Below are 60348 nucleotides of genomic sequence, written 5' to 3'. Positions count from 1 at the left end.
ACTTTGCCTGTTCAATGAGAGTATAGCGCGCCCCCAATACATCTGGGCGCAAAACAGGCGAAAACGATCCAGTTTAATGAAATGGCGGACGGGTATTCCCATCAGGCACCAGTGATATGTTTTTCAAAGAAAGTCTACTAATTTGATATGAAATGACATTTTGCAATAGCAAAGTCAAAATTAGGACTTGCTGTCAATAATATGAAGGAAACATGTGACAGAGGCAAGGTGGGAAATACAAGTAGTATTTAAGTTATGAATAACCTTTGATACCCGACCTGACCTTCCATCATGGCGCCTTATTCGTTTTTATGTATTTCTATTATGCTCTCAAGTAAAATAAAATACCAATCTGCTCTGAGCAGACAATGTTACTTGGCTCCCAGCATGAATTATTGATTTTATACGGAAGTAAAGAAATGCACAGTGTATGTGCATGATGTGCAAGCATACTCCAAATATTTACGGTAAATCTGAATAGTGGTCACATGTTAACATATCATGTGTTCGGGAAATCACGTGGCAACATTTTAAGATTTCAGGCTTGTTTACTAGTTAATTGCCATTTGTACTCTTTATTATTTATCTTTGTTAATTAACATATATTTTAAATGCTGATAAATCGTGGTTGGCTACCCACGATATCTGTTAAATTCAATATTTTATGAATATAATTCTACCACGCAGAGGGGGTCACGCAGCAGAATTTCACATCACCTGACTTAGCTACATTTCGAAGCTCTGCTCTTCAAATTCATGTAAATTTCAAAGTTTATACATTTAATATATTTAATATGATACTAAATTTTTGTTATAACCAACTGGTACACGAAATATACTAGCTTATTACCTATACAGAAAGGTAATTATCAGCCTTCACTCAGCACATTGACATGCCCGGCATATGCAGCCATTCTCCGTCTGGATAACATGACTGTCGCCCTCAATACGTCTGGGCGCAAATTTAAATAACAATACGCTATTTACATATCAATGCGGCCTCATGCTAATTAAAGCTGCCCCATCCAGGAGTTCATCTATGGTACTTGTGTGATTTTTCCAATTGGCGTTAAACATGTTTAATACACGCCTGCATTTGTAATGCCTGTTGGGGAGTAAACAAAATATTCTGTGTGCGTGGCCTGAACTAAAGGTCTGTAGTGCAAATCTGTCTATTTATGCAGCGTTTAGAGATTGCGTACTCAACCGTTGCTGTCAAAAGACCTTTGATTCTGAATACTTGTCCGAGTGTTTAATGACATTGTACCATACAGGGTGTCCCAGAAAAAATTACCGGGCAAATACATTTGGACGTAAGTCGAGAAATAGACATCAGAATCTAAAAATCTAAAAGTCAGCGTGTAGCCCATTTTATTCTGCATCTTATATGCTAAATTTACTGGAATCGGTTGACTGATTGCGAAGAAATGAGCGTTTACATAACGCATGCGTCAATTCACTTCATTCCAAGTTTGAAAGAAAGATCATCCAACACAATGCGCACTAGTGGTTAACTGTCAATCGGCTTCATATTTTGTTCGATGAAATCCTTTTCGTTCTTTTTAAATAATCTTTCTTGCAAAACCTTTAATTAGGTTGTGTTCAAATTTGAAAACCCGCACGATATTGAAAAATAAGATAGCTTGCATGTAAGATAATGCTCAGTACTTGTAAATATCTTTTTTCGTTAATGTTGATATAAATGTTGCATAAAGAATTATTGCATACAGAATTCCAGCTGGTTAAAAATCTTTCTCACACACGTTAATGTTTTTGGAATATTTCCAAGAAATTGTAATGCAAAGTTTAAAACTTCAACATTAATGTCGCATGGTATCAAAAAATACACGTGAAGCTGTAAGCACGTGATCATTGTCATTCTTGGCTCAAATGTTCTTTGGAAAGTTAAAATATAACATATTTGCACAACCTAAAGAATTAAAGTTGGAAAGCTACCAATTGCAGAAATCAAAGTTTTCTCGGACAAAGCAGTGAAAGCATGAAGAGCATAACACCGTCGAATTATAAAACATATAATGTGAACTAAATTTAATGAGATACACAAACTTTAGGAAGCGGTGAGCGAGTATGACAAAGGTGCCTGTTGATCAAACTTGGAATGAACTGCATTGATGCGCGCATTATGTAATCGTTAATTTCTTCGCAACCAGTCAACCGAATCAAATAAAATTTTCGTATGTGATGCACAATAAAATAAGCTATGCATTACATTTTAAATTGTTTGATTCTTATATCTATTTCTCGACTTACATTCAATTTTATTCACTCGGTAATTTTTTCTGGGACACCCTGTATATGCCTACTGCGGATGCGGTGGCATAGCATAATTCCCCACTGCGGTGTATAGAGCATCATTAACAAACTTTAGTACTTCTCGGACTTAAAGATTATAAGAGATTATACTCTTGGATGATATTGTATTCATACTTGCATCTACTAGCATCTATTGCGACGTCGCCCGAAGCTAGCCTTTCGAATATGCTTCTCGTGTGGTGTGTGTAAATAAACGAATTAGGTATGAAGCATGCACGCAAGGTTAACATTGTCAAACGTCTGCGCATGTCCGTAGGTGCTAGGCCATGTATAAACTTTCATTTAACATTCTAACCAAGCCCATGCACCTCAAATCTAACCTTCTACCTCTCTTCTGGCAAACATAGTCCAAGGGTCCCTTAAACGTACTATACACATGTATGTATTCTCTCGGACAGGGTTGTTCCATCTAGTGCACTTACCCATTTCTCACATCTGTCAAAGGGGACACCCTCACGGCCCTATTGGATTGTACAGGATCTTTGATTTCCAGTCAATTTTCTCCGCATAGAACACATCAATGTACATTAATTTTCCTTTTGTAATTTATTGGGAGCGTATTCCCCTGATAAGAAATCAAGCTTTTTAAATTGTTTCTCAAAGAGGTATATTTATCATATGATATGTTTTGTGATTTCCCCCATTGAGTTATACCGTTCCAGTTGGTTTATCATATGCCCGATCATGTGCATACCCCGGGTGCATACACTCTACAGTCGACCTTGATGCGATAATGCATAATGTTGTGTGTATTGGTATAGTAGTCGGGTCCAATAGGCCTACATTTAGCGTATATTTTACTGGAGCTGTATAAGCCCACTTAAACGCATTCCAAAATGGTAAGTACTTATATTTTTGTATATAGCAATTCCCTTTGAAGTTATTTTATCAACTTTTGCTCCATCACCGGCTAAAATAATAGGCCTATATTAAAGACACGCCGCTTTCCCATTGTGTAGCTTGCGTTTTTCGTTTTTGTAGAGTGAATGGTGCACCACTAGCTAGATATCCTGTTAAAATTTAGATAGCTTTATTCAAATCGGGGGGATGAGACTGCATAGGGTAAAATGTCGGGACCTAGGTCACAATTTGAGAAGAGATGAGGTCCGACCAACGGCCATTTGCGGAAGTAAAAAGTCACGTCTATGACATGTACCACAGTCTGCCTCAGTATTACATTAGGAAGATGATTAATATCCTGCATATTTAATGCCTCATCAGTTATTTGGTATAACTGATTGACTATAGAATAGTTCTTATACGATGTTTTAATAATTATTTTATCATACATGTATTGATAAATTGTGGAGCAAATATTTATTAAATATCTTCCAGGGTCTATGGTAAGACCGATGTGCCTACTAAGCATGCCGGGAAATAAACTGACCAGTAAATTGACCATGTCAATTCAGACGGTAGAGATGAGGTCCGACTTGTGTGAATCGTGACCTTTTTCAGTCGCAATTCCTGGAGATCAAAGTTCCCTGTTCAAATTCAATACGTTCTATGCTTCACTGCACCGTAGTTATTTCCATTATCCAGATGGCATGGTGCCACGTTGCAGACATTGCACATGTCTCCTATGTACTGTAGTTACTCGTACGGTGATTTCATTTCATTTCCTTGCATTTTAACCACCCAAACGGTATCTTCTCAGAGCCACACCAGGCAAGGTCAGCCGAGGAAATAGCTAGGCCGTGGCCAAAACTCAACATGATCCCCCGGCTAGCTGAAATCCTCGCATCCAGACCTGTTCCCCATTGCCCAAGTTAGAGTGACCCACCCGGCACCGCGTGGAGGTTTGGATTGAGTTCCCGCGAGCAATCACTATGCTAGCTCTGCGGACCTTGCCGGACCCATTGTGAAGCTATTTCCCCTTTCTCTTTATATAAGCGCTTTGCCAACTCTATCTCTTTTTTTTTGTTGTTGTTGTTCTTTTCAACTACTCATCATTGATATTTCAAGCCGGATTGGCGCTAATGCACAACAGTATTTTATAATCTATCTTCCACTTTTTTTAGACGGGCTGTAAGCAACACTGGTATCGAGACAGATTAGAAAATTACTGTGGCGCTTCAAAATAAAGCTAACAAAGTAACCATTTAAGCGGAGGAAATGAAATTGCGCGAAAAAAAAGGAAAATCGCGTTGCGCGCCGCGAAAGCGCAGCTAAAATCGTTGAACCTTGACCATCACATGCTAAACACGTTGATATAGGTGGGATTTTTGTTGCATTATTTAATTACTTCTACTTTGTCACAATTAAAAAATAAATAGCTCTTGGGACAGCTCTACGGAGAGCAGTGCATGCAAAAGCCTCATCAGGGCCGGTTACCCACCTCCCCCTCACCCTAGCTACGCAATAACTGGCTAAACATTTATTATACTTAAACACCCGGGGTGGGGGCACTCGCTAAAAATGGGTGATGGGGATGTGCGGTCACGTTGACCCCATTTTTGAAGTCACACTCACCCAATGACTCCTGTTTTGTTTTACTGAACTCCTTCTCACTCAGTGACCCCCCTTTCTGTTTTCCTGTCACAAAACACCGCCTTCTTTCAAGAATTTTGGACACATTTCTGATAATCTCTCTCCATTTTTCATTATTTTCAATGACTCCGTTTTTAAAATTTTTCTTTTTGGAAAACTTTTATATTTTGACTCTCACCGAAAGACTCCCTTGTTTTACCGAAAGACTGTCGACCGCACATCCCCGTAACTTCCAAAGTCGAGTGCCCCCCTGGCTTAAACTCTCATGTTTATTTTTTAACTTCTTACCTTCAGACGACAAAGGTCTTCTACAACGTCTCGCAAGTGGCGTTGTTGTAGGTGACGGAAGCTTTGTTGTAACTTTGGAAAAACGAGGATACGTTTCAGCTGGTTCCTGGACACCTGAGGCAGCAGTTCTTTTTCCAGATGCAGGTAAATTAAATACAGACGGAGGGCCATCATGCGCGTTTTCCGTTAAAGGTCATATTATATATTAACGTGCGCGACCTTTGCAAAACTGACCGTCGTACTCTTGGGTATGCTTTTTTTCACGGCAGTGAAATAATGCCACTTGCCCTCACATCTCATATGCACAGTTTATCCCCTACATATCCTGTGTATTGAATAGCTATTTTAGCCCACCAACCCTGTGGTTATGAGACTAGGAAATAATTCCTAATATCTCATACCCTAGTTTGTATGCATTTATCTAATCCTGCCCCACATGACAAGGACTATCAGCCTTTAAACCCGACAAAGAGACTGCTCAGTGTAGGAAATTTTTACCCTTTTTAATAAACATGTTTGCAATTGGCTTATAGCCCTCACATGCTGACAATACACATAACTGATTGGTTAATCAAAACTAGGCAGGTCATGGTCAGCAATGTTTATTTTGTGATTTACCCATCTATATTCGCTACTTGCACGGTTCCGCCATTATGCACTATGTGCGGGGAGAGCCTCGAACTGGCAGCATACGTGAATGGGAATTGAACTAGTCATAACGTTCTGTGTAAGGTTACATAATTCTTCCTTTCATGTATGCTGCCAGTACGAGGCTCTCCCCGCACATAGTGCATAATGGCGGAACCGTGCAAGTAGCGAATAGAAAACTATGCAGCAGGCAATTTACTTCAGAAAAAGGTCAATATAACTACATTGCACAAAACTAAGTCCATTATCTATACATATTGAATGTTTATTGACTCTTGTAATAACCCAGCAATGTGTGTATAAACCTGTATAATATATTTTCTGTTACAAAATAATAATTGGTGTTCATAAAAGCAGGGCTATGAGACAAATATCCCTGACAAAATCAAGCAAGACCAAAATAGCTGCGTAATTGCCCAGGGTAATTTGTTTACTTTTAAGTTATAAGGCATCTTGCATATCCGGAGGGGGGGGGGGCACTCCCACTTTGGAGGTAACGCGTATGTAGGGCTATTAAGACCCCCTTTTCACCATCACTGTCACCCAAAGACCACATTACCAGCACATGTTCTGTCATCCAAAGACCCCATATTTTTCCGGTTAAAAAGTCAAGACGCAGGTATCATTATTAAGCCTCATATCACTTATTTATTGTCGAATAAGTGCAGAGTAGGTTAGATATGAATATTAAATGTTAGACCAAAGTAGCCCAAAGTAGGCCTACTATACACCTGATCCGTTAACTTGTCTTTTTAAAGACAAATTCTTGTTTACCTTTCCCGCGGAAAACTTCGACTTCTTATGTGTAGCCAATCATCTTGGGCAATTAACAAATAAATTGGATTGAAAATATCTGTACAATTTTCTACTTGATTTCGATTTTGTCCATTCTTGTCATTAGAATTAGATTTTTGCGTTAGCTATACCTTTAAATTTATTTTCGTTGCTAGGGATTTCTAACTGATCTGTCTTAACGCTTTAATCAATTTTTAGCCAGAGAAGTAATTTCAACCTTGCGATTTTCTATCGATTAGTCCTTCTACCAAATAGTGCCATTAAAATTCAAAGCTTTAATAATGATTTTAAAATGGTTACCCAGATTCGGCCCATCGACGAAAATTAAGTAATCACCTTCATACCAAAACTGTGTAATACGCGCGCGCAGTTTAACTCTGGCTCGCACGAACCTTCTCAATGTTGCTGTCGCGTGGCCTACTGTTTGCTATTTTTCCGTCTTCATCCCGGTAGGTTTTTGTCTTAACCAACCAAAAATTTTGATTATTTAATATGAGGATAAGAAGCCATGTTTATGCAAATTCCTGATTTATGACATCGCACCAGTTTTAAAATATTGTAGTTTTTCTTACTCTTTTATCTCAATTCATGACAAAAATTTATGTTTATGTGCATCATAAACTTGCAAAGATTTGGTGAGCATGTTGAAAGCCTTTCTTGTAGTTATTAAGAGTTGTAGAGAGAAATTTGGAAGCTTTTAAAACTGCAACCTAAACCAAGCAAATTCATAGCGTACAGTTTAATAAAAGCGCGTCAAAGTTGAATGGCCCTCCGACTGAATATACATGTAGTATCGTGAATGTGAATTACCCCCAAATTATTGTATATAGTTTGTTTTTAGAAACAAACAAAACCAACTTTCTTCTTCTTCTTCTTCAGAGAAAGAAAGAAAGAAAGAAAGAAAGAAAGAAAGAAAGAAAGAAAGAAAGAAAGAAAGAAAGAAAGAAAGAAAGAAAGAAAGAAAGAAAGAAAGAAAGAAAGAAAGAAAGAAAGAAAGAAAGAAAGAAAGAAAAAAACTAAATCTTTACATTGATTCCTGCAGTTCGTCAACTTCACCGTGAATATTTGCGATCTGGAGCCGATGTTATGCAGACGTTTACGTTTTATTGTAGTGATGATAAAATTCAGTATGACAGAAACGCAACAGATTTACATGACCATGATAAACGGCATGATTTGACGGTCAGTACCAATAGCTATAATTATGGTAATTCACACACAAAATCTTTAATAGTATGCAAATAAATCGCAAATCAAGTGCTTCACTATTTTGGTCACCACGATTGACAATTTGAGAGTCGGAATTTTCCATGTCATTGGGGGCTTTTACTTTGCATTTATTATGAGCCCTGATTGGAGGGTAAAATTAGGGAGGGCAAGAAATTTGTGGCGTCCAAAAAGGGGGGACAAGCAATTTTGGGCAAGCCGAGAGGGGGCAAGTGATTTTTGGCACACATTCATGTGGCGTAGGAAAACAGTACGGAAACGCTTAAATATGCAAATTTCCAAGCTCGCTCCGCTCGCAACCATGTATCTAAACCAATTAAAGTTTGCAAATTGGGACCCCAAAAATTTTGCATGTGCAAAGGAGGGTGGCAAAGAATTTTTGGCAGGGCGAGAGGGGGGGGGGGGGCAAGCGATATTTTATTCTCATAATTATTGCACAGCCCCTTAGGGTCAATTGTGAGATTCACACAAAAATACTCAATTTTGGTCAAATCCAGTTTTTGACATGCACGCAATATGTGTCCAAATTTTAAACAGTATGAATGAATGAATGAATGAATGAATGAATGAATGAATGAATGAATGAATGAATGAATGAATGAATGAATGAATGAAATGCTTATAAAGAGCATTCCGTCAAATGACCCCATTGTGCTGAACATCTTACACTACAACCTAAACTACACATAATATATGCAAAGAAAGTAAATATACACAGTCAAATGTTGAAAAGATGAGATTTTAGCATGTTTAGTGAATTTGGAGACTTGGAATTCCTGACATTCTTTCATTCATTCATTCATTCATTCATTCATTCATTCATTCATTCATTCATTCACTCATTCGTTCTTACATTCTTTCATTCATTCATTCTTTCATTCTTTCATTCATTTATTCATTCATTCATTCATCTCGTGTGTATGAAACTTCACTTTTGGTCAGAATGCCGGTGAATCTTAAGTCCATTTAATCCTTTATTCCTAGTTATTTGTCTGAGGCAAATCCCGTGTGTATGATACCTCACTTTTTCATGTCACATGTAGTTTATGACTGCGAAGAGTAACTGAACAGTATGCTTTGACTACATAAATACGTATTTATAAATATGCACGTGAGCACCTCCGCGCCGCCATAACAGCTTGTCAGTATCGAAGTTCTACGTAGCGGGCGGACTTCTTGTGCATTTGAATGCAAAAGCGGTAAACAACGCGAGACTGTGCAGCAAAGTTGTTTATTTTGTTAAACTTTGTGATTATATTGTAAACATTATTTTCAGTAGATAATATTTTTCCGTCAACTTTCAAAATGTTGTTTTGATAACATCTTACAAATTCGGAATCCCTCCCCATGTGTAATAATTTTGCTATTTAATTAATATTTTTAAGTACATGTATGATGATATTTATTGTATCTGAAAGGCCAGTCCTTGTGGTTATTTATCTAAAGGGTTCGTATCCTTTTCAATAGCATGAGGATTTGTTCACGCTTGTTGGTCTTGGTATGTCGTGCCCAATGCCCATGGATCACGTGCGTATTTATAAATACGTATTTATATATAAAATACATAAAACAACGTAATTATGTTATAACAGCATGATTTATTACTCGGAGTTTCACGCCTAAAACGGCGATCATCAGATAAATAGCTGAACACTGAACTGTAACTCCAAAACAAAACAAATAAATTCACAGCGTTGAAAGCGTACGCGTCTTCACTAGAAAAGCATGACAGCTCGCGCATGTTTAAAAACGAATGACACAGTATACGCACGCATGTTTAGCGAAAAACGCGATGGGCGCAGCAACTACGCATGCAATGAAGTGCGTAATTATTTCTTTTCATACACGCACGCACGCAATTTTGAAATGCGAAAAACAAATGTACGCATGTTTAGCGAAAAACGCAATAGGCGCAGCATATACGCATGTAATGAAGTGCGCAAATTATTTCTTTAAAATGCGGAAGGCGCAGTAGGCGTAGCAACTACGCAAGTAATGAAGTGCGCAATTTATTTTTTCTTTGCGCGGCTTGGTGGTTTCCGACCGTGTCGGCATTTTGAGATGAGTTCGGTTTTATTATTGAGGGTGTTAGGCCCTTTCGCACGCAGTATTTCTAATTTCTCTTCAATGCATAGGTTGCATTGTCCTGAGTCACGTCTGTGTGTGTTTGATTCTTTCAAGATTTCCCAGTAGATAGAGTAGTTGCTTCCTTTTCTTTTAAGTTGCCATACATATTTTGACAGTTCTGTTTCCTTCTCATATTTGTCATGTTTGAATGATTTGGTGTGGTTGTTGAACCTCTGTTTAAAGGTTCCGCCTGAAAGTCCTATATAAGATTTAGATTCTGTATTCGAAGTTACACTGGCTTTATATACTAAAGCACTAGTCATGCACTTTCCACGGAGGGGACAGGTTTCTTTGACTATACAGTTGCAACTTTTTGTTGATGGCACTTGGTTGGCTTTTTTGGTGATTTGTGAGTTGTGAGATTTGATGATTGATTTCATATTCTTCATACAACTGTAGCTGATTTTCACCGTGTTCCTGTTAAATATTTTGTTGAGTTTGTGTCCACGCGGGAAGTGCTTGGCCAGAAGCTTGATGAACGTACTCCCTACATTTGATTTCACGGCTTTGTTGTACGGAGGGTTAAACCAGGTGACTTTTCTGGTGCGGCGTCTTTTCTTCTTTGCTGATGGTCTCGTATCATTCTCCTTGGTGGTGTATGGAATGGATTCAGCGTGACCACTTGATTTCAGAGCTTCGTCGTATGCGGAGCGGCTTTCTTGAAGACGTCGTGATTGGACGAAAGTGTGGAGATTCTTTTCCCAATGGCGATAGGGATGTGGTTGATGACGTGAGGTGGATGGTTGGATTGGGTATTGATGTAGACTGGATGGTCGTTGGGTTTTCTGTAGGCTTGATGTATACCGGTGTCGAGGTTAAGGTTAACATCTAGGAAGTTGACTGATTTCATGTTGGTTTGAACAGTTATCTTTAGTCCAAATGATTGGAAGATCTTTATGAGCTGTTTTCTTGTTCTGTCTGCTTTACTTCCTGAAAGGTTTTTTAGTACTGCAAGACCGTCGTCCCTGTAGAGCCCGATACTAGTTGCATTGAGTTTCATTTGTAATGTTTGTAAGATGAAGAGTCCTACTAGTTCACAAACTTCTGCTCCGTCAAATCCCCCCATTGTGACATCATATGCGTTGTTTGCGTCCCTCTTCACCCATGGATTGCCTTTGTTGTCGAAGAGGAGGGACTTTCTAGCATGCATTATCGTTTCCTGTTCTATGTTTGAGATAGTAGTGTATCGTTTAGCCCAGTTTAATGACTTGGTGAGAAGGTCTTCCGATATTGATGGATAAAAGTCTACGATGTCAAATATTAGGAAGGTGAGGGTGTGTTTCTCTTGTAGACCATCGAACCATTTTAGTACGGAGGACGTATTCCTCCATTGGTTCACGTGTATTTTTAGTCTGATGTTATTATTTATCCGGTCTAGCATCTGTTTACTCACTCTTCCTAATTCTGTTTTTGCTGGGTTGATTAGTCTACAGTTTGGATTGGTTTCAAAGTTGTCTTTGTGGTCTTTCAGTAAGATAAAGGCGTGACTTTCAGTCGTTTTATCAATCCTATCACTTATGTCTAATTTGTTGGCAATGTTATTGAATTCAGTGTCGATTTCGTTGACAATACTGGTATCTGCTCTTTTATATTTCTGGGTAATGTTATCAGTAAGAAGCTTGTCATACCTGTTGTTATCCATCTTGTATATGTTTCTTGCTTTGTCTGCTGGTACGAAGAGTTTATCTGAGGAGTTGATCTTATCTGCATCCTCTCTTAGCACGGTTTGGAATTCATCGTTTACCTTTCGGAATTGAATGTTTTCTACCATTTCAAGCATTTCTCTTTCAAAATTAGCCATTTCCTCGATTTGCGGTGGGGTCTTCTTTGACTTGAATCCGAATTTTCCGTACTGATCGACTTCTTCATCGCTGCTGTCATCGTCGCTGCTGGTATCTGTATCTTCTTCATCGTTAAGGAAGAAAAAAGCTTTCCATCTCATTCGCTTGATGACGCTTTCCACTTTTTCTAGTAGTCTTTTCAAGTATTCGCTGTGTGATGGTATAGGAATGTTCTTGTCGGAGTAGTTCAGTTTGAATAGATCCATGTTTACGGTGCTACGGCTGGTAGTGATAGATAGTGCTCAACCAAAATAGGGAGCCTGCTATAATATATAGTAAATCAAAACAGCTGAAGATAGTGCTCGATACTATTAGATAGTAGAGCGTGTAATAAAATACATAAAACAACGTAATTATGTTATAACAGCATGATTTATTACTCGGAGTTTCACGCCTAAAACGGCGATCATCAGATAAATAGCTGAACACTGAACTGTAACACCAAAACAAAACAAATAAATTCACAGCGTTGAAAGCGTACGCGTCTTCACTATTATATATATATAATTGAAGGTAGCTGCTGAAGGAGACAAGCTTATTATCTCCTGGCAAGTGGTTGAATATTTCTTAATATCTGAGAATACTGCTATTAATATGATCTTACTTACCATACTTACCGGTCTTTTTTTCAATTCCCTTAGAGTGTTGAAATTAACAATGCTGCATGTGATCTGGCGCGCGAGGTAGCAAACGAAGGAGACGCTCTTGTGGCTGGTTGCCTCTCACCGCTACCTGCTTATGGAGAGAAGAAAGGCAAAGAATTCATCAAGCGAGAACTCCGCAAACAGTGCGATCTGTATATTAAGAAAGGAGTGGATTTCTTACTTGGAGAAGTAAGTTTGTGCGTCATAGTCGTATTAATTGAAAGAACGGGTAATAGTCTTCCAGGCGTCGAGACAGACATAAAGAGATTGCGATTTCCAAATGTTACTTTTTATTAAATTTTCTAACATAACATTATACAATTTTCAATTCTAAACCTGTACAATATCAGCAGCTATCACACTAATAGACACAAATACTATTTTAACATCGATTTTCGTTTCTTTGTTAACTTATTCATCTTTTCTGCTTGTGGTAAGTTGTATTCTATAAACTGTATAATTATATGTAAATCGAGAGCGCGATTTACATATATATATTTTCTTGCTATTTGTTACTGTTTCTCTGATGTTTTAATGGCATTATATTTGAAAAGATAAAAACACGAATTAAGATAAATAGCGCCATCAGTGTTCACCTTTACTTAAAAATGAAAAGAGTTTTACATGCCATCAAACAACAGTGTTAAAGATATTGTCTCTCATTTGTGTGTAACGATACTCTTTGTGCATAGTTTATAATTATAACGGAACTGTATCATCCTTTGTAGTTTTATGCACACGTTGAAGAAGCAGAATGGGCCATTGAAACCATGAAAGAGTATAATGTTCCTGTAGCATGTACAATGAGAATATGTAGTGTCGGAGACCAAGATGGTGTAGACACGGAAATCTGTGCTGTAAGAATGGCTAAGGCTGGTGAGTATTTTTTGACATATCGACTGTGACATATACGCACTGTCAACATCCGTCCATCCTACACCAACATCTTATAGAAGCATATAATAATCTTGCATGTGAGGCACAGCGTCAGCTCCAGGTAAATAATGATTTTTGTACAGGCGGTCGGACCACGTGTATCTGCTATCACACCATTATCGCCAGTTACAAAATAGAGTTTCCTTTCCTATTCGCTCCTAATCAATGATAACTATACCCTATTGTTAGTAACGACCAAACAGGATAAAAGTCTTATATTGTTGAGGGGCAATAAAATAAGCAGTGTCTCACTGTCTCTATAGATTTCTTGAACGATTAGACCACATGGTGACAATGAGATAATTTGAAGTAACCGCTCACGCTCTTGTCCTATTCAGGTGGGCTAGGGGATTTGGGCTAGCCGAGTTGTGCATGGCGCAGGGTGGTCTATCTGCTATTTGATATTCAGACGACAGATCTTTGAATACTGGGGTAGAAAATGATGAATATCTCCCGTTATTTGTGGTTTCTATAAAAACCGATTGTAAGGCTTGCACTTAAGTAAATGATAATCTTTAGTCTGCGTATTGAAAACCAAGCTTGCGTGTTGAAATCACAAACTGACGAAAATTCGGATCTTATACGTGCAGAACCAAAAAAATGAGTCCTTCAAGCAGACGAGGGGCTGCCGCGCATGCGTAGTGGGGAAGAAATGTACCAGGCTCACTGACCAGAGGTCAGTGACCAGGCTATTGTCAATAACCATAGTCGGAGGTTCCCATAGTCTCAAAACTATTAAACAGGTCGGAATAAAATGGCCATACGTGGCTGTTGAAGAACTGGTGGATTCGACCTACCATTATGGGAATTTCTGCCATGATGAGGGCGCAACACTAAATCTCGCATTTTATGTAAGAAAGAAATTCGGCAAATATAGTCCATAGTGAATATGAGATTGTAGCGACCATATCTACCGACATGTTCACTTTAAATCATTTAATATCAGCTCATATGAATTCGACAAGTGTCTTCAATGATAACATGCAGAAAAAACGGACATTTTATCTCAAAAGCAATGCTCTGTGGCGGATTAGGACAACTTCCGATATTGAAATGTGAGTGGTGAGTTTAGTATATTTTCTTTGCCCTTATTTTTTGCACCACAAAATAGTAAAAGAACTCGACGGTCATCGATATATGCCGACAAAACGTTTTGGGTTCTACAGAAACAGAGCTTTAACCTGATACCAAATTTATTTTGCCAAGTATTGCAGGGACGCCAAAAATGGCGCTTAAAGTAGGCCGAATTTACACGTGTGTCTATGGGACGCTGAATTAGTGTTGCGCCCCCTGAAGATATCGGGGCGATGATACGTCGAGTATGCAAAGAACACGGAGCTTAATTTTTTTAACTTTACCTTTGAATCCCCTACAGGCGCTGATGTGATCGGCGTTAATTGTAGGTACGATCCAGATATCTCATTGAAAACAATAAGTTCAATGAAGACAGGTCTGGCTTCAGCCGGATTAGAAACGTACCTTATGGTGCAACCCGTGGGCTTTCACACTCAAGATGTCGCTAACAACTCCGATGGATCTGCTGCTATACCAGAAATGCCATTTGGTAAGTTTGACATTGTTACGTTGCATGATCTAACTGATCATCCATGCATCCTAAAGAATCCTTCTCAAGACTGTTTGAATCATAGTCGTACCGACCTAGTGACAACAATTTTCTCCCACCTCCGATTCAAAATCGGGCAAACTGATATTATATTGCGTGGTACGTATCATACACCTTCTATTCGAAGTCCGTTTTAGGCGACATTAGAGAACACCGATGGTACCACGAATTTTGTAAATGTAATTATAAGTGTAAGAAAATATCTTACAAAATGAATATCGAGTTTTGTAAGTGAATAGATACTTAGCGCGTGTATAGAAAGACCTGTTCGCATAGCATCAGACAAACAAACTAAATAATACAAAATCTCATTGTTATTTTAATTTCTCTTTTGTAAATCTAGCTATGGAGACACGATTACTCAATCGTACAGATGTGAAGAAGTTTGCGAGAAAAGCATATGAACTTGGGGTTCGATACTTAGGTGGATGTTGTGGGTTCGAATCCTATCACATCCGGGCAATTGCAGAAGAGGTAGGGTGGTTATCACGAAATTATAATGATGAACATTTTTACCATGTTTACGGTACTTCAAACTTCCTGTGCAAATAACGTAACTTTTCTCCGAAGGCGGCACATCATCAATTTTTGGTGGGTGTGTTTTTGATTTGATTTGATTTGTTCGGGTTCTGACAACATCTGAGTTGGAAATGGTGAGTCTTTGGGAACTGACGGAGAACTGGTAAAAAGTGGACTCTCAGAATTAAGGGTCTTTTTTTAGCTTTTTTTTACTTTCTGATTGAAAATTGCCTCAAAGAAGCGGGAAATGAGAGGAATTTACAATTTAGGGGTCTTTAAGACTAACATTTTAATAATCAAGGGGGGGGGGTGTTCTTGGAAACTATTTAGTCAGGGAGACTGTGGTCAGCCGTGGGATTTGAATGATTAAAACATCCCACCTATCTAGATACCTTACATAGGTCCCAAAGAGCAAGAAAAGTCTTGATGGAAAATTCTGAGGTCTGGCAGAGGGTGGCCATCTTTATTTTCAAAATGGCCGCCGTTTTGATATCAGTACCCTAGGGCCCCAATAATCTGAGGTAAAATTCATAATTTGGGGGTAAAATTTAAAAAAAATTAAAGGATACAATTCATAATTTTAAGATAATATTCATAATTTTAGGTAAAATTCAAAAAAGCTTCCGCGCGAATCCCGCACCCACCTCCTTCACCGTTTCGCATTCCCGAGCAGGCCAAAAATTTTGCCCCCCCCCCCTCATATTAAAAATCTTCCGGAGCCGCTGTGAGAGACCTAGTACCTTCAACTTATCTATGTGTGGCTTTTGCTGGGTCTCGCCAAGTAATAACAAGACACTTGCCATTTGCCTTTAGAAAGGATTTTGTAACCTATACATAATTCATCTTTAGTTTTCACATGGGCAAGCATATCAGCATGCACGTCTTGGCAAATGATGTATTGTTAAACTGGTATAGGCTAGTCGTTCTACTTGTTGATGTTTTCAGAGACTCACCCCCCGATGCCAATGCGATCGAACACGAAATGCACTTCATCATACAGTGTACTTTTGCCAGTACCATTCTTTCAACGCCTGCCAAAACCGCTGCCATACCATCAATGCGATGACTGCAACACATTTTTCAGCAGATGTATCAGATTGTGCAGCAGTCTCACCATCCATTATAGGCAGTGTATGTATTATCTTGGGAACTCCTTAAAGGATTGACATTAAGCTAGTCTTGTATGTAGCATGAAGAAAGAACCCAATAGCTGCAAACAAAGATCTTGGTACAACTGAACACTCATTGGTGTCAACCGCCTCTCTGAAGTCAATATCTCGTGCTCTCGAGACAATCAGCAAGCGATCAAAGAGTGCCCAATTCTCCCTGGGTTAGACCAGCTGATCGCCAATATTGACTTTCACTTTCATCCCAGCTGGTGACTACATAGAGCTGCAGCATTTCATTGGAGCCTACAAATTCATTTCCTGTTGTGATTCTGTCATGAAGAAATTGGGCAAATGTTTCATTTCGACGATCTCTGTGGTTCTTTTGACATCTTATTGGATTATTATTGGATAACTCAGGTTATAGTAAAAAAATAAATATCAAAACGGCAGCCATTTTGAAAACCAAGATGGCCGCCCTCTGCCACACCTCAGATTTTTCCATCAAGACTTTTCTTGCTCTTTAGGACCTATAGAAGGTATCTAAATAAGTGGGATGTTTTAATCATTTAAAATGCACGGGACGATATTTCATACCACAGTCTCCCTGACTAATTTGTACGGGGGTGCTAAAAGTAGACTTCAGAATGTTGACCATCTCCCAAAAAACACCCGATTACTATATCTCGCTTGTATCAGTTAACCAACCCATCTCTATACCATTTTTACTGAAATGGTGACCCGTCATTATACCTGTTATTAAAGGGTAACATTGACAAAAAAGATTCACATAACAAGATACATGTACTTTAATTTAAATTTTTCAATCATTAAGTACCTATTTATTTCAATGGAAGTGCAGGGGCGTAGCCAGCATTTTTGGTCGGGGTGGGCAAAGTAAAATTTGAGGGGAACACACACGCAAAAAATTACAGTTGCATCATACAATACATAGAGACTGCATGTCTTCAAGGTTCAAAAAAGCTTTATCAGGATGGAAATGGCTTTATCTTTACAAAATTTTGTATTTTACACTATTGTGATAATAGGTGACGGGTCATCAATATACCCAAAAACTTACAACAGCCCATCTCAATACCATCACAGAAATAAGGGGTCATTAATATACCCGAAACAACTTCAAACCCACCCTATTGGTATACCAAAAACGATGAAAATGCACCTCAAAATCTTTGAGCATCCCCGTACACCATTTCTCAGGGAGAACTCCCCACCCCGGAATCAAGGGTCTTTTGCGCTCTATTTTGGTCAAATTTAGAGGTCTTTCGGAGTCTTTTTGTATGCTTACTTGTGTCAAGTGCCCCCCCCCCCCCCCCGAACTTTACTTCAACAAACAATATGAAATGTACATGTACAAAAATGGTTTGACTGAGATAGATCATTCGTTGGTTATCGATGATGATCCTTGTATATTATATTACAGGGGCATTATTGTTCAAGTATTTCCCCAGCCCTGTCTTGGGGAATATTGGGAAACTGCGTTTAAGTATAATTATTTCCCGACCCCTGTATAGCCGTTATAGGCATTATATGTCACACTATCCTGATGTTTCTGCCAATTGGCGCAGCCAGGACTTTTTTAGAAATGAGGTAAGAGGCAAGCTGCGCCCCCTGCATCTATCCCCGTCGGCTCCGCCAGTGTTTAACCATTGCTATTCCCTTGGATTGGAGGGTAGAAAATTTACACAATGTTACAAAACGCTACACGCTCCCACTCCTGGGGCGCACCAACCGCTGAAGCAACATGTAATCGCACTATTCCTCTGGAATAGAGGGTAGGGAAAGTGCCTGAATAGTACATTACACTGTTTGTATCTGTGCACCATAACACCATGTACCAGCCAACGCGCGGATTTGTATTTTTCTGTCGCAATGTCGGGCGTATAAATGTGGGTAATATCATTTTGTAATGCGCCGTTCTCCGTCTTGAAGAAGACGCCCATTTTGCATTTAAAAAAATATCAACCGAAATGAAGGTGGTAATTGTAACCGGCCCGGGAACTTTTTAAAATTACCAACCGGACTGACTATCAAGGAATACCCCTAAAGTGACATGTATTGCATTTACGTTACTTTTCCCATTTTAGTTAGCTACTGAACGCGGAAAATCACCACCGGGTGCTTCCATGAGTCCGGGTCCAAAAGGCTTGAAGATGAGCTTGAATAAAGAGCAACGCAAAAGGTATGTATAGCACTTATCTAGAGCCCGGTAGAAGACCTCCGCCTCGTTGTAGCCCCGGTTGAATAGCTTTGCCTCGTTGTTTTACTTAAAATAATGATGTGGCCCGTGTTATATAAGACGATAGATGCATGACAGTGGCTAAAAACAATACCTTTATTCTCTAAATTGTATATTGATTGTAATTAATTGTATATTGAAAAATAAGTATTATGAAAAAAGAAAAGCAATACAAACTTTTTCATTTGTTCATTTTACCATTACTTACATTTCAGAGGTACAGCTGACTATTGGGATAACTTGATACCTGCCGCTGGAAGACTGAAAGTGAAGAAGTTAGCAGATATTTGCCCGTCAAAGTCCATACAGTCCACACTTAATAATAACAGTCCAAACGTTATGTAACCCGTCAAAATTCTAAACCTGCTTAATATGTTGTAACGATTTGATTGACACAGCCGTGTGCAGCTCTATTAGTTCTAATTTGATACCACATTTTGTTACCAAAAGCTTTAAATTGACAAATATTGATGATATGATATAGAGGTGAATGTAAAGCGTAATGCCCTAGTATCCATAATGAATAAACAGTGTTCCAGGGTGAAAACATCATGAAAGGTTGTGAAAGATTTGTTTTGGCCCCTGAACATGTATAAAACATTACCAAACTATACGCAACTTTAGTGTATACATGTTGAGGGGCAAAGCGGACTTTTCAGCCAACCCTGCAATCAATTCTCGCTATTCACAATAAGGGCGCCGCCAGCGGTTTGCGATGTAATCGTAATGTATCATGGGAAAAGGTCGATATCCAAGTCCGCGCAATACGAATATTACCATGCTATTACATAGGAACAGGTGACAATATTTTTTGAGTTTGTCAAAATAAAGGTGTTACACGCGAATCGATACTCAATAATACTTAATAATGTGATTTGAAATGTGCACAATTATTTTTTTCTCTATCGATTTGCGTGTAATATTCATAGGATCTATAAATAGTAGTCAAAAATATCAATTTTTATTTGCCATAAAATGTGTATTATATCGCGAATTAAAAAAAAACACCAAATTTATTTGATATCAGAAGAACATTCTTCGTATTCAAAATGCAATTCGATATGCTGATGTGATATGTAAGTAGACCCCAGGTCAAACTAAAAAACCTTTCTAATACATCATTTTAGTTAGTTTAGCTAGTTTAATGTAATTTTGAAGTCTTAGGCTTATCTTCAAACCTGTATTAAAAAGCACGTATTAAGAATAGTTGGTTAACAATCACACAAAATTGATTAAAAATTAAACGGTGGTTTAAAATATAAAAAAACCTGTACATTCGCACGCACCGTTAAATTAATCCAAAGAAAATGGTTAAATGTGCTAACCATGTTTTTCTTTAAACATCCCCTGTTAAAGTTTAACCAACAAGATATAGACTTGCTCCAAGTCCTAAGGCTTTCTATAGACTGATGCATTTTTCTATCAAATGTTCATTTATATATATCCATTGGTATATAGACCTATTTAAAACCATGGCCACACAACATGCACAGAACATCATCCAGCCATGCCTCTGCCAACTGGAGGGAATGTCCTTTAGTGAGAGAATACCCTGTCTCTTGTATACAGTGTGCTTGATGCTATTGTAAGCAGCCAGCAGGGATTTCCAGGGTAGATAATGGAAGGCAGACTATGGTCAGACCCATGAACCCTCAGGCCCCTCTGTGGCTAAAACCAGCGTGCTCAGTGCATGCATGGCTAGAATGACATCCAAGAATGATTTGGAAATACTTCAGAAAAAACATTGATCTAAACGCAATATAGGCCTATATAAACCGTAGCATTTATAGTCAATTGAGTATTTTAAAAGGTTTCATATTCAATTTCGAGCAAAAGTAAAGTAATTTTAAAGGATTTATAAGTAATTATAGTATCGGCGATATCAGAGTGTGACTAATGCGGGAAAATAGGAAAAAAAACGAATTTTTCTTCCCGTAAATAATGAACACTCCCTTATATAACACTCTCTGCACGAAGAGTGACTATGAGTGCTTGTATTATCCATTTCAATTTGAAAATAAAAAGCGCTGTACAAAATAATTGTGACACACTTGCACAATGGCTGAACCAAGCAAGGACGAGAGCAGGAATGAACCACCCAAAGACGAGAGCAGCCACGAGGAACAGAAACCACCGCAGAAACCAGGTAAGAAGTAAAGTATATACTTATGTAATGAAACAAAAATACATTAACAGAATGTTATTTGATGCTTTAATATGTCAGATAATATACCGTGCCGTGGGATATATACTCTTGGCATTAAACCCCTTCCCATTCGTGTGTCCTTTCGTCTCATGTCAAGCATTATCATTATCATTATTTATTATTATTATTATTATTATTATTATTATTATTATTATTATTATTATTATTATTATTATTATTATTATTATTATTATTATTATTATTATTATTATGTAAGTAGGACAACGCAGCAATTTGAACTTAAGTCCCACAGAGCTCCACAATTACTCAGCTAATATAGTATTAAAAAGTGTACTTTTTCTTTCATGTGAGCTTATTGTTTTTGATTAAAATGACCAAAATATCTTCCTGACAGGTATACTAATATTATTTTGACCAAAAATAAATTTGAGATTTTGACCAAAAAAGCATTTAATGGCTTAAAACACGAAAGCCAGACGATCCCGGAAACGTGTATGAGTCAAGCTCTCTACGTTCATTGAAACAGGTTCACGTCCAGTTCATGCTGCTCTATATCATATTCATGCATACAAGATTCAATGCATATTACACTGCACGACCATAATTTTACTCGAAACAGTTTTGTTATCAAAATATGTTTTCAACGTTTGATATAAAATATTGTGTGTCGTACAAACTTGAACCTGTAAGCGTTGGTCAAGATCTGTGTCATTTCAATTTGTTCAGGGAAGGAGTCAATTTTGAACCGATGAATTGTCAATAAATGTAAGAATCACATTTGTACAATTAATTTTTCCGGTTCATATAAATTCACACCCGCATCTGATTTTCATGTGAATAGGGGCGGGTCACGCAGCTGCAGGGTTGTACAAGGTGTCCCAGATTGACATATACGGGCAAATTGATTAAAAAACCTACTAGGTATGAAAAGCATTGCCATTGGTCATTCTGTTTGGAATTATAAGTTCTACATTGTGTTTAGCTTTCCTATGAATTTAAAATTTGGTTTCCTTTCTCGTAGTGTTCGCAATACTATAGTCTCAGTAAAGGGGGACAAATATCAAACGGCGGAAGCAAAAGGATGCCGGATGGGGGGAGGGTATCTTTGGCATGGCCTAAGTGTGGGGAGATTTTTGACAGAACATTTTGAGAATTCACCCGGGGTATACATAAATATTGAAGGGTTCGCACTGAAAATATCCTGACAAATAGGGGTGATTTTACAATAAATTAAACAATTTAAAAACAACTTTTTTCACACCCTGTATAATACAACGGGCTTAACAAATATTGCGCAAACTATATATTTAATGAAAGAACTAAGTATGTACTTTTAAAACATCAAATTCATTGTCCAGTTTGATTATGCACTTTATTTCGTAATCATGATGAACACACGCATTTCTATCAGACATACTCGTGGCATAGTAGTATAGCCCATGGATTATGGATCCAAAGGGTGTGGGTTCGAACCCTGGTAGAAATTTAATTCCAATAAATTTAGTTTTCTTTTGATAAAAGGAAATAATAATGGAAATAAATCGGTCTTAGTAAAATAGCTGGATTAGGTATAGGACTGGTTGTGGTGGTTACGGGGCGTCAAAACCCACTAACCGCGAAATATGGATATCCAACTAGCCACGCAGTGTTACAAAGAACTACTCACCTTGAAATTGTGATATCCAACAGGTTTGCCCCGCATATGGATATCCAGCTAGTTTGCCCAGTAGCGCTACAAAGAACCACTAACTGCGAAATATGGATATCCAAATACTTGCCCAGCAGGGCTACAAAGAACCACTAACAGCGCAATATGGATATACAAATAGTATACCCCGCAGGGCTACAAATATTCACTAACCACGAAATGTAGATATCCAACAAGCTTAAACTATAAATCAGCACCAGATAGAGGGCAGGGCCCGCACAGAAGAATGAGTGAAATTATTGGGGGGAAAGTAAAAAGTATGAAATGGGTAACAGCCTGTCGCTAAGTATGATGGGCTGTCGAAACCGGAATAACATCACCCTTAATTGTGGTCAGTGTCAACAAAAAACATCAACGCACATGGTCAGCAGGCCCGAGGCAGGCGACCCCCATACACTCTAAGTGGGACCCCAATAGAAGCGCCGCAGGCTTAATTAATAATGGGCCGCAATATATAACTAACCGCATAGTCAGAGGGAAGTTCCATTATTGTTAGGGTTAGGGTCTTAGGGTTAGGGTCTTAGGGTTAGGGTCTTAGGGTTAGGATCTTAGGGTTAGGATTATGGTTTATGGTTAGGGTTAGGGTTTAAGGTTAGGGTTAGGGGTTAGGGTTAGGGTTAGGGTAAGGGTTAGGGTTAGGGTTTAGGGTTAGGGTTTAGGGTTAGGGTTGGGGTTAGGGTTAGGATTAGGAGATGATATACGTATTTATAGCACTACTAGTAATAGTATATTGTGTGTATGCACTTTATTGCGTAATCAATAAGTATGATAAACAAACACCTTTCTGGCACAACGACTCACATAGCACAGTGGCATTAGACTTTGAATACATAGATTGTGGGTTCGAACCCCAGTTAAACCGTTGTAGAATTTTAATTCTAGTAAATTTCTTTTTATTTTATTAAGTAAGAGGAAATTATAATGGCAATACACTCGTGTTATATATGGTCTCATACTTACATGTATGTTGGCCTACTATGTGTTATCGTATTGCGGCCCATTATGGTTGCAGAAAGAAATTACGCGCCCCGCAGGGCAAGAAAGCAAGATTAACCTTAATTTTAAAAAAAACATCAATATCTACCACAAAACGTTTCAAAACGTAAAAAGAAGCCAAAGTTTAAAAAACCTTTCCTGTGTGGCTTTTCACCCTTTTTAAAACTTGGTCCCATAAATTTTGTTAAAGTTTCTTTTAAGAAACTTTCACAAAATTCATGGGACCAAGTTGACCTACAGAGTCATCTATACTTGTAGGAGTTCTTGTTGGCAGTGTTTATTTCGTAGAGTGAATGAATTTATATTCGTGCGTGATTGAAGTTTTTCCGTACAGACGTTATAATGTATTTTGGTTCAAGAAAAAGTAGAAAAGATTCACTTTGTTAAAATCGTCATCGTCATGTGGGATTCTGCGCCGTAGGGCCTATGTTCAGTAGGTTGACAGATGGTCGATTGTATATAATATTCTACTACTCTTTATGAATCCACAGTATAAAATAAAGCACAAACCTTCAAATGATTTTGATAATGAACAGCCTACTGCATATTGCACCGCTTTCGAACAGTTTTAAAAATATAATTTTATAAAAATAACATTTATGACCTATTCTTCATTTTCTTATGACATTACTAAATAGGACCAAGTTTTAAAAATGGTGAAAAGCCACACAGGAAAGATTTGAAACTCAAACGTTTTGTGGTAGATATAGTATGTAGAAATAATGTACTAGTAATGAAATGCAATTTTTTAGGTATTTTTCATTTGATCACCCTGTATATTTTTGGCACACCCTACATATTCATTCAAAATCTATACTTAATTCACCTCGGATGACTTCGACCTGACTTTGCGCTTATCATGTCCATAACAATTTTTAAATTGTAAGATTTAAAAATCTTACAACTTGCAAGGACTATTATACTTCTGCGAAGTTATTACGTCCTACAAAATTTATTTGTGAACGGATTTTCGTCGTTGACAAAACAAAATGTATGTTTATATGTTAATTATTTCATTTATTGCATTTTCTTAGTTTTCTTTCATAAATAATCACAGCGCATTATCTTTTTAATAAATCAGCGTTCAATTAGTCTATCTATAATTAGTCATGCACCGTTATCAGTCAATCGGTAGGGTACCTAGGACCACAGATATTGCCTGGACTAAAACCATTGTATTGTGACCTTGGTCATATGTTATAGTCAACAGTTCGGCCCAGCCTGAATGTGGCTCAATCGCAAACATACAACAGAATCGAAACTAGATGTAAAGGAGACTATGTGCACTAGATAACATACAGGGATGGGTGTACAAGTGTTAACTCAAAGGAAAATATCCTATTTTGGTCAAAATATAACCAATTTGAATATGTTGGGTGTCAATCTCATATCTACCTAAACTCTCAACAACCTCATAGCTACATTTTGAAGGTCATCACAAGAACGTCATGCATTATGCAAAATGAAGCAAATTCCTATTACTTGGTAAAATGCATACTCGTAGCCCATCTCGTACATCATACATCATGCACGTAGTTTTGGTTTGTGGTTTCGAAATATTGCAATTAAACATTAAACGCTAAAACCCAAATCTAGAACAATCAATATATTCGGCTAATCACTATCATGTATATAATTCCATCATACAATCCGCACCAGTGCCCCACATTTTACGGGATAGGAGTGGCGGAAGTATTTGTTTTGTAAATTTGTACTATTCTGTCACGATACCTTTCGTTCAAATCGAAAAACCGGGGCCAATTGGATGATTGGATAATATGGAATGTTTAAGGAACCTTGCAGATGCATCATTGCTTCCCTATATTTGGGTACATACAATGTAGTCGATATATTACGAAATACACACAACTCAAACACCAATCATCACGAACAAAATAAGAAAATGGTAACTTTCATAAGGATGCCATTTCGTAAAAGGTGAATGTCGATGGAACTTCTATAGGAATTGCTTCAAACCCAACTACCCGTTGACCACAAACGCCCTGGAAGAGCCGGTGTTAACTCAAAAGAAAATATCCTGTTTTGGTCAAAATATAACCAATTTGAATATCTTGGGTGGCAATCTCATATCTACCTAAACTCTTGAACAACCTCATAGCTACATTTTGAAGGTCATCACAAGAACGTCATGCATTATGCAAAATGAAGCAAATTCCTATTACTTGGTAAAATGCATACTCGTAGCCCATCTCTTACATCATACATCATGCACGTAGTTTTGGTATGTGGTTTCGAAATATTGCAATTAAACATTAAACGCTAAAACCCAAATCTCGAACAATCAATCATTATAATTATTTATAAAGATATAGCAAACTTTCCATGGTAGAGATTGAAACCAAGATAAATTACACTTAAATTAAGTGTTAATTCAGGGTTAACCCCGCCATTGTGGGGAAAAAAGGCAATATTAAATGGCATCATTTGATATGTAGTACTAAATTAACGCATTCCCCGCTATTTCACATTTCATGAAGGCGGCAGTATGTGAGAAAAATTGCATATCCAGTACTGTTGATATAAAATTTATATGTTACACATAAATAATAGTTACTGTACCTCACATACCAATGTTATGCCAAATTGTTAATTTGACCATTTTTATATATCTTTTGTTTTAAATCTGATTGCAGGTATTACAATCAGACAGCGTCCCAAGCCCAAACCAAACCAAGATGGTAATTCCGACCCTAGGGCGACGCCGTCGCCGACGCCGTCACCGAGCAAGACTAGACCGGCAAAAAGACCACCACGGCCACCTGTAGCAAAGAAACCACCAGAAAAAGGTACCAATACTACTTAGTAGTAATCCGGCAGCAAAGTTATGTTTAGATGGTTTGGTTTGGACAGTGATTATTACTCTTTGCATGGTGGTACAAAATAAGATCTTTAGTCATTGGGCCCAGACTTCTTCTTTTTACACCTGGAGAGTTGGCCAAATCAATGAGCGTCATCATTGGCTTCACCAAATTTTACACTGATGATGTGCAGATCTATACGATCATAGATCAGAACTGTCACAGCTATGCTGCTTGTGTTTGATGTAACTTGAGCCAGTACCTAAACGACCAAACGCCCTGCAGACAGCAAACTCGATCAGTCTAAGACAGTTTTATGTCACTTCCTATCTGCTCAAGTCCCTCTAACATCTTCCCCTAGCATCCGCAATATGAGTGTTGTCTTTGATTACTCCATGACAATGGCTGATCACAGTACTAATGTCTTGTGCCATAAACTGGGCAGCTACGTAATCTTCATGGTATCCGCAAATATCTGGATACCGAGACATGTCACAATATTGGTCGAACTCTCATACAGGGTGTCCCAAAAAAGAGGCCCAGATTGCGCCCTCTTTTTCTCCTATTTCTGAAAAGTTGATCAAATGTATTTTGGTATGTAAAGAAACCTTAAATCGTTAGCTTTAATAAACCGAAACAATTATTTCCATCGGCTCATAACTTTTGAAGTTTTCGGTTTATTAAAGCTATTTAAGGTTTCTTTACATACCAAAATACATTTGATCAACTTTTCAGAAATAGGAGAAAAAGAGGGTGCAATGTGGGGCCTCTTTTTTTTGGGACACCCTAAACTTGCTTATTGCAACTCACTCATGAATGGTATTGATATAAAGAAGCATCTCACTCGGATCCAGCTCCTTCAAAATAAATCCGCTCGTCTTATCCCCAGGCAACCCAGTCACAGTTATGCCTCTTCACTTCTAAACATGATGCCTTGATCCATGAAGGATCCATTTGAATTCAAAACCCACCCAAGTCCATGGGAAGTGATTTTGAGAAAAAACCTGTGTATCATTTTAATTCCTTCAGTTAGATTTACCTGGTCAATATGGTAAGTTTTACGTGCGAATGAGTGGGTTAAACTATATTAACTATGACGATTAACATTTCAGGGACTTCGTGGGACTTCAATGTGTTACAAGACTCAAATCCTGGACTTGGGTGGTTCTTTCATACATTTTATTTTTCACATGCTCAATAGACACAGAGTATGAATTTGAGTTGTTCTGTCATACATTACATATAACAGGCCTATGTATAGCAACAATTTCCCATGCTTAACTCAATTTGGCCAAAGTATGGACTTGGGTGGGTTTTGTATTCATATATTCAATTTAAAGGAGTATTTCGTGATCCTAGCATCCTCTTTTTATGACATTTTTCAGTACATATCCACGAAAAAGCATATTCCCAAAATTTCAGTGGATTCCGATTTTGCGTTTGCGAGTTATGCATGGTTATGTGTATTACACTGCTCCATAGACAATATGTTGTAATTTCGTTCTGGTGCACCAGAACGAAATTCAAATTTCATGATATCTTTGCTAAACGAATTAATCTACAAGAAATATTTTGTACATAAACATTATGTAACCAGAGTATTCCAGTGATATAAAAATCTCAACTTTTTTTGAGAAAAGTGGGGGGATGAGGCTGGGGATCACGAAATGCCCTTTTAAGGTTGGTCTTAACCTTGCAATTATAGAAACGTTTGGGCCTCATAACAGCTAAATTGTTGGTCTAAAGTATATGAAAGTATAGGCCTCCATATTTAGAATGGCAAAGACTTGATAAATTCATCGGCGAGGTCAAATTTGGGTCAAAATGCTCATTTTGGTCCAAAATCACCAAAAACAGCTTTTTGGTCCACTTCTTTTCGTTCAACATAACAAAAAAAATAATTGGGCCATTTTATTTTTATTAATTTTTAAAAACTAGATAAAAATATCTAGGAACATCTTCGTCCCATAACAAAAAATGTGCAAACGTTGCTATCCGAGCCCTTAAGGCCTCTCTTCCTCGAAATTATATAGGCTTGTTTACAAATACATATCGAAATGGCCATTGTAAGCTTTGATGGAAAATACAAGTTGTTGGTGCAATCTATTGTAAGCATTCCTTTAACTAAAATACAAATAACATTGTCTTTATAATAGCACTGTTCCAGGACCCGGCAGTTCCTGGCCCTACCACAGCAGAAGTATCAACATTAGCAACTCGTCTGAACTATGCATTGACTGATGAAGAAGTAAAGCAATGCCATTCTCTTATAACTGATGCCCTTGAGGGTTTCAACCGCCTTGACCATCTTGTGGAACCAACTTTACCTGTGAAGTATCCACGGACTCCGGGTCACAGACCTACTGCTGAGGAAAATCCGTTCAATGCTTGGTAAGGCAACACGTACAGTTCGGTCCTATAGCACTATCGTTGCCCCGATATGCACTGATAACCCTTTCTCTCGTATTACATTTAATTTGAGATTTGCTTCTTTCTATCATTATAAATGCAGAAATAAGAGCTGGTGCAACAATCTTACGTAGTCCCGCAGGACAAATTGAATATATGAATACAAAAGCCACCTAAGTCCATACTTCGGCCAAATTGAGTTAAGCATGGGAAATTGTTGCTATACATAGGCCTGTCATATGTATGAAAGAACAACTCAAATTCATTCTCTGTGTCTATTAAGCATGTAAAAAATAGCATGTATGAAAGAATCACCCAATTCCATGATTTGAGTCTTGTAACACATTGATTGAAATCCAGTATGTATAAAAGTCCATTTGTAACACATTCATTGCTAGAGAGTGACTTTTGAACAAAAAATGGGTTTAATAAAGGAAAGTGTCTGGTTTATATTACATGGCAGAATGCTTATCAACATTATACATACCTGTGTGCTTTATTTTGTATTATCTTACTAGTGGTAATCTCATTCTAACATGATGGTTGTCTTTGTATATGATTCAAACAACCACCTAAGTCCAAAATTTAAAATGAACCCCACGAAGTCCCTGAAATGCTAATCGTCATAACTAATACAGGTTAATCCACTCATTTGCACGTAAAACTTACCATATTGACCAGGTATATCTATCTGAAGGAATTAAAATGATACACAGGTTTTTCTCTCAAAATCACTTCCTATGGACTTTTGTATTCCTATGGCTTTTGTATTCATGTATTCAATTTCCACTTATATAAGTAGACCAATCTGATTATTGTACCTGTCCTTTCATTCAAGGTATTGGAAATCCACTATTATAGGGGCTGATAGTGGTAAATTGGCAGGCAAGAAGATTGCAATAAAGGATAATGTGATGGTAGCCGGGGTACCTATGATGAATGGATGTCGTGCTTTGGAAGGCACTATACCAGATGTTGATGCAACCGTGGTCACGAGACTTCTAGATGCTGGTTAGTTGATACAAACAGCAGGTGTAAAAAAATAGGCATATTAAATATCTTTATTTATCCGATTCCAATGCTCTAAATCTTTGTTTCAAACAGGTAGATATTTTCCTCACCCCTCCCTCTTTTTTTTAAACATTTTTTTATTCATATAAATTTTTTTTAAAAAGGAAAATTCACAAAATATTATAGCATTCGAGTGAATATTCATACGTGTTGGTAGTTAAACAGCAAGTAAAGTTTAAATAGTCACACATAATTAGTCACATAATAGTCACACATAATTAATTGACTAACCTCGATATTTCGACGTGTCACACGTCCCCATCAATGTAAATGTGCTTGACAAAGAAGACAGAGAGTAGCCACTGTTAGTGAGGGAAGCTATATAAATCAGAAGACAGGGCCTCGAGATCCCGACACTCTACATGTCATTGATTAGACTTAAGGTCATCTCAGGACAATCGTGAAGTCAACTCCTTCACAACATCTTTGGAGTTCTCCTGATGGGAACGTGTGACACACGTCGAAATGTTGAGGTTAGTTCTCCATTACTTCTATGTTGAATGACAGTTTACACTTTACTTGCTGATATTACAACATGTTAAAATCATTCATATCACAAGCTAGACAAAAACGACGTTCATAATCGTGACTACTAGCACATCAATTGACAAAACAAGAGATTTGAGGGGTGCAGAACGTTTTGAACGACCCGTGTATATTGTGTGATTGCATTGTTCCAGACTTCTATCCGTTTAGTATTATTAAAAGCTTCTTATCAAAGGATCAAATGTGTTTAAAGCCATAATGTACTATATTTTGATTAATTTTTTAACCAGATTTATGGCATTTTTGCAATGTTTAAATTGAAATTGCGTAGTGTTTGTAAGAGTGATTCTATCAATATCAATTTTATTATCGTAATACGATAATAATCTGGTTTTTGTGTCATTCCATCTCATTTTCAGTTTGAAATTAAGAAATCGTAGATTAAAGCCTCAGCTTTACTGATTTTATTTCATTGAATAAAATATTGCATTACGATGCTTGTGCACTTTCCTTTCAGGTGGCATGATTCTCGGTAAAGCGACATGTGAAAACCTGTGTTACTCGGGATGCAGTCACACAGCAGCGTATGGCCCAGTGTTAAACTTTCATGATCAAACGCGGTCAGCAGGTGGATCCAGTAGCGGAAGCACAGTTCTGGTATGTCTGAGAAGTAATTTAGGGACAAAAATCTAATTTGTGGGATTGGTATAAGAACGCTGTTTCAATCTTTTATTTCTTTATTGTTTAAAATAAAAATACTTTTAAGACGTATAAAATGGCTTAAACTGTGTGGATTTACGTACATTCTCATAATCATTAAATACGGTACCTCAAATGAAAAATAGGAGACATGTGGACGCCGCGTTAAGCTTTTATCCTATTGAACTGTGCTGTGTAAATTATTTATGTCCGGATCCGGATTTTAAAAACAAAATCTTAAAGTTTATACGAAAGATGTTTATTTAGCTTAACATTTTCAGATGGGTATTCATGGATACGCAGGCGTTAGTCCTAAAGTTTGCTAGTCTGGAAAATGGGTATAGCTAGTCCGAAACATAAAAAAGTGTCTGAAGAATCCAGAAGTTAGAGACGGGGTTAGGGTTAGAGTTAGAGGTAGGGTACTGGCAAGCAAAGTTTCCGGACTAGCGAACCTTAAGCTGAATTTATACTCCATCGCTGAGCGACGAGCGATTGGTATTTAACCAATGAGGTAGCGCGCTTTTCCTGACGCAGCAAAAAGTGCGCCACCTCAGCGGCTACAATCGCTTGAAAATTCGGCTTTAGGACTAGCGGATGTAGACCTGTAAATGCACCATCATATGAGTGACGATGCCTCTTTGAATCTTACGACTTTTTAAATCTCAACTTTTCTAACCATTTAGGTCATGACAGGTGAAGTGGATATGGCGATTGGTGGTGATCAAGGTGGTTCGTTACGTATGCCACCCTGCTGGAATGGAGCTGTTGGACTGAAACCAACGTGGGGTCTTGTGCCTTACACAGGAGCGGGTTCTATTGAGCCAACGGTAGACCACCTTGGACCCATCGCAAGGACAGTGCATGACTGTGCTCTCATGCTGGAGGTAAATCACTGTAAACGTATACACTGCCCTCAACGTCTCCCATTTCAAAGTATATAGTTTTCTCGATCGTTGTTGGTGGTTGTTTTGTAACCGGTCTAAGCACCATTCAAATACTTGCCGTCCCATTCTGGGAATGTGGGGAAATAATGTACTTGTTTAATTTAAGAACATTCCCCCGACGGCCAGACCCCTGGAGACAAATGTATGTATGACATGTCCCACTATTACGTTGTTTCTACCATGGGCAATATCCAGATTTGCAGTTCAGGAAATTAGACATAATTGTATATACATTGCACGCGGGAGCACCAACTGACTAATGCCACACCAACCGACTGATCCCTATCATGTAATCCCAACTTATGATGCCCACCAGTGTCCCAAATTTTCCGGGATATGTGACGGAAGTACTTGTTATGTCACGAAGCCTTTCGTTCAAATCGAAAAGCCCGCGCAGATGATGTTCGAGTGATTGGATATTGAATGTTAAAGGAACCTTACTTTTCACAGGTGTATCATTGCTTCCCTATCTATTCGGGTGCATATGAAATAAACACAACTTAAACTTCAGTCAGCATGAACAAAATGCGAAATGGTAACGTTCATCACGATGGCATTTCTTTAAAGTTGTATGCCGATTGAAGTTCTAAAGGAATGGCTTTAAAACCAACTGCCCATCGACCGCAAACGTCCTAGAAAAGCCGGCGGTTTATTGCAGTCTATTGTTCCGAACAATAAGAACCCGGAGCTAACGGTTTTGTCATGGCGCCGCCGGTCGACAGGCCGGTGACTGGCTTTTGAAGCCATCCTTTTTAAATGAAATACGGTTTCTAGATATCAAATCAAATCTAATCTCTATCTTATAAAGATGTGAAAACGACTGCGCAATCCGATTCGATTTTTATTGGGACACCCTGTATCTGTTTTATATTCCTATACAGGTGATTGCTGGATATGACGATGGATTGGACCACCGTCAACCTCCCAATATTGTGGTCCCTGAATATACTACAGAGGTATGTACATGCATATTTCAGAAGTGGTAGGTGGGATAAAGATCGGCAGGCCTTGTCGGGGTGGGGCATTTTTGACGTCACCATTGGATTAACACGTAATCATGAAATCTTCACAAACAATTATAAATGTGTTATGTGGTGTCAAAGCAAAATTATGTTAGTCCAAAACCGTTGAGGCACGACAAAGTGCCCCACTGTAAATGTTTTGTTTTCCAATTTGTAACTGCAAACCGTCTATTATTGAACTGGCTGTCTGCCTTTTAGTTTCGTCAGCCTCGTCATGTAATTGATAGCAAATTTTGTTCAATTTTTGGCAATTTATGCCAATTTTTATATTTTATCTTGTGACTTTTGCCGATAAAAATTAGGAACTGCTCTACCAATCCAAATCTTGCAACTGTTTTTGAAAGAAATAATAAATATTTATTTTTCAGATTGAAGTTGAAAACTTAAATGGTATGAGAATTGGGATTCTTCAGGAGGGATTCGGACTTGACACATCCGAGGAAGAGGTTGATAGGATTGTAAGAGACGCCGCAATGAAGTTGGCGGATGTTGGGGCTGAGGTCGTAGATGTTTCGATTCCAATGCAAAAGTATGGTGAGTATCTTCTTTAAAACGGAAAATTATGTTTGGGGAGGGGTAGGGGTGTGTGTGTGTGGGGGGGTGTGAGTGTGAGGTATGCTTTCTTCTGATGCCAAAATCTCAATTTTGATGATGCAAAGTGGGACATGAGGCTGTCGATCAGGTCCAGGACCTTCAAGGGAACAAACCAAAAGATCGATGACGTCCTATAAACGTAACTAGTTTCGTTTCTCAGCCGACCCCCTCCCTCCCTGCCAGAAACGTAATAATGAAATGTTGAAATTTTTGATATAATAATAATAATGACACATTCTTCAGACCGATGTTTTTGTACAAACGTAATCGAGTATTTTTACCCCCTCCCCCCTAAATGAAACTAGTTTCGTTTATAGGACGTCATCGATCTTTTGGTTTGTTCCCTAACCCCCTCCGTTCTGAGCATCATTTCCAAGTTACCTGCTCCGAGTATAACTTGCGCAAAGGGGGCGACATTTTAATGCAAAAGAGAGCCAAATTGACACGTTATCAATATTTACCATCTTTGCATTTTTTTAAATTATGTTCGCGAACTTCATTAAGGTTATGAGGGGTATTAAAAATTGCTCAATGAGAAGTATTGATTTTTTTGGTTCATAACCTCAATAGGCCTAACCACCGCCCACTTGATATCGAATGGTGCGTCTCTAACACATTTGATTTCCTCGTATATCTTGCAGTTATGAGCATTTCGTCGGGTGCTGCATTTGAAGGGTCCTATCATTGTATGGTCAGAGGATCACGTAAGTATTAACGACCGATCAATAAATTTTATTTAACCAGGGATTTGAGAGGGAGATTCAAGATATTTTATGGGTCTTGAGTGGCGAATCTTTTTTTTTTCATTTCTCCCTTTACTGAACGGTCCCTTTTTTGCTAACCCAATTATTTTCTTATTCTTGTATCGTAAATATTTCTGAGTAACATAAATTTGTGTTGTTCAGAAATATTTACGATCTTTAAAAGATCTCACAAAAATAACTCAGTATAGCTTCAAAACTATAAAAGATCACATACCATTTTGACAATTAACCGCTCCGTTTTTGAAATAAAAGAATATACGAAACTACCTCATATTCAATCCGTTCCACGGAGTCAAATATCTATCAATGACAATAGACGCTTCATGCGCTGCTGATGCGCAGTGATCAGCACTCCGCGAGATCATCGATTGATATTTGAATCCATGGAAAGGTTTGAAAATTAGGGAGTTTCGTAAAATTCTTATATTTCAAGAACGGTGTGATCAATTGTGATAGCTGATTTATTCCTTAACTACACCAGTTATTTAGCTATGTTTAGTTGTGGAGTTAAAGTACCCAAACAATTAAGTTTCTGACGATACAGTTCTTTCAGGGACACCCTGTATAAAAAGTCAATTATTGAATCACTCGATAGCAAATCGTTTAATTTTGTTTTAAGTTCAGGGAATCGGATACAAAGGGTATTATCCATCGAACAATATGAAGATAGCAGGCGAAGCTATGAAGCACGATACCAAGCACTTGTCTGACAAAGTCAAGGTAGGAATAATTGCAAGAATCACATTCTAAATTCTGAAAGACCTTTATATATTTTACTTTATTTCATTTAGTCCTGGCCGTGTTATATAAGAGCATTTGGTGCCTCAATTACTGACGGTCCGTCGATTCATTGTAACCCTTCAGTACATTTCTCCACATTTCAGTACGAGAATTATCTGTTTGATGATGCGTTTAAATCAAATTTAGGCCTACTAAAATTTGGCTCACATTCGTATTAAAATTTCACATTTTCGTGCGCAATTTACCCACGAAAGTAATTCTGAAAATTGTGAAGAACACCTTTTCAAAAAGTGTCGAGATCAATTTTGTGCCCGCTCTCTGGTCTCTGAAAACTGGCTATGTCATTTATTAATGCAAACTTGCTCTTTGATGTTGACCCTTTTGCTATTGATCTTGTTTTGATGTTGGGGTACTTAAACAGGTTAAGGGATCAAATCAAAACTCGACCGGCGGTTGCCCGGCGGCTACAGCAGGCGGTTGAACCGCGTTCCATTGTTTAGAACAATAGATACTGGCTCCAGCCGGACGGATCCGCCCGGAACCGGCGGTAGAGTTTTGATTTGATCCCTAACACGCTATTGTTATTCATTGGCATGCATTGACAATACGGAGATACGGAATCATGAGACTTGTGTGTGAATTTGTCTATTTTCAGGTCGTGATGCTTACTGGTGCCTACCTAAATGAGACATTCCATGGACAATATTATGGACGTTGTCATAATTTAGGACGCCTTTTACGCCAAGCTTACGATGATGTTCTGAAAGATCACGACGTACTTATCATGCCAACCATTCCTTTTGTAGCTCAAAAGCTGCCAAAAGAAGGCGAGATGACATTTGCAGGTAAAGTTTGATGTTACACGAACCCACCCATACCCCAACACAATAGCGTTACTTGGGGACAGGGGGGAAGAGTGCCCCCTGACGAAAAACGGAGGAGAAAATCGGGAATTCAAAGGAAAAGAAATAGTTAAAGGAACTCGTTTCCCAACAAAAAAATAACCCTGATCATGGCAAAATAATGAAAAATACCAACTTTTAGCACGTTATGCACGCACATCTTCAAGTCTTCAAGTGTTGTTCTCCTAACAACGCTAAGCTTACCCAAGGAGTAAGATGATTATCCCAATAAAGCCTTTTTTGGAAACCCGAAGACTTTACATGTGCAGTGTCTCGATAAAATGGTATATGTATTATATCTCACCAATAATACCGCGTCAAAATGATGCAACAGGGAATTTCTTTTCGTCTTTGCCCCCCCCCCCGAATTTATTAATCCCCCCCCCCCCCTCTCCAGTAAGAAATCTGGCTGCGCCCTGCCCCTACATATCCCCACCTCCACTACACTTGTATAATAAACAGGACATGCAATCAAATTCTTAAACTGAAATAAGAAAGTATATGTTCTGCAAATCAATACATCGTTTGTCATGTTTGTCAATTCGCCGTAGAAGTAGTTACGTAACCGGATTAATTACCATAGCAATGGGTGCACACTATCTTTGAATGTATCGCCCTGCACTATAAGCAGGTTGCACTCATGACTTATGTATGTCTGCAATCATAGATTGAATACAAGACCGCCCCTTTCAAAGACATTCATCTTATAGTTGCGAGTGATCAGCATAATATGAATAAACTATGGAATTACGAGCAGGTCATCCCTGTTTTTTCGCTCAGGTACACCTGAGTGAATATATACGTTCAGTTTAGACCTTGAAATAAAATTTGACCCTTGAACCTAAGTAGCTCTAAGTGGAGCTTCTTTTGCAAATGCTCTTGCTTTGTAATCACTAAAAATATTTTGTAGAATAATGCATGGTATCTCAGTAATAGAAATGCACTAAATGCAGACTACTGCCAGCTCCTAAAATAACCTCACTCCTCATGACATAGTTCATAAATATATGCAGCAGTGAGATTTCTAGTTGAGGTGGGGATAGGATATTAGCCTCATTCCACATGAAATTATTTATAAGACTGTGTTCTGTAGCCCATAGTGGAGGGTTTTGTTACCTGGGAATGATAATCAGTTTCAATATTATGAGCGTTGACAGATTGATGGTGTAGTGGTCTGGAAGTTGAAGTTGAAGTTTAATAACAAGTTACAAACTGTCCATGAACAGATTTTGTTTTATGGACAAAGTCAGCTAGCTAGGTCAGCCTGCATGGTCAATTATACCAAGTTACCAAATGTCCATGAACTTCTTAAATTTGCAATGAGAGATAAGTAAGGTGTTCTGATTGTTCTGGATTTGCCAGAAGTTTACAGTGCATGTGGTCATCTCATCCACACTATAAACACAGTAGTCATCTCATTCACACTATACACAACAGCCTGCCACAGCACCATCTTCAAGAATCAAAACCAACAGAAATTGGAATATTCCGCATATACAAATTTATATATCCAGCAGCATCTTCAACGCCAACAGATTGAAATATCCCACAAACACAAATTTATCAAGTTTAAACCATTTTGGGTAAAATGGCATCTGAAATAGAACAGAGCACATTGGAGCTAAAAAAAAGGTAGTATGAACGGCTAATCAAGCTTGCAGCAAAATAGCCACAACAGCAAATTGGAAATGTGTATTAATTTAAAACTTGGAACACCTATTTTTAGAGTTTCATAAAAATTTACCATTTCTTATGTATTTCTTTATTTTTTGAAAAAATTTTCCACATTATAATTTTTTTTGCCAACATGGAATGTGCTATGGTTTCCAAACTTTCAGGGATGGTGTATAAGCTTAAGGGGGTACTACACCCCTGTGGTAAATTTGTGACTATTTTTGCATTTTTCTCAACAAATAATAAAACACTGGTAACAAAAAGTTATGGATATTATTGGGGCAAGGAATCCAATTACTACACTGAAATTTCAGTGACTCAAGACAAGCGGTTCAGTATAATATGATAGGAAATGAGGTACATCCTAGCGGTACCTTATTTCTTGTCATAAATAACAAACCGCTTGTCTTGGATCACTGAAATTCCAGTGTCGTAATTGGATTTCTTGCCCCTCCTATAATGTACATAACTTTTGTTACCACTGTGTTATTAGTTTTTGAGAAAAATGCAAAAATAGACACAAATTTATCGAGGGGTGTAGTACCCCTTAATATCTAAATTCTCTCGCCAGCTTTTTTGGATAAAGTGTTTAATTTTTTAGAAAATTAATTTTTAAAGTTTTGATTTTAGGGAAATTTAGAAACACCTATAACTTAAAATAGAAACACTTAATTAAAAAAAGCTGGCGAGAGAATTTTCTAAATTTGATTACCTTTCATATGACACCTTGTTTGTTGAAATTGGACCTATAGTTAGCTCAAAAAAATTCTAGAATTTAGGTAATTTAGTGTTTCTAGAAAAGTCAAGAAAATTGAAAAAAGTACTAACATTACCATTTTATATCTCCTTTGTTAAGGCCAATATCTTATTAAGTAGCATTTTTGCAATAAAATAAAATAAAAACCAGATTGATGCAGTGGGTATAAGGAGAGAAAATCACATTTAAACAAATTATTTGTTTTCAAAAATCAAGCTGATTTGAAGAACTTGGCAACATGCCAAAAACATGCCGTGTGCAAAGTCTATGGGGTTTTCCAATCACAAAAAATTACAAAAGTCAAAAACGCTCTGTTGGAAAAAATTGGCAGGTGAGTTTTTCTCACCCATCTCCACATTCTGTATCATTTTCAAGCAAATCTGAGCATGACACCGTAGCCGTTCATACTACCTTAAATTATTTTTTTTGTTGAAAAAATTATGCATTGGTGATAAAGTGTGTAATATTTAAATTGTATTATTTAGATCGTTAACATGTACCACTTAAACTTTCAAGTGCATACATGTAGGCCTACATCACTAAATGTGACATATATGTTAAAGGAGTATTTCACAATCCTATAGCATCCACTTTTTATGACATTTGTCAGTAGATATCCAGGAGCAAAAGCTTAAATCTCACAACTTCAGTTGATCAGATTGTTTGTTTGCAAGAATAAAATAAGCATGTACGCTTATCAATCAACATCAAATTTGATGAGTACTGGTATCATTTTGACTCTATGTGTATTTATATGCCCCATATGCCACTTGCTGTGTTGCAAGTTTGACGATATGCTTGCTAAACGAATTAATCGGCAAGAATTATTTTATACAGAAACAGTTCTGCCAGAGTTTTCCAGTGGTATAAAAATGATAAAAATCTGAATATTTCTGTACAAAGTGTGGATCACGGAATGGCCAAATGCCCCTTTCAAATTGTGTTGAATTGATGTCCAAATTAGTGCACATCATTGAAATTACATACATGTTTGTAAATTACTTTAGTATAACTTTGGGTTTACTTTTCATTACCATTTGTATATATTACATGTACATGTTGAAGTGTTTAAAAAAATCCAATATGGGGTGGGCCTACATATACACAAAATAGACCTACGTACACCATCGAAACCTGTTTCTTACTTCATGTATGTTGTGTTATACTCTGATCAGCTCATAATAGGCGGGACTCATAACATTGTGGATTGATATACATGTAGAATGGCATACACACACAGCTGGGCGCAGCACCTACGCGAACTACGCTTTGCATATTGCGTGAATGACACATGCTTTTGTGAATTTACGCGCGGCGTAATTTGGAACTTTATTGACTTACGCAGTAACAAAAAACGAATAATTCCTGCCTATTAAGAGCTGATCATAGTATAAATATATAGAATAACATTAAATCTATAGTACACTTTTTTATAACAAGAAGTTTATTAGTAGGCCTACATGAATTACCACCGACCTACATTGTACAACCATGTTTTCCAATCATGCCTGAGCACTCCCTTTTAAAGGGGTTTTTATTTGATAATCTATATGTGCAATGCAGTGTAATGGCATAAAGCCTAGTGCAGGGTGATACATTCAAAGATAGTGTGCACCTATTACTATGGTAATTAATCCCTTGCCATGGTAATTAATCCGGTTACGTAACAACTTCTACGGCGAATAGACCATAAATGTTACCAAGGTGACCCTTATAATACTATTGATCGATTTTAGAATTTTGAAGCTAAGGAAAAAATCGTCCTCTTCAGGAAAGTTTACTCTATTGCTTAAGTAATTTATAACTGCGTTATTTATTCTCTTATAGAGCGGGCAGATTACGCCACAAGGATGATACAAAACACCGTTGCGGCCGATGTAACGGGCCATCCAGCCCTTTCCATCAACGCAGGCTGGGTAGATAAGCTACCAGTTGGAATGATGATCGTAGGAAGACACTGGGATGAAACGACGGTCTTGAAAGTAGCACGAGCGCATGAAAAAAAGATGGCTTAGTTTAGTTCCTCCTTTTTCTGCCTCCGCAGGAGGTAGTTTGCTTTGAAATTTACACCTAAAATGCCGCATATTGCGCGGCATGTAGGCCGATTGTACAAATTTATATTCTGACAAGTACTCTAATTTCAGCCCAATATCGAGAGCCCAATATATATCCCCCACCTCTTTGCGCCATACATAAATTCGCCTATCGCCATTTCCGAATGTTCAAAAAGGTAATCACGCTTCCTCAGCATGTGCAATAAATTAGCATTAAAATTAATCTTATTCTATAGGGATTCTAGAAACACCTAGCACGTGGCGCCAATGGTGCGGGTCTATCAAGCTCATGAATTATGCATTAGAAATTTTTTAAACTCATATATTGTATAATTGAAGACCGAATTAAAAAGACTAGCTTGCGTATGCCGTCCTGTCAACCAGACCAAAAATGCCATACTGCGCAGGTCAGCAACCAATCACAGCGCGCCTTTGTCCTGATGTCAGACGCAAGCTAGTATTTTTTTAATTCGGTATTTAATTATGGATTTTTGCCTCATCACATCAGCAATATCGTAGAAATCAAGTCGGACAACCGTTATGCTGTGTGTGGCAATGGGAATACACATTAAACAAGGTTTAATTTCATGATTACATGAAACCTGATTATCAATGGAAAAACTTTGGCTGGAGAAGTTGAAGCTGACGTTCATGGCGACACTTTGGATGTGATAATTTGACATCATGGATTGTTTTGTGCAAAATTGGAGGTATTTTTGCGGCGAGTCAGCAGACCGACTGACATGCAGGCTAGCATGCTAGGCTCGACTAGGCCGCAATCATCGTGTCTACATCATAATAATAGTTCATACCCGCTGGACAGCAGGAAGAATGTTTATAACTTACATTTCAATACAATCATGTTACTTTTATCTTGAACTTGGAAGAAACTGATTTCAATAACAATTTCAATATTGCAAACTCATGACCATCAGTGACCATACATTACACTAAACAGTGAGATCCGTGCCGGTTTATGACTAGAAAGTAGAATGGATTATTTATTTCTGTTCATCTTGATATCAACATTTAAATGGTAAGTTCATGAGTTTGACCTCAATTAAAAAAACAGAACCCGTGTCAAATCTACATTGTATGTCGCACAATTATGTGTTGTGCATGACTGAGTGCATGATGCTAGCATAATTATGACTAGTCTAGGGCTAGGCCCGGGGCTAGCAAACTGATTTCAATAACAATTTCAATATTGCAAACTCATGACCATATACCATCAGTGACCATACATGACACTAAACAGTGAGATCCGTGCCGGTTTATGATTAGAAGGTAGAATGGATTATTTATTTCTGTTCATCTTGATATCAACATTTAAATGGTAAGTTCATGAGTTTGACCTCAATTAAAATACAAAACAGAACCCGTGTCAAATCTACATTGTAGGCCTATGTCGCACAGTTATGTGTAGTGCGTGACTGAGTGCATGATGCTAGCATGACTAGTCTAGGGCTAGGCCCGGGGTTAGTCCTTTACTAGCCCTTGGCAGTTGGCAGTATCTGGAAAACACTCCTCCGACACAGCGCTAATCCAAATCTAAAAAACACTCTGCCAGTCCGAAACTGAAAACCACTGCGCTAGTCCGAATTTGCAAAACATGGCGCTATTCCGAATCTGAATTTAGAAAACACTGCGCTAGTCCGATATTCGGACTAGCGCCGTGTTTTTCAGATTCGGACCAGCGCTGTGATTTTCAGATTCGGACTACCGCTTTGGTTTTCTGCAGTTTCGGACTGACGAAGTGTTTTCCAGACTCGGACTAGCGCAGTGTATTTCGGACTAGGGGTGTGTCGGTCTACTGTCGGACTGTTAAAGTGTTTTTAGATTCGGACTAGCGGTGTGTCGGACTGTTGCAGTGGTGTTCAAATTTGCCAAATGCATCCATGGGTTTTATATCTTATTTTGTAGCCTATCTGAAAATTTTACTTTGCATAATTCTTGCATATATAATTAGAAAATAAGGCCTACCTGACAACATTGCATAACAAAAATAAAAGAAAGTTGTTGCCAACGACTTGGTTTCGCTCCATTTTGACAGGCCATATTTTGGTAACCGAATATCCGATTAAAATAAAATTTTCAGTCTTGTATTAGGAGAAAATGGACTCACATATTTTAATCAGACAAAAATCTATATCCAATAGCGGTACCTTAAAGCTAGCATTATAAGTAGGCCTATCTCCTTAACTTATAACAAAAGGTGTCCACTGGTATCTTGGAGGCATTGTCTTTTTTAAAGACATTTCTTGTTTTCATTTGTAGCCCAGACAACGGAAACTAAGGGGTCAACCCACCATTAATTGCAACAGAATCACCATTCATTTCAGATAAGCATATTATATTTTAACACAAAAAAGTCCCCGAAAATCCAAGCAATCCAATGGTCGCTTTTTTGTGCAGATGTAAAATTATAAACATTCTTTCTCACCAGGTTCGACGTCGCAAATAATAAAGGAGACATGCAGAAAAAAAGTGATCCCGCCCGGGAATCGAACCCGGGAATTGCGGGGAGGAGATAAGTTTAAGCGACCGTTCATAGGTTCGAATTTCAACCAGCCCCTCAAATAATTAATGAATCCTTATGACAAGAGGAACCATGGAGGAATACATTGGTATGGTTTTTAACTATATTTAACTAACTTTGCAATAATATTTCACCCTGCATAAGCGGCTATTTTTGATTTATGCAAAGTAGGCACTGGTCCAATTCTTTGATTTTCCGGGACTTTTGATATGTTTTTGTGTGAGCTGCATAAAAATGGAGTATGTTGCAATTAGTGGTGGGTCATTTTATAATTTTATAATTTAACTGGGCTATTGTCTTTGGGAAGTTCAGAAGGTCCATGTCGCCGGCGGTTGGCGGTCCGATTTATTATTCATAATGGTATTTTCTATCTTAAATTTAGGCATAACTCCACCAACACAACCTAATTTTAAGTTTTTAGTTAAATCGCTCAAGCGGTTTGGATATTTTGAAGCCAAAACGTGTATACTAATGTCACATAGAACAAAACATAATAATAATTCTTGCGGTAGTATCTCATTTAATCTTGTTCATAACATCTGATTGAAACATATGTCATGCTTAAAATATTACTAGAATTATAAGACAAATTTGAGCTTTATTTAGATGCAAAAATCTCAGTTTTGATGTGGTCGGTAAAATGAGGTAATGCGACTCTGAATCAGGTCAACCATCTTTAATCGTCAATCGTAATATATTATCTACAAAATAATAACAAGCTAACTTCGATATAGAGACTGAATGCACTGTGCAAGACCACTGAGCAAACTAAATATATGTTATGAGATGTGTGATAAATATGATTATCAGCAGCAAGCTAGACACTTTGATTCAAGAAAGTCTAGCGGTAAATCATTTTGCTAACCAACATTTTAATTTAAGATAATTACGATAACATTTTTTCAAACAATATAAATTACTGAATGCAGTTATAACACTATTATTGTTTTATTATAATTGATACACTCATAAGCGTATGATGGATAACCAAGTTCGTGCGAATGCATTCGTCAAGATAATCGCACGCGACTGTGAAGTTAGTTATTGGATTAGGTCAAGCGCCGACTTACATATAATATCTAGCAGCAATATATTATCGATTTTACGTCATCAAACATTCGTTAGAACTTAAACATTACTGGAAATAGAATAGCAATAGATTTAATAACGTACATATGTTACATGCAATATTTCGCGTACAATAAGAAGTCTGCATACTGTTAATTATCCTTATCATAAAATAATATTTTAGAATTCTATACAATGTATTCAATAAGTTCAGCAATGTAATAAATCATAGCCCTTATGCCGTTTTGTTTTTATACATCACGTTGTGAAAATAATGACAAGGAGGTATATCACGGTTATGCACCATCAAATAAATGATCTGATAAATAAAAATCTACTTTTTCTTTCATCTCATTTCTGTTTGTGACCCTATTCTCACATCATCATCATCATCATCAGTCGGCTGCGGAGCAGGCGACTACAAGCTTTCTCCAACTAATGCGATCTTGGGCAAGCGAAACAATTTTGTTTGGCTGCAGCATCCCTTCAGTATCTCCCAGGAGGTGCTGGACATACTGTAAGTACAGTGTGCGCGGCCGTCCCGGTTTCCTCTTCCCATGTGGTGGAATATAAAGCGCATATTCTTTACAGGCTCGCCATCTTCAAGACGCAGTATATGGCCGAGAAATTTGAGTTGATGAATCTTGACTCTGGCAACCGTTAACCAGTGGATTGGTGTTGGTCGTCAGGTTGTAGATGGTTTCATTTGGAATCCGATCCACACGCTTGATGTTTAACATGACTCTGTAGCAAGATGTTGCAAATGCATTGATCTTGTTTTCCATGTCTTTGATAATTACCCGCACCCGTACAGAAAGACAGTAACACACGTTGTCTGAAACAGCTTGATTTTTGTTTCGATTGGCAGGGACGGGCTTCTCCAAAGGCGTTCCAGTTTCCAGAAAGCTGCCCAGGCTAGTGCTTTTCTTCTTTTTAGGTCTCCAACACTAGAGCCCATCTTGGAACCCAAATACTTGAAGTCTGTGACATGGTTGATGGTACTACTATAGACTTCAAGTGCTGGTTGGGCGTTACAGTTTGCAGTCATATATTCTGTCTTAGGTGCGCTGATGACAAGGCCTATAGATCTGCTGCTGCAGTTGCAGTCCTAGTAAGCTGTGACTGGGCCCGGGCTATGGAAGATTCCAGCAGGGCAATCAGCAAAATCCAGGTCATTCAGCATCTTGGCAGGATACCTGCTTGGCCGACGTGGGTAGGTAACAATTCCAGCGTCAATTCCAGAAGTTGATTGCATCAGAAGGTAGTCTACCAGGATAATGAACAAGAATGGTGCCAATACATCACCCTGAAGCACTCCAGTTGTTACTTGGAAAGGCTCTGAGACACTGTCATCTACCATAACGGCACTATTGGAGTCTTTGTAGAGCACCTGGATGGCATTGACCACAACCTTTGGTATTCCATAATGCCGCAGCACTGAAAACATGACGGACCTGTTGATGGAGTCGAAAGCTTTTTTGAAGTCTCACACAGCCCATTATAATGATAAATTACACAATAACATATTACACATCATAAAAAAGTAAATACGAAATGATTATGTTTCAGGTACTTGTGTGAAATTGTTGCAAAAAAAATGGCAATTTCCAGTGCGGGTTTCAGTGTGTAATTGTAAAATATAAGGCATTATTAAACTATTGGATATTAAATGGTGGATAATGTTACGAAGGCAATTGGTTGCAAATACAAGGTGAGTAAAAAAAAATGGTTTTTTTATATGATATATCCATCAGTGACCTTGTGTGAAAAAAAAAAGGAATTGGCATTTACCGTTTCGTTTTGATGGCGCATTTTATAGCGATACCCAATTTTAATGTTTGTCCAGGAGGCATCTAAAATTTTAATGTCAGCCCACTCTGTGTAATGTAGATTTAGAACGACTGCAATTTGCAAAAAAAAGTGCAATAGAGAAAAGAATCCATTTTTATTTAAGAACCGATTTGAACCTTTTTGGTTTTAAAACATTTTATATATGATATATCCATCAGTGACCTTGTGTGAAAAAAAAAGGAATTGGCATTTACCGTTTTGTTTTTATGACACACTTTATAGCGATACCCAATATTAATGTTTGTCCAAGAGGCATCTAAAATTTTAATGTCAGCCCACTCTGTGTAAGGTAGATTTGGAACAACTGCAATTTTCTTAACCTCGTTGGCATTGAAATAAAATGGAGCACCCAAAGTCGGGTCATGCAATTTGAATAGATTGACCTCGATTTTCTTTTCACAGGACTATTTTGAAGATAACTGAAAATGGTTCTTTCAAAAATTAGATTTTCTTGTCTTGGAATGACAAATTGGTTACAAGAACTACATGTTTTAGCAGGTAAAGGACCATTACATCTACATATCATAAAATTATTTGAAAAACTGTGAATTTAAATGGTAAAATGTGAAGTCGAAAATTAGCAAATTTTACTGAACTAAAATGTTCACCCCACCAAAAAATAAAGCGTATCAGATGGAAGCTGAGTCTTTCAACTAAATAAAGTTCTGTGTACGTGAAGTCAAATCTGGCTTAAGAAAGTCAAGACCACGCAAAATATAAAGCTTCTCAATTATAAACAGCCAGACAACGGGTCATCATATTGAAAACAACAGTACGATTGAATGGTTTCCTGTCAGCAAAATGCATACATCACCCTGTCCTTGTGTATTACAAAGGCCCCATTGTTATTTAGAGAGATGGCTACACACCAATGCACTGCCAGGAAACAAACTAGGCGCGAAATTCTAGTGTATTTTGAATGGCGTGCTCGCTTTTGGGCAAGTAATGTGAAGCTTCACCTTTTATTTAGTTGAAAGACTCAGCTTTCATCTGATACCCTTTATTTCTTGGTGGGGTGAAATTTTATTCTGGTTTTAGTTCAGTAAAATTTGCTAATTTTCGACTACACATTTTACCATTTGAACTTGATTCATAGTTTTTCAAATAATTTCATGATAGGTACATGTAATGATCCTTTACTTGCTGAAACATGTCGTTGTTTCGACCAATTTGTCGTTCAAAGACACAAAAAACAAATCTTTAAAAGACCCATTTTAGCAATCTCCATGACCACGGCAAGCGCTGACAAAAGAAAATCGAGGTCAATCTGTGACCGGATGACTGACTAGTCTCCTCCGCAGCCAGTTTGGTTACGCTCCCTCCACACAAACAGTCTGCCAATGATCATGAACTGGTCCTTTTTGATTCGCTAACGGTTTTCTGCCGACGTCATCCAGCTTGACGTCAAACAAAGCTTTCAATTGGTCGATCGGCTAGACGGCTACTTTATTATTCATGAGCAAGTTTGACCCGCCATCTCGCCAACTGACTGAGGTCAATCAAGTTCCCGTATGTACAACTCTCCGGCTACATTCGTGTAGCCAATCATAAACGGCGTTATAAGTGGCAATTGGCAGACTGTTTGTGTGGAGGGAGCGGAACCAAACTGGCTGCTGTGGAGACTAATGACTGACTGGCTATCTGAAACAAAAGAATAATCCATTCTATTCAATGAATCATGCTTAAGGCATCCCGAAATGCACTGCCCATTTTTTGTCCTTTTGTAAAGGCCAAGGCTGTATAAACATAGTCATTGAATGTGTAGTACAAATTCAATCAATATTATTGTACGCTTGTTTTGTACGCTTGTTTTATCTTATCAATTATGGAGTACTTACGTGCAGGAACATGAGGAACGCATGTAAAACATATCTTGAAAAAATACGTCTGCTTCAAAAATGGGCAATGAGAACCATATCAAAGAGTCGCTACCGAAGCCGTTCTGGACCACTGTTTCGTAAATATAATATTATTAATGTTTTTGATATGTACAAGTTATAACTGAGTGTATTTATGTATAAATATTCTGTTAAACAATTGCCATACTCATTTGACAACTTCTTTTCAAAACGGTCCGATATTAATAGCTATCACACAAGAAATAGTAATAATCAAACAGGAAACAAGAAAGTATTCACTGATCATTCAATCAGGACTACCGGCCCACTATTATAGAATTCCCTTAAAGATAACCTTAAAGTATCAAATACAAGGTGTCCCATAACAAGGTTACATGTAGAAAATGAACCGTATTTTGTGATGATACAACAAAACAATGTCATTTTTTCAGAAATTATTTATTGATCCTTTTTGTAACTGTTTGCTAAGTTTCAGTTCCGTACCTTAAAAGCAACTTAACCTATGAGCGCACGATGACAGGGGTGTCAAGAGTGGCTGACCATTAAAATATCGCACGACGAAAGTTGAACACACGCACACCTTTGTTTTCAGATTTTTTCTTTATTACTTTTTATGTTTCTCTTATTTTTGTTACTTATTGTTGAACTTATTGCACAAAAGAAACATATGAGCAACTTTAATTGTACACCGAAAATAAATCAGTTTTAGAACTTCTTGGACTCTTGGTGGTAACAAATCAAGGAAGATGGTCATTAGAGAAGAACACGTTTTTGGTGAAAGCATGCAGGCACGCTAAAATACCCTTTTCAACAAACTCCAATGCAAAGAAATTTAATACTGTGTAGTTTCTATTATTTTGTTTGGAAAAGAGACTTCTAAGGCTATATGTCATCATAGGTCAGGTTATAGGTCATCTGGTTGAGGCAATTTCAGGCATCCATTTTGAAGCAACATGTGTTATCATACTGAGGCATCGATTTTCATATTTTCGTCTAGTTTGTCTTTAATCGGATATATGTGACGTCCCATGTCAAAACCAGACACTTTTGGGCAGGTTATCAATTTGGAGGTTTTAACATATCTTAAATATAAAGATATTTTGCTCCCCAATGAAATCGGATATATCTAAGCGAAGATATTGAGTTCGTAAGTTATGGTATTATAAAATTGGAAATTGAGATATCGACGTTTAAAAATATTATTGACAATGTTGAGAGCAGGAATTACCTTGAAAAATATCTCAAAAAATACAAGATGCCAGCACAGGTCTGTGATGCCAGTTATATTCCGATCTGAAACTATCAGAAAATATTTTAAACATTAATAAGATCACAAAGTCACAACAAACCCAAATTGTGAAAAAATCACCCCGGGCAGATTTTTGGCTATTTCTCCATTTACGATCCTGCCTAAAAGTGTCTGGTTTTTACATGGGACGTCACATATATTAAATGATTTACAATGGTTATAAAATAAACCATTGGAATGTAAATGGTGAGTACAATTTAGACTGCCTACTTGAATTTGTTTTGACAAACAAAGGTTAAATATGTACCAAAATGACAAAAGTGAAGCTTATGAAAAATACTGGATCTGGTGGTATTGGTGACGAAAAAGGCCACTTTTCTCAAAATTGAGCTAGTTTGGTCATGAACACATTTCACCTATGACTTTTGCAGCTAGTTAAAAATATTTTAAAAAATATGACTCAACAATGAAAATAGAGGCATTTTAACCAATTGGGGGGGGGGGGGGTTGCCAAATGTGGAGCACTGAAAACTGCCAAGTCATAAAAAATCAGGAATCACTTATTCCCATGATGCATGCTAACATTTATTTTTTAATGTTTTGACGTTGTGCATCCAAAATTTAAACTAAATCCATTGATAGTAATCTTTTCAAAATAAAGTGAATTTAAAAAAAAGACCGAGTGCTTGAATGTGGTAAGATGTTCAAACACAATAGTTTCCCTTTGGCTCAGAATTTAAAACGATTACTAAAATAAGAATTCTAAAAAACGATTACTAAAATAAGAATTCTCAGACCTTTGAACAAGTTCATTAGGCACCACATCCAATTTGGTCCTATATATCTATCGGTGCCCGGTTAGGTACCGATAATATAGCTCTTAAAGGTCCACCAGCACATCTGGAATAATGAACTACATAATTGAGTTATGTGGCCCAGGGTATATCAGTCCAGACACCACCTAAGTCCAGACAAGTATACAAGTATAGGAGTGTGATCTATAAGGACAAGGTCACCTACCAGTTGACCAGGCCAACGATTCCCTGGAGATGTAATAAATTGTATCAAGCATAATAATTAACAGTTGCATAGTATTATTGTTTTTCATTTAAATAAAAAACGAATGCACTGTACAAATGTTCAGGGAACGAAAAAGTGCCATCGGTACCTCTTCGAGCACCGATAGCGCTATAGGACCAAAAAAGATGTTGTGCCTTAGGAATGTTGATTTTAACTGTGAGTTTTGTTCGTTATGAACAATTCCAAATAAAAATTACTTACGTTTTAGTGACGTTTCACCACTACGCTAGTGGTTTCATCAGACTGGCTGACACATTGGCAACAACAGTTTCCATTTAGCTCAGAATAAAACGATTTCTAAAATAAGAATTCGTAGACCTTTGCCTGATGTACTGTGAATTTACTTCCTACAATATTTATTTTCATTAAATTTCAGGACAGTTCTGTAGCCTTAAACCCCTTAGGCGTATTTATGATTCTTTCATTCGTATATTGTATCTTTGAATATTTTGTTACACCGGATAAGTACCATTGGCCAAACAACCTTCGCTTTATCATTATTTACATCAGCATATCACTGAAATTGAAGTTGGAAAGTTAGCTTTCCTCGGACATGTCGAAATAAAATGAGTCCCTTGACCGTTTCGCGTCATTTTTTACCTTGCGCGCAGCTTTTCTCAGCAACCATACATGTGATTGCTACCAAATTTGGCATGTATGTTGTTGGGACACATATCTAAAAAGTTATGAAGAGATATTTTGAGTTTTATTTTTTGAAAATTATATATAATGATTTTTTACCACATTTTAACGAAGAAACAGGATTTTGACCCCAGATCCTTATTGAAATGTAAAAATTTTTTAAGTGTGTATCTGCCAAATTTCAGGAACAAAGTTTGAGAAAGTGCGAAAAAGTTGACACAACAAATGCCTTAGAAATACAACATGGCCGCCGTTACCATGGCAACCGCTGATGACGCGACCTTGAAAATAGTTCGAAACAATCTCGTTTGTTCATATATATAAGTTGACCAAAGATGGTCGTCCTAGCATCTATACTTTAGAAAATCAATTCAAAGTGTTGTCCTTTCCCTTAACTAAAATATGTTCGTATAAAAACAAATCCCCTTACAAATCAAGATACAATATAAATTTATATAACATCTGTGCAAATATTGATCTGTGTATGTCTCATGCCACTAAAGTAATTGTTTAGACATTTTATCTCGTTAGTTTTCATATATATATATAGTAACCTAATTCGACAGTTAACTTGTCATTTATCTCGTTAATTTTCAAAGTCGTCATTTAAATTGTCACTTGATGTATCAGTTATCTCGAATGCGTTACGAGTCGTACTGACTCAAGGCCAAAATCACATTATCTGCTTATTTTGTAACAGCAGCTAATCTTAGCAACCGGCGGGCAGTTTATAAAGACAAGTGGTTTGATGCAAATGATGCGAATGTGCGCCACATTCCCTATTATATACGACTGGTGTTTATAGTAAGGAAATACGGTACGCCTAAGTTGTGGGAAACGGGGCAATTTGGTCCACCTAAGGGGCAAAATGGGACACCAGATTTAATCGACTAATACCCGGCAAGTGACCACAACAAAACAAAATGTATATCACCAAGAGTCTAGTAGATTTACGTTTAACAAAAACGGTACCCGTCGGCCTCCGGCTTCATTATTTTATTTTAAGGCGTCCCATTTTACCCCATGCGAAATTGTTGCTGTCCCATCTTACCCCGCTTCAAAAATGCTGGAGTAAAATGGGACGCCATTGATTTACTATGGGATTTATTGTTGGGACAAGATAGGACAGCGCGAGTTAGCACACAGTAAATCAATGGCGTCCTATTTTACCCCAATTTGGCACATTTCTTTTCTTATAATTTTCAAAGAAAAAAGTAACAAATTTTGTCTTATTTAATTGAAAAAACGTGGCTTAGAAGTTATTTCTTAATTTGAGAAACACTAGTCCGGGCCATTGATTCAGATATTTAGCCTCACGTCGTGATCTCTGCTGGTCACATGAAAATAAAATGGAATTTGTTTTGATGTTTAAGGCTTACGGCCCTCAGAAGTTCAAATTTAATGAAGAATGGTAGTTTTAATTGGTTGGAAATATAAATAGACATTATATCAAAGTTCTTCTGTTGCAAAAATTGGCAAAATGTGACTATTTTAAGGTATAAAAGTATTTCCGAAAATCACTGTCCCATCTTACCCTATGTCCCATTTTACCCCCAGTCTACTTACCCGTACATGTATTATTAAAACACTACAAAACAATGCAACATTTATACCTTGTTTTATCATACCATATCATATTGTAACCGGGATATAAATAAGTCAAACGAGGAATCAGATGTAAAGTTGTAGAAGTAAATTTAATATCTATGTAACCGTTACCTCGACAGATCTCCAATTACATGTGTAACTAACTACTGTTTGATACAACACAATCTACAATGGTGTGGGAGTATACAAATACAACATGTTTTGAGGGGAAGTAGTCAAAACTACTGGTCCCGAGGTGTTGGATGATTTGACTACTTCCCGACGCGTCAGCGGAGGGAAGTAGTCAAATCATCCAACATTGACTACTTCCCCGAAATGAAACATGTTGTATTTGTTTTACTATACCTCATAAATATTTTCACTATCACGGTAAAATCGTAAACAAAAGTCAAAACACACATGTCAACGTACCGTTCGGCATGGTAAAAGCTTAGGCCTAATATTTTGCTTACCTGATTTTATCTGTTCAATCAATATTTACATTTTGACCTATATTATTCAAATGTTCTTTTTAACTTTCCATAAATAACATTTTATTTCATAAAACGTCAAATTCGCGAGTTATTATCCATCGGTAATCTCGGCAAAATTACTGCAGCAGACGCCATTTTCACGAATTCGCATCTGCAGAATCGCCGTTGTCTAGTATAGTGCTACGTCTGAAGGAACGGTGACGCGCGGGGTCGATATACCGTGTGGTAGTAGGGGTGCGGAAGTTTTTACTACTTCCCCGCGTTCGCGTAATTGCACAGGCGCGGGGAAGTAGTCAAAATACCGTACTCGGACGCTGGCGTTATTAACCAATAAGATGTCTGGATTACCTAATAAATATTTATGAGGTATAGTAATAGGAAATAATCTCACTCGGACTGGCCAGAAGTTATGGTATGTGAACAGGAACATAATAGCTTCATGTCTATGTACATGTATGACACTGAACACCAATCATGGCCTAAGAATGTGTGATGTCAATGATGCAAAGTTATACATTGCTTTGATGGTTCTGAGGACATCTAAGCCGCCAAACCGCGTTCTTAATTCTCGCACGTGTGTTACGCGAACGCATTATCCCGCGATTATTGAAGTTCTACAAGCGTGCCGCCGTTGCGTGTCGGCGCGCTCACTGTCTTATATTACTATCCAATATCGTGTCATAATGTATAGGGGAAAACCAATCAAATTGCGTGTATTCTTGACAAGACGCACCAACTGAGTTATAATATTATACCATAGAACTGTTTTAGTTCTAAGATATTAGATATGTCATATCATGTTAAACATATAATACTAAATCATATCATAATCTCTTCATATTATAACATTACCATACATATTCCCACCACATCACGTGACACAATGTAAAGTCTGCACAAAAAGTAACTCAGCTGTTATAAATATAGTGAAAAGGATGGTTTATTTACGCGCATTTTGATACCCCATTCGTCAAATGTCGTTCAACATTAACAACACAGTAGTGATTTTAAAGAAAAATACCCGAATTTAAAAGTTGCAGTTTACAGCGATCAATGGTTATTATGCCAGCACTGTAGCACGTAAAGCACGTCATTCGCGCTTTACTTCAATTCAATACAAATAGCTGCAACTTTTAAATTCGGGTATCTTTGTTTCAAAACTGGACAAATTGGGTATCAAAATGCGCGTAAATAAATTATTCTTTTTATGTTGAAATATTGTGAAAACAATTATTAGTTCTGAAGCTATAGGCGTATTTATAACAGCTGCGTTACTTCTTGTGTAGACTTTATAATCGTAAATTATAATCATTTATATCTTATCATATTTTGTTTTTATCAATTGTAGATTTTGATATCATAAGAATAATATGAAATTCCAGCTAACCTTTTTTGGCTATCGCAATAATTACTTTTTATGTTAAAGGGGCATTTCGTGATCCACAGCCTCATCCCCCCACTTTTCTCAAAAAAAGTTGAGATTTTTATATCACTCGAAACCTCTGGCTACATAATGTTTATGTACAAAATATTTCTTGCAGATTAATTCGTTTAGCAAAGATATCGTGAAATTTGAATTTCGTTCTGGTGCACCAGAACGAAATTACAACGCATTGTCTATGGAGCAGTGTAATACACATAATCATGCATAACTCGCGAACGCAAAATCGGAATCAACTGAAATTTTGGGAATAGGTTTTTTCGTGGATATCTAATGAAAATGACATAAATAGAGGATGCTAGGATCACGAAATACTCCTTTAAATTTTCTTTTCAATTCTTGAATATATAAACACGACATTTGGGTATTTTTTGTTGTATCATCAACATATTAGATGAATTGACTTACTCCCAATTCTAGATAAATACAGCATTTATTGTGTTGGGATTAAAAAAAATATTGAAAGATAACTAAATCCTAATCCTTTAGTTAGTTCTAACTGCCAATGAAAGTCAATTTTAATTTTTTGTCATTTTGTTTTTAAACAAGGGCCAGAAACATGCGTTTTTAGGGTTGTTTTTGTATGCTGAGACGATCAAGCCCAAACACTTGTACAAAGACTAATTTCAAAATTAATGAAAACACATTTCGCTTTTATAATCAATTACTGAAATTACCTAAGAATTTAAAATTATGTTCAAACTCTTCGACTATATGCTTAAAATTTGCAGGGCTTGTAAACTTGTTCCAAATCAGTTTGTAACTGCAATTGTGTGATAATATGCAAAATTGCATGTTTTTGGTCCATTTTCCCACAAATTGCAAAAAGAGTAAAATTTGACTTTTATTGCCAATTCTAATTCAGTTGGAGCGTCTTGTCAAGAATACACGCAATTTAATTGATTTTCACCTATCCATTATGACACGATAGTAGATAGTCATAATTTTTATAAGACAGTGAGCGCGCCGACACGCAATGGCGGCACGCTTGTTAGACTACCCTGTAGCCCACTTGCCCATTGTGCATACTCTGGATATTGTATTTTTAAATTAATAAATTAAATCAGAGTTTTAAGCTTAAGGGGGTACTACACCCCTTGATAAATTTGTGCCTATTTTTGCATTTTCTCAAAAACTAATAATACGCTGGTAACAAAAGTTGTGTATATTTTAGGGGCAAGAAATCCAATTACTACACTGGAATTTCAGTGACCCAAGACAAGCATTTCGTTATTTATGATAAGAAATAAAGTACCGCTAAGATGTACCTTTTTTCTTATCATAAATAACGAACCGCTTGTCTCAAGGTACTGAAATTCCAGTGTAGTAATTGATTTCTTGCCCCAATAATATACAAACTTTTGTTACCAGTGTGTTATTATTTTTGAGAAAATGCAAAAATAGTCACAATTTACCACAGGTGTAGTACTTTAAAAGCTTGAAACTCTGATTTAATTAATGTGTGCACAATTGATAGCTTTTCACATCTGATCTTTTCAGTCACCCTACTCCCTCTGTTTGTTAGCTTCCCAAGTGGACTACTGACTTTGGATTGCGATTTACATGCTTAACACGGCTGTCTATGAGCTTCTATGGATGCGATTGTCGGAAATCTGGCCTACTAAAATTGGCCATGATGTAATGCATCTTTAAATGGATCTGGCTTGTGATTGGTCGCCCAGATCTCGTTATGGTTTAAGTCCTCCGGGTACCTGTCATTACCATTAATAACTACATGGTACACAAGTATGCGGCCTTTGTGTTGTGTAATTGCATGAACGCATCAGTAAGTGCATGAGCGCGTCTTGTATTTGCTTGCGGTTAAATTTGATTGATAAACAAGTATGATTGACAGTGTGAGTGTTAGGGACTTTGCCCGTTCAAAATCCCGTTTAAAATTGAAAGTCCATAGTCGATTTTTAACCTGGAATTTCGCGATTAATAAACTGGCAGATTCTAAAATCAGAATTGTCCAGTATTGAAGTGTGCCAATACAATTATGACATTATGATATGTTGCATTCAATAATATAAGCCTACGTAGGGGCCTACACTTAACTTTACTGTCACTAATATAATTATATAAATTTTTCATAACAATTTTATCCTAGTATTTTGATGTAATAAATATCAGTATAATTTCGAGTTCAACTGAATGCTTTCATCATGATTAACATTAATAACATGCTTTTATTTATCCAAAATCGACTATGACATAGTCTACACGCTTGTAGATCCTCAATGATGGCGCGATAATGCGTTCGCGTAAAACACGTGCCCAAATTAAGAACGCGATTCGGCTGCTTAGATGTTCGTAACGGTTTCGTTCATTTTAAACAACGGGGATGTACTCACAAAAGTAACGTGATTTTTTTCTGGAAAAAAGCACCTTTACTTATAAATATTATACTTCAAACTGAATTAGAATGAAAATAAAAAATAGGATCTTGTCTTTTGCCTATCCAATATCGTGTCATAATGGATGTTTTAGGTGTGTAGACACTGAGGATGATAATTCGAAATATCGGAACTGCCAGCCAGGTATGACTGAACAGCGAGAAATATGCAGGAAATTGTATTTTACAACATTTCTTTTATATCTTCCAGTTTTTCAGACGAAAAGTTCATGACATTTTTGGGAAAATTGTAAAAAAAAACTTTTTTCAACAAAAAAGTTCTACGGTCGGCATGGTCGGTCGGACGAGGACAAGCAAACAACTGTATTTTTGGCCTAATGGATGGGCTGGCCAATATTTTTATCGTAGTGGATTCCGGCTGCGGCATACTACTCAAAAATATTGGCCAGCCCATGACACGATATTGGATACGCAAAAGACAAAAGACAAAATCCTATCTTTTATTCTCTAACTAAATACAAGACAGTAATCATTTCTAATTAATACAATATATGGCATATAATAAATTAATATAACATACACAAGACTATGTGCTTTGCTCTGAAATTTGACGTTTCACATACGCGATGATATTGTTGTCACGTTCGTTTTTTCTTCTTTTTTATTTGAACTTTGACATTGATCCTTTCTGTCATTTCTGAATTTGCCGATCAATGCTGCAATTGTATACAAGTAGGGATTAATTGCCGAATTTATTGGCAAAACAAATGTAACTGACCAAGCGAAGACTGAAGGAGGCAACGTTAGAATTCTAAGTTGTACTAATATTCCAAGGACAATGACTGGAAACCAACAACAAAAATCTGTGGCTACGATTACTATAACCTTGGTAGTCATTCGGATTTCTTCTTTCATCAATTGTGTCCGACCGATAGCTTTAGAAGACTGTTTCACAGCCCTTACGATTCCAATGTAACAAAGGAGTATAATCAAGTAACACAGTCCGTTCAATCCAAGAAAAACCGCCGTTGAAAAATACATACCTGAAATCTTACCTAAAAACACAGTTTTACATCTTTACTAAGTATTAATGTACCATTAATTAACTTTAATGCGTTCTTCACGTTATGTGTTTCATACCTATCCGTAAGAGCTAATGGCAAACCGATACAGACATGGGACTTATCATAGAATTTAAAATCCATTCCCGATAAAACTGACGGAATAACGCCCAACACAAAAGCGAGGAGCCATGCAAATCCAATTAATATGCCAACTGATCTTTTGCCAAGTTTATTCATAGAATAAGGAAATTGTATGTTTATGAATCTATCAAGACTAATCAACGTAACAAAAAATACGGAGGCTTCACTAGATATAATTGATATAGCTCCGGTAATTCGACAAGTAATTCCATGCCTCCAAGCTTCAGCCTTCATCGGGAAATGATCCCCAAAATAAACATCAGCCGATGCAATGATGATCATATAGATACCCATGAGCAGGTCTGACATTGCCAAACTGATAAGCAATCGATGTTGCACAGTGTAACGTGTGGACCTTTTCAGATTAAAAATTAATACAAATATGTTTCCAAACAATGCATTCAAGCCAATCAACCACATCACAACAACCAAGGCATGATCTGACAGTAATCTATCGCAAGTTAAGTAAGGAGACCTATCGGCTGTAGCAACACACTTGATAGCTGATGTAGAGATATAGCACTCGCATATTTCATGCTGACTTCCAAGAACAAACGAGTTCTTCGGAAGCATAGAAAATACATCTTGGTTAATCTCCGTCAACGGATTATTTTCCATTTTCAACAATTTCAAATTGGTCAAATATCTAATACTTGGAATGGTGTTTAGACTATTGTTGGTATAAGAAAGAAATTCAAGTTTATCCAAATCTCTAAATATCTGAAATGGTAAGCTTTGGAATAGGTCGTTGTCCAGATTTAGACCCTTCAAATTTCTTAAACCCCGGAAATGATTCTCGTCTAATGCTGATAATCTATTGTGTCCTAAATTTAACTGTTCCAACCTAGTCAAATCTTGAAAGAGTTGGGCACCAATGAAACTCAACTGGTTTCTCATCAAGTGCAGCTGTTTAAGGTTGTACAAACCTTGGAAAAGCTTATTTCGTAATGCTGTCAAGCTATTGTCCATTAGAAACAAAGATGAGAGATTTCGAACGCCTTGAAACACATCTTCACCTAACATCGTCAACTTATTTTGATCGAGATACAATACTTCCAAGCTGTTTAAACCTTCTAGTGTCTTATCTTGTAAAATCGCTAATAGATTGATTCTTAAAACAAGAATTTTCAAGTGATTTAAACCCTTAAACGTACCTTTATCAATGTTTGTAATGCCATTGCTACTCAGGTCTATTACATCTACATTATTTTGATAAACAATGACTGCAGCATGTTTGTCAAGTTCGTTTACATGATCATAACATTGAAACATAACTTCACTGTTGTTTTCGAGAGTAGATGTGCAATTTAAGTGGAAGTTATATCTACAAACAGCAGGATCATTATCTAAAAATCTATTGTACATAGAACCTGACATACTATCACATACTATCATTTTGTTATACCTTTTAATATCTGAACAAAGTTGTGTTCGGGTCTCGTTCTCAAATCCCATATGAATAATTTGACCATCATCTTCCAGACAACCTTCACTCCATTCTTCAACAGGTGCATCTTTCATAAGAATGCTTGTATTAGCCAAAAGATAAAGCTTGACATTGTAATGTCTGAATACAATGTTGCAAGTTTGGCGTGGATCTTTCACTGCGATATACTTGCTTGGGCAAAGACGGTGTGGTTCTGTGCGCTCAGCCAACAACATGATGTGTCCATTCATCTTGCTCGTTCTGCTTAGAAGTGTTACCGATACAGCAGAACTTTGCGACAGTTTTACTTCTACGCTGCAAACGTGCTTCTTATCACCATGAAATATAAAGAAATCATCGGAACGGCTTGTCTGTATAGTACACATACTAGAGCTGACATCACTCACGTTCCACATTGGAGTGACAAGCAACTGCGCAACGGCCATTGCATTAGAGGATATGTCCAGTTTTATGTTCTTATGGACAGCAATGGTTACAAAGATGACCAACGATACCAGGATTAACTTCGTCATATTAAGGCTGGGAAATTTCTCCGATGGCTTAGAATTAAATCGTATGTCTGTCAATAATAGAAATAACAAACACGTCTTTTAATATGTTATGTTTTCGCTTCAATGTAGCAAAACTTTTTGGTAACGAAAATGTTTTCTGTCATCAAAAGGCGCTGGCTTCACTATACTTCAAGAAATTTTTTCCAACCCCATCCCAACTTTTTTTGTGAAAAAAACTTTTCGTCTGAAAAACTGAAAATACAATGTCCTGCATGTTTCCTCTGTCCAGTTGTCCATGGCTAAGGGTTTCAATATTTTGTATTATTAATATCAGCGTCTACATGTTAAGTAAAATATTGTTGAAATTAAAAATGCAGTATTTTAAGTCTGCCA

General features: G+C 37.3%; 1 protein-coding gene across 1 annotated transcript; it reads left to right on the top strand.

The window, feature by feature from the left end:
• Positions 1–20822: 20822 nt before the first annotated feature.
• LOC140164734 (amidase-like) lies at positions 20823–40618 on the top strand. The gene is made up of 12 exons (XM_072188089.1): positions 20823–20985; positions 26365–26517; positions 28686–28920; positions 29777–29949; positions 31013–31152; positions 31878–32078; positions 33020–33094; positions 33529–33694; positions 34396–34458; positions 35138–35238; positions 35915–36104; positions 40420–40618. Exons 1-12 carry the CDS (start codon positions 20898–20900, stop codon positions 40605–40607), a joined length of 1773 nt encoding a protein of 590 aa, XP_072044190.1. The 5' UTR covers positions 20823–20897; the 3' UTR covers positions 40608–40618.
• The last annotated feature ends 19730 nt before the right edge of the window (positions 40619–60348 follow it).

Source organism: Amphiura filiformis, chromosome 11 (assembly GCF_039555335.1).
Source record: "Amphiura filiformis chromosome 11, Afil_fr2py, whole genome shotgun sequence".
Classification (NCBI taxonomy): domain Eukaryota; kingdom Metazoa; phylum Echinodermata; class Ophiuroidea; order Amphilepidida; family Amphiuridae; genus Amphiura; species Amphiura filiformis.
Note: the sequence above shows the minus strand (reverse complement) of the source record. Positions and strands in the feature narration are given on the sequence as shown.

Bases quoted from the DNA above. Each gene is read 5' to 3' on its own strand.
- LOC140164734 (XM_072188089.1), top strand. From the start codon at position 20,898: ATGGCTGAACCAAGCAAGGACGAGAGCAGGAATGAACCACCCAAAGAC. The intron at 28,921-29,776 runs GTAAGGCAACAC...CTTTCATTCAAG, and splicing joins GAAAATCCGTTCAATGCTTG to GTATTGGAAATCCACTATTA. The intron at 36,105-40,419 runs GTAAAGTTTGAT...ATTCTCTTATAG, and splicing joins AGGCGAGATGACATTTGCAG to AGCGGGCAGATTACGCCACA.